General features: G+C 36.9%; 1 protein-coding gene across 1 annotated transcript; it reads right to left on the bottom strand.

Moving 5' to 3' along the window:
• Positions 1–42395: 42395 nt before the first annotated feature.
• LOC149178140 (disease resistance protein RPS2-like) lies at positions 42396–45863 on the bottom strand. Its single transcript, XM_089423549.1, has one exon. The coding sequence runs from the start codon at positions 45662–45664 to the stop codon at positions 42488–42490; it is 3177 nt and encodes a 1058-aa protein (XP_089279675.1). The 5' UTR covers positions 45665–45863; the 3' UTR covers positions 42396–42487.
• Positions 45864–72089: the final 26226 nt, after the last annotated feature.

Genomic DNA, 72089 nt, shown 5'->3' with positions numbered 1-72089 from the left:
TTTGTTTTTATTATTCTGGTTATATGCATGTATTATGACAATGATGATGTATGGCTCTCCTCATGTTTTGATTTGTAAATGAATGAACAATGTATCTGTGACCTAATAGATGATAATGCAGTTAATGATATAATGGGAAAATGCTTATTAGCGATTCTCATATGAGTATGAGACTCTTATGGTCATATCTGTTGTTTAAACCTGTAGATTGCATAATTGTGACATGTTTGACAAAATGCTTATCATGGATAGTAGGGGTTCAGTCAAGTCCTTGTTCAAGTAATTGCATTCATATCATTATTTTTTTGTTATCTTTCAAGTTTGATGGTGTCATGGAGTTCTGGCAGTGACCTATGATCGGGGCATGAAAAAGTGGCACAAATCCCAGAGTCACAAGAACATGTATGAGGAGAAAAGTCCCCAGACGCATGCATGCCTTGTTTTTTAACTGTCTGGAACCTCCCAAACGCACCCTTGTCCATATCAAGGGAGTGTCCAAGGGTTTAATGGTATAAAAAATCAGTGGGACCCGTGAAATGATCATGGGGATCACTAGGAAGGCTTCTAAGAGTCTTGTAGCAGGTATAGAAGGTATATGTTGTGGGTTTTCATCGATTTCACTTCCTTAAGGTAACCTAGGAGGTTGAGTCCCATTACAGTGGCCTCTCATTATATATTTACCTCGGTTGGTTGGTTACTTGGGTAAATGTGGGATGAGGGTGTTACAGAGTGGTATCAGAGCATGGTTCACCCCTTGGACTAGATGGGTGGTGTGTAGTTGATATGGTCATGCATTGATGACTGGACTCTATCTAGAATAATGTTTATGTGTTGATACACTTATTTGTTATATGTCTATATGTTGTTATGATTATGTTTGTACATGTATTGCATTGATTTGGTTGACCTTGCAGAAGAGATATATCCCCAAATTATGCCAAGGTATGTTGGTTTATTGTGATTTGGTTTAGATGACATAGTATGCCTTGTAGGAAAGAGATAAAAAATGACTAGCAAGATGGTAGACTACAAAGATTCTCCCTATGAATCAGACGAGAAGTGTGGTGTTGGGAACTCTTCTTATTTAGCAGACACATTGAGAATATTGAAGGAAAAAATAAGGATTTGTAAGGAGGATAATGACAAAATCATGTAGGCACAAGAGAAACAAGCAAAGGTTAATGCAATACTCCTTCAGAGTTTGTCAAAATTGCAGTGACAGGGGCCACTTCAGATTATCCATGGGCAGGAGGATAAAACTAATGGGGCATACAATAGTAGGTCTCATGGGTGGTCACAGTTCGAAGAGAGATGACACAATGAGAGATGGAAGGTTATTGGATACTCTAGATAGGATAGGTGATGGACACATGTACTACTCTAGTTCTGGTTCTGATAGGCATTATGATTGTCATCGTTATCATCCTTATAGGAGGAGTAATAGGGGATACTTTCCAGATGAATTTAAGAAATCAAAGCCACCTACTTTTGATGGAGACTTTAAGAAACCAAAAGATGCATAGGCTTGGATACTTGGGATGAACAAGTTCTTTGAGTTGCATGAGTACGCAGAAAACATGAAGGCTAAAATTGATATCTTTTGGCTGAAAGGTAAAGTATATATCTAGTGGGAAGATGTGAAGCGGGTTATAGGCATCAAGACAAACGACTTGAGTTGACATGAGTTCAAGAGGATTTTCAAGAAGAAGTACTTGTCAGAAAGGTACTACGTTGGTAAGGCCAAAGAATTCTATGAGCTAAAGATGGGATCGATGACAGATGAATAGTACATGACTAAGCTCCTGGAGCTATTGAGGTATGTACCGTATCTTAAAGATGAGAAGGCTAAATTTTAGCTATTTGTGAGTGGTTTTCCAATAGAATTTAGCAATCGGATTGAGTATGATGAACCTTGGTCACTTGAGGAAGTTATTGGGAAATTGAAGCATTGTTATGAACATTAAAAGCATAAGAATGAATCTTAGAAAGGATGGAAAGAGAAGGATAAGGATAAAGGTAAGGGTAAATGTCATATGAAAATAACAAGGCCTCAGAATGCAGAAGAGAAAGAAAATGTGGCACCACAAAAGAAGTTCAATGCAGCTGGACAGGGACATGGATCACAACAACATCATAGAGGTGATGGTACTGAATGGTTGGAGTGTTGGACATGCGGTAAGGAACACCTTAAGAGATTTTTCCCTAGAATCAGGGTGGTAGGCCTTATATCTATAGTGCATAGGAGGCACATACTGTTGGGGATGTTGGACAAAGAATTCCTTGTATCTATGCAGCACTGGAAAATAGACAGGCAAGCCATCGAGCATCTATCATTGAGATGGACGGTAAGCTTTGTGATCAAGTTGTTTCTAATTTGATTGACCCCAGATCTAATTATAGTTATGTTAGTCCTGACTTGGTGGATAAGTGTGGTTTGGATAAAGAAGTGCATGCATGATCTGAAATGGGGCACTAAAAGGCTTCTTGTCAACTTACAAGAACCTCTCCCACTCCAAAGCTTATATATTCCCAAGATCTATGCTTATGATTGATAAATTGCGGAATTAAAATAAATTGAAATAGGTGTATGCTTGTGTTTGTTTTTAAAATATTCAAGTGCTTATGTATATTTTCTTATGCTGATATTTAAACACACATAACAAGAAATAAAGCAGCAAATCAACAAACACATAAGACAACAATATAATATAGAGTTCACCCAAACCTCTTGGGCTGCGTCTCCTTGAGCTCTAGTCAACGCAACTAGGCTCTCTGGGATTATGGTAATCTTTATTTTACAAGTTCCACACTCAACTCCATTGGTTTACATTGAACCTATGGGTTTAGAATATTATCTTACCTCTGGTTGTCCTTACTCTGCACAGAGGTCTAGGATTCTCTGGACTAGACTCCTTCAATCAACTCTCTAAGCTATCTTGAGCTCTAACTTGCACCAACTCCTTTAGAATTCTTTTGTTGTCTCTGGAATACCTTCTTCTATCTTTAGCATATTCTGGACATCAAGAATAGCTTGATCATTTGATCTCTTTGCTATTCTGAAACTTCATTACAGCTCCATGGCTCTTAGAAGTCTTCAGGATTTTCTGAACTCCATCTCAATGGATTCAGCGATTCCCTATAGTCACCTCGACTATTGGAACCTTGAGAATGAGTGTTGGTTGTATTCTTTGCAACAACCTCCAACCTCTGGTGGCCTCTAACAGTTCTGCACTTTCTTGCTCTCTGGCTCTGCGCAGCTATCGTGAGCTATGTTTTTCTGGCTCTGCCTCCAACCTCTGGTGGCTCTGCCTCGACTGGACCCTTTGGCTCTGAAGCTCTCAAATTTTTTTCTCTCGGCCCTCACGAGCTTCTGAGTTTCACTTGACCTCCAAGCAACTCAAAACTCTAGTGCTCTCTGGTTTCGCTCGACCTCCAAGTGAATTCCAAGCTCCCAAGCTCCCTTTGTCAATGGTGCACTCTAGCTTTTGTGAGGCATCCTTCCAGCTCTGTGACTTCCTGTCCATTTCTCTGTGTGTAATCATTCGTCTGTCTCTTCAACTGGCCCTCTGGCTCTGTGGCTCTATGGCTCTATGGCTCTCTGCGTATACCGCATTCCTGTTACAAACGCACCATTGTTACAAAACACCTGCTTACAGCATGGCACAATGATTTTCGAACAGGTACAATTACAAACGAATCGGCGGCCTTTCTTCGGGCAAAATCCTAAAAACAACCATTTTAATCAATACACAGGATATATGCAGAAATACATTGAAAACCCAAAAATCCGGATTTCAAATAATATGAAATTGCATTTATAATCCCATTGGGTCTGTGCTCTGATCGCATGTCGTAATGGCATGCTGCTCCTTTGTATTTGGGATCCTCCGATGCCCAATCTTTGATCGATCTTATCGTCAATCGCTAATCACGACGCATCACACATCACAATCACAACGGCCCGGGGGTCTATACATCGCTGATGCCGATCATCGCAATCACAAGTCGCAATGGCTCGGGTTCTGTTCCTTCACGAATGGATGGCTCCGATGCGATATACATCGTCGATCACCGATCATCACAATCGCAATTCGCAATGGCCCGGGGTCTATGCACCTCCATTTGACTATGTCGATCTGATATGACGCCCAATCTTTGATCGATCTTATCGTCGATCGCTGATCACGGCGCATCGCACATCACAATCACAACGGCCCGAGGGTCTATACATCGCTGATGTCGATCATCGCAATCACAAGTCGTAACGGCTCGGGTTCTGTTCCTTCGCGAATGGATGGCTCCGATGCGATATATATCGTCGATCACTGATCATCACAATCGCAATTCGCAATGGCCCGAGGTCTATGCACCTCCATTTGACTATGTCGATCTGATATATATATATATATATATCATCGATCCGACTCATCGCCTATCGCAATTCGCTCTGCCTGGGGTTCCAACATCGCATGAAGGCCTTCCTCTGATGCAATATATCAAAGGTTGCAAGCGGGGAGCCCTTCCGCCTCCGCTTAAGTCCTCCCTTTAACCCTTCCGATGCGATTTTTCCATAGAAAGCCTTAAGCCCATTTTAATAAGGATTTGCCCATTTAGCACCTTTTTACCTCTATATGAAGTTCTTTAGACTTAGAGGTTTATCCAAGATCCATTTTGGATCACGCCTTCCCACTAAAAATATTTTGGACTCCAAAAGACTGATATACTGATCTGAACAGTAAATGAGAGTACCTCACCCTCTTCTTTTAGCCTCCATACACTTGCCTTGCATAGTGTCCCTATACCAAAGCCTTTAAACACTTCCTTCCTGGATATGCTTGTCCTCCTGGGAAGAACTTTCTTCCTTCTTGACTTCATGCAGAACTCCTAGTAAGAAGGTTACAGAAGGTAGTTTGAACTTCTCTTCCTTGATCATTGATCCAAGCTGGCTCAAACAAATGTGAAGTTGCATCTTCTTCACAAAATTTTCATTTGCATCTGTTTGACACATTGTCAACCACAACTGTTAACAACAATAGGAATACAAACAACATTGGATGGCCTAAACTCCTGCTTCAACAAAAGAAACAGATTTTCACATCTTGTGAATTACCTCCATGTCTTACATCTGCATACAAATGATCGACTAAATCCCAAGCCGAAAAAAAGAAACATGCCCTTAAAATAACTGACCCTTCAAGTCAAGCATGTAGAAAAAGAACTATAAGTTTCTTTTTCAAAGATGAAACACTTCATCAACATCTCCATCTTGGAGACCAAATCAACTTTTCCCAAGTCAATATTACATGCATGTTTAAAACAAAGTAATCAACCCTCCAAGTTAATCACACATACATGTTCAAATACAAGGAGATCATCATCCCTGTGTTCATGTACATCATGCTTATGCATGAATTTCATCCTTCAACTTTCATTTAAGCACACTGTACTTTCGAAGCTGAAATGAAAATAATGTTGCAGCAATAAAGTGAGTCTCCTACTCAACTTTTCCATTCACCTTCTTGGTAAAATCCTACAACTTGCATCTCGTTAACAAAGAAATGCAAATAGATGCACTATATCAAAAGAATGCAATCTTTAATTGGATAAGAACTCTAACCATTTCTTACCAATCCATTTCAAAGGTCCTCCCTTTGTCTGCACATCAGCATCAACATGTGAATCATCCTGAAACACATCAGTCATGGAATCTTCCTTTCCATTCCAGAGTCCAACACTTTGTAGCAATATGTCCTTGCTTATGGCAGTAAGTGCGACACATGTGCATCTTCTTGACAGCATGATTTGCCTTGTCCAATGGACCTTTGGCTTCTTGCTTCTTTTCCTTCCAAAGTTTCCTACATGTGGCTATCCTCTTCCAACAGCTAGAAACAATATGGTTATCCAAACCACAAAAGGAACATGGAATTTTTCCCCATGCTTATATGGAAATTTATCATGCTTAACATAATCAAAAGGAATATGGCTAAAACCAGATTTATACCTTCCTTTTTCACCTTTGTTACCTTCATGAGGAGGTGAATCAAATGAAGAAGTGGCTCCCTTTGGAACACCATCAATCTCTTCAAGGTTGTCAAAGTTTCCACAACTCGTTGGTTCAAGTGCATGCTTATGAACACTTGCATCTTGAAAATGATGTTTCAAGAAATTGCATTCTCCATGAATACAATCCTCACACTCTTGAGGTAGAAGACCTGCAATGAAACTCCTTCTTGGAACTGTTTCAATGGCCTTCATGGCAGCTTTGGAACTTTATCCATAAGACTGTCCATAGCCAAGACCCAAATACTTAGGCCTTTCCTCAACCATTATTGGTTCAACAATACCTTGTGCATGTTTACCCAAGCCTTTTCCTTCATAGCCCATCTTGGACATTAGCTTGGAACCTATGCCTCTGGTATGTTTTTCAAAAGAACCAATACAAACATTCTTAGAGGAATTTGAAGAGAAACTGGAATTATTTACCTCTTCTTCAAGCTGATACTTGACTAAGGCTTCTTTTGCAACAAAGAGTTGTGTCTCCAACTCATGTATCTTTTCTAGGTTCATATTTGCAATATGAAGTTGTCTCTCCATTTCCTGCAGTTTTTCAGAAAGCAACTTCTTCTCTTCCTTCATGGAATTCAACTGCTCTCTAAGTGTGATGCTCTTCTTTCCATCCTCATACATTTCTCTCACCATATCCATCATGGTGAACAAGTCTTGCTTCATGTATCCATTAAAGAAGCTTGTGAAGAAAGAAGAATTTTAGGAATTACTTATAGAAGCTGTCATTATCAAAATGAACAAAAGAACTTCAAACAAGATTAATCAGAGAGCTTTTTCAAGCAACCTTTTGCAACAAACCTCTTGTGCTTCAAGGATTTCTTTGAGGTCCTTTGGGATAAGAAGAATGCCTTCGGCCCTTCTTCCTTCTTGTCCTCTCCTGGACTTAGCTATCCATAGCTTTCCCTTCACCTCTGCAACTCACACAATAGTCAGTTTACAACAATCAAACACCTTTCAAGTCAATCAAGCATTCTGATCTGATATAACCTGCTTCATGATACCATCTACTCTGGTATAACCAAGGTTGGTATAACTTAGCTTTGATACCACCTGATCTGAAATGGGGCACTAAAAGGCTTCTTGTCAACTTACAAGAACCTCTCCCACTCCAAAGCTTATATATTCCCAAGATCTATGTTTATGATTGATAAATTGCGGAATTAAAAGAACTTGAAATAGGTGTATGCTTGTGTTTGTTTTTAAACTGTTCAAGTGCTTATGTATATTTGCTTATGCTGATATTTAAACACACATAACAGGAAATAAAGTAGCAAATCAACAAACACATAAGACAACAATATAATATGGAGTTCACCCAAACCTCTTGGGCTACGTCTCCTTGCGCTCTAGTCAACTCAACTAGGATCTCTGTGATTATGGCAATATTTCTTTTACAAGTTCCACACTCAACTCCATTGGTTTACACTAAACCTATGGGTTTAGAATACCATCTTACCCCTGGCTATCCTTACTCTGCAGACAGATCTAGGCTTCTTTGGACTAGACTCCTTCAATCAGCGCTCTGAGCTATCTTGAGCTCTAGCTTGGACCAACTCCCTCAGAATTCTTCTGTTGTCTCTGGAATACCTTCTTTTATCTTCAGCACATTCTGGACATCAGCAATAGCTTGATCATTTGATCTCTTTATTGTTCTAAAACTTCATTATAGCTCCATGGCTCTTAGAAGTCTTCAGGATTTTCTAAACTCCATATCAATGGATTTAGCGGTCCCCTACAGTCACCTCAACTATTGGAACCTTGAGAATGAGTTTTGGCTCTATTCTCTGCAACTACATCCAACCTCTGGTGGCCTCTAACAATTCTGTGCTTTCTTGCTCTCTGGCTCTGCATAGCTATCGTGAGCTCTGTCCATCTGGCTCTACCTCCAACCTTTAGTGGCTCTGCGTCGGCTCGACCCTTTGGCTCTGAAGCTCTTGGCTTTCTGGCTGTCAACCCTCACAAGCTTCTGATTTTCGCTCGACCTCCAAGCGACTCAAAACTCTAGTGCTCTCTGGTTTCGCTCGACCTGCAAGCAAATTCCAAGCTCCCTCTGTCAATGGTGCTCTCTGGCTTTTATGAGGCATCCTTCTGGATCTGCGACTTCCTGTCCATTTCTCTGTGTGCAATCATTCCTCTGTCTCTTCGACTGGCCCTCTGGCTCTGTGGCTCTATGGCTCTATGACTGGCCATCTGGCTCTGTGGCTCTTTGGCTCTCTGCGTATAACGCATTCCTATTACAAACGCACCATTGTTACAAAAAGCCCGCTTACAGCATGGCACAATGATTTTTGAACAGGGATAGTTACGAAGGAATCGGCAGCCTTTCTTCGAGTGAAATCCTAAAAACGACCATTTTAACCAATACACAGGATATATGTGGAAATACTTTGAAAAACCCAAAAATCCGGATTTCAAATGATATGAAATCGCATTTATAATCCCATCGGGTCCGTGCTCTAATCGCATATCACAATCGCATGTTGCAATGGCGTGCTGCTCCTTTGTATTTGGGATCCTCCAATCCCCGATCTTCGATCGGTCTTATAGCCGATCACCAATCACAATGCATCGTACATCGCAATTGCAACAGCCTGGGGGTCTATACATCGCCGATGCCGATCATCGCAATCGCAAGTCGCAATGGCCCGGGGTCTGTTCCTCTGCCAATGGACGGCTCTGATGCAATATACATCGCAGATCACCGATCATTGCAATCGCAATTCGCAATGGCCTCGGGTCTATGCACCTCCCTTTGACTGTACCGATCTGATATATATATCATCGATGCGACTCATTGCCTATCGCAATTCGCTCTGCCCAGGGTTTCAACATCGCATGAAGGCCTTCCTCTGATGCGATATATTAGAGGTCGCAATCGGGGAGTCCGTCCGCCTCCGCTTAAGTCCTCCCTTTAACCCTTCCGATGTGATTTTTCCATAGAAAGCCTTAAGCCAATTTTAATAAGGATTTGCCCATTTAGCACCTTTTTACCTCTATATGAAGTCTTTTAGACTTAGAGGCATATCCAAGATCCATTTTGGATCAATGCAGAATCTTGGTTAGTGCAATTGGCTATAGGTACAAAGAAAAGAGTTCATCACTGGGTAAGAACTTGTGCATTTGAGTTAAGTGGCATGTTTATAGTAGCGCACTTGAACGTATTGACGTTGGGATCATAGAGTATGATATTGGGCATGGACTGGTTATACCTTCAGAGGACCAAGGTGGATTGTTATGAAAAATCCATTGAGTGCTTGGATGACAATGTGGAACCAAGAGATTTAAAGGGAAAGAAGAAAGCCACACCAGTTAGGATAGTGACAGCTATGCAGGACAAGTGTAGTCGCAGGAAAGGGTGTGTGTTATTTGCAGTACATATCTCTAGTGACAAAGGTAAGTAAGTTGAGGATGCAGATGTTTTGAGCAAGTACCCAGTTCTACAGCAGTTTCAAGATGCATTTCCTATAGATATTTCAGATTTTCCACCTCGCATGGAAGTAGATTTTTCTATTGAGTTGGTGCCAGGGTAAGGTCCAACATCAAAATCACCTTACAAGATGAGCACTCTGGAGTTGGTAGAGTTGAAGTTGCAGTTAAAGGAAATGCGTGACAAGGGATACTTAGGCCAAGTGTATCAACTTGGGGTGCAATGGTATTTTTTGTAAAGAAGAAGGATGGTACTCTCAAGCTATGCATTGACTATAGGCAGTTGAACAAAGTGGCCATCAAGAACATGTATCTATTGGTGAGGACTAATGACTTGTTCAATCAGTTAAAGGGAGAAATAACAACAGTAGGGGTGTTTTTCTCACTTTAGGGTTTCCAGCAAAAATATTTTGTCTCAATGTGAATGATTGTTTTATGTGTCATGGCTCGTATGTGTTGATTTTTGATGTAGTTACATGTTCATATCTACTACTTATATGTTGGGTTATTGATTGTTTAATATATTGGTGAAAATGTATTAAAGTTATTTATTTCCTATCACTATTGATTCACCCCTCGCTCTCTGTAGTGACTTGATTTCCAACATTGGATTCCTTTTTCATGCATTTTTAAACTGAGATTGGTTTTTTTCTCCTTCAATATTTCATCTACTTCTTCCTTTTACTCACTACACTACTCAAAATACTTATACACCACTTATGTGCTCCTCTACTGTAACAACCCTGGTGAAAATTCCATGTAATAAAAGTTAGTAAAGGAAAAAATAATAACCGCAGTTGATGGGACACTTATTCCAAGCTTAATGTTGGGCAAGGCATCCTAGTGTGGGTGTTCGTTGGTTTATTATGGCTAAGGAAATTTGCAATGGCTAAGGCTTTGGAAATGCAAAATGGAATTTTTGGCACATTTATTTATGAAAATAATGAAATTTTAAGAGAAAAGGAAGGTGAAAGGTCACATGTTGCATGTGAGGAGGAAACTTAAGGAAAATAATAGAGAAATAAAGAAAATAGAGGCCTAATTGATAAAAAGGCTTATGAGGATTAGTTGGTACCTTTCATCAGTTCAGTTTTGGAGATCTCTCATTATTCTCTCTCTCACTCACTCACTCTTGGACACTTAGAGTTTTCTTGAATCACTTTGGAATTGGATCAAGAAAAGCAAAGGGGGCAAGAGGAAGGAAGGAGCGATCAAGCATCTACAACAGGATTCTTTGTAGGTATCGATTTGCATGTGTTTTTTCCTAGCTAGATTTGGCATGCATGGTATTGTATGTGGTTCTTTATTGTTATGGTATGGGTTCTACTAGGTGTGACAATGTTTTCAGCCTAGCCTTTCCATTTCTAGATAGCAATGGTGTGATGGGGTTATCATGTTTTGGTTGAGCTGGATTGCCAGATGGATTCGACATTGAGTGAGGTGGATCTCTGAAAGAAAGAACACATGACCTAGTGATCCTTGAATCAGACAGTGGAATGTGGTAAAGCCATTATCCTAGTGACCCTTGAACTAGATTATGGGTTGTGGTAAATCTAGGTATTTTGTGCCTCGATGGGCCTAGGAATCCTCAACCGGTTAATGGTGGGATATACAGTAAATCCTATAGGTGGTTTTCATTGATTAGGCCTAGGAATCCTTGCTGGTGAATGGCGGGGTATACGATAAATCCTAGAGGGTGGAGTCTCGGTTAATGCATATTGATCTAGTGTGGACTGCGGTGAAGCCTAGAGACTAGGAGACAGGAAAATTCCTCATGGTGTAGGTGGATAAATCTGGTGGCATCCATGCTCTTTTTGGCCTAGGGATTTAGTGGAGATCATGGTAAAGCCTGTTATTACATTTTTATTATGTTGGCCTAGTGATCAGGTGTGGATTGCAGTAAAGTCTAGTTTCTATTGATGAGGGTGAGGTGGTTTAGCCTCGGGATGCCCTGGTTGGTTCTTTTGGTTTATGTCTCACATTCATGCTTGGAATATGGCACAAGGATGATTAGCTGAAGATAGATATGTCCTAGCCAATCTATGGTCAAGTGGAACGTGTTAGTCCCATCCCAGGTTGGCTTTTGCATTCATTAATAAGAGGTTATTTCCTTGACATCTTATGTTTAAATGTATTGGTTTATATGTGGATTTTATGGATGATGTATCCTTGATATTTCTGTTGTTATTATTCTAGTTATAAGCATGTATTTGTTGAAAATAGCAACAAGAAGTGCTAAAAATAGCATTCAAAATATTCCAATTTTGATTTGTCCTTGAATTAGAATTGATAATTAAAATTTGAATTTAGTCTCACCAGTTGCTTGAAAAATAATTATTTAATTCATTATGGATTAATTAGTTGGGGAAATTCAAGTTAGAAGTCTTTGTGAAGACATGCAACAGTTATCCCCTTAAATTAAGGAAGTTACCCCTTAGTTAAGGAGATAAGGATGAGTTGTATTTGAGTTGTAATTAGTTAGCTCAGTTAACTGAGTTAAGTCCAGTTAAATTAGTTCCAAATAGTTTTAGGAACTAATTGTGAGTTCAGTCAGTTGATGCATGCATGCATGCAACTAGTGTACTCCAGATAGTTGAATATTCTCTCATAAAAAACTCATGCATGTCAGTTCAGAAAAAGACCCAGTTGACATTAAAGACAAGGACAATGTACTATCAGTTTCTTATGTTTGCCTATAAAGGAAACCAAAGCATGCAGTCATGGCAAGGTTCCTTGAGGATTTCATAGTTCTAATAGTGTGCTAGAGCAGGGTGTGAGATCAGTGTGAGTGATCAGTGTTACACTTGGTAACAGGAGGATCACTCAAAGAAACTGCGCTAGGAAATAGGAGGCTTGGAGGGCAAAGGAGAAGGCTTTGGAGAAGTCTTGATTGCCTGTGAGCATCCATGAGGATTATACTGAGAGCTGGCTAGTTGTGAGAGCTAAGGCTTTGTGTAATCCTGATGTATTTCCACCTTCACCTGTGAGGATTGTACTAAGAGCTGGCTAGCTGTGTGAGAGGTAAGGCTTTGTATAAATCCTATCTATGATAATACAGATAGTGAGGTTTTTAGGTAAGGCTTTCCCCTGAGTATTTTATGTGTTTCATGTGTATTGATTCTTCTTCTTAGTTATATGTGTTCTGTTTGATCTTGCTCAAATCGATTAAGCTTCCGCAAGTTTGATTGTAGAAGTAGATTAAGTATTTTGCTTTAGTATATTGCATAATCAGGTTAATCTACAGTGAGAATTTCTACAGTATTATGACAGTGATGATGTATGTCTCTCCTCATGTTTTGATTTGTAAATGAATGAACAATGTATCTATGACCTAATAGATGATAATGCAACTAATAATATAAGGGGACAATGTTTCTTATCGATTCTCATATGAGTATGATAACCCTACGCTCAGATCTGTTGTTTAAACCTATAGGTTACATAATTGTGACATGTTTGAAGAAATTCATGTCATGGCTAGTAGGGGTCTAGTCAAGTCCTTTCTCAAGTAATTGCATTCATATAATTATTATGTTGTTATCTTTCAGTTCTGAAGGTGTCATGGAGTTTTGTGCAGTGACCTAGGCTTTAGCCTTGAAAAAGTGGCACAAATCTTGGATTCGCAAACACAGGTCTAAGAAGAAAAGTCCTCAGACACACACATGCCTTGTTGTGCAAGCATCTGGAGCCTCCCAGACACACCCTTGTCAATATCAAGGGAGCTTCCAAGGTTTTAATGGTCTAAAAACTCAGTGGGACCCAGGGACTGGTCATGGAGATTACTGGGAAGGCTTATGGGAGTCTTGTAGCAGGTATAGAAGCTCTATTTTGTGGGTTTCCCTCAATTACACTTCCTTAAGGTCACCTAGGAGGTTGAGTCCCATTACAGTGGCCTCTCATCGCATATTTATCCCAGTTAGCCAGTTACTTGGGTAGATATGGGAGGAGGGTGTTACATCTACTTGCTTTCTTCAAATTTCATTCTTACTCTTCACACCACATAACCACTTCTATATTTGCAAATCGCCGCTGGTGTTGTGCATTTTCACACCACTTTCTCTAGCTTATTTATACTTGACTAAATCAAAAAATTCATGGAAAGGCTGACACACAATTCGTAAATTGTATCTCTTTTCATTTTCACTATTGAAAATCTGATTCAAATGACCCAAATGATTCTTATTTTCATAGCCCCTTGGCTCCTCAAGGGCTTACTTTTATATCCATGAAACCTTGCAACATGACCATGTTCCAACAAATCCAAATCTGCGTCCACTTAAATGTAACAAAATATTGCTCTTCTAGATTTTTGATATACCCAAATGACTATTTCTAGCTCCAAGGGCTTTATCATCATCCCCGGGCCCATTAGTGAACATCCCTTGCTTGCTACACACAAATTATCTTCATTTTTCGATGTCTTTCATGAGATTTCGTGAATCCTATCCACAAATTCATGGGTCAATATTAAAAACATCTAGAGGAGTACTTTGAGCATATCTTTTGGTGAGGTTTGTATAAATCCCAATGGATCTCATAATTGTAGAGAGTTGGTAGTTCAACTACTAATTCCCATCCAACTAGTTTCTTAGAAATTAGGTGTTTAAATTTTTACATGGAAAGAGAATTATGGAAAATACTATTTTAGTGAGGATAAGATTCCTACCATTTTACCCTGTTAGGCCCCACTCATTCATGTTTCATATAATTGTTCATCCCTTTTATTAGTTATTTGGCATTTTGTTTAAAACAAATTACAATACATATTGTTGTTTCTTGAAACAGCTCAACATTTACATGTCTATACAAACAACATTTATTTCATTAATTATAATATCAACAAAGAATTAAAATGAGGGTGTTATCTTTTTGTGATTAATACTTTTTAGATAGTGAAATATTTTTAAAATATTTTAATAATACCTCTAAATATAGTGAACGTGTACAAATATCAAATTCCCATAAATATTGTATATATGCATCCCTTTCCACCTTAGCATTGATATAAATTAATATTTAATTATTGTTTCTTTGAAATAAGAATATTAAATTATTTTTTAATTTAAAAAGAAAATTTTTAAAATTATATCTATATATATATATATATATATAATTTTGATAAATTATAATGAAAAAATAGTCCACAAAGCTTTGGATTGATGGTGAATGGGTGCATTGTTGAGACACTTCCTGTGATAGATCACTAGTTCAAATCCCCATTGATACTAGCCTACAGAAAAAAAGAAGATAAATATTCAAAAGCATTATAACAATGTAATTAGTATAAGTTCAATGTATTTATATATCATGAAATTATGATTCTTTAAGCAATTTAAAATACATATAAATTTTATTTTTTAAAAAAATAATTTTTTAATATTCAAATAAAAATAACAACTATATATTTTTATTATTATCATTTTATATATCATTGAACTTAAAATTAATAATAGCTAATTTAAAATTAATAATTATATATTAAATAATAATATATAAATTTTCTTATAAAATATATACAAAATAATAAAGTATAACATTGTAGATGAATATTTTTGGGAACTGTGTGTTGTCTTTAAGGGTTTGCCTAATGTTTTGGGTGAACCCTTCACTCATCTTCAGGGACTTGAAGCTTAACTAATAATGTGAAGAGTACTAGACTCATTTAAATAAAGGAAGGCGATAAAATCAAACTGATAGAAGAGGTATAAATATTATTGTTAGAAAAGGAAATAATGATGAAAGTAATGATTATTATTGACTTTGATGAAAGACTTTATGGATAAAAGGGTGTAGCTTATTAAATAAAGAATTGAATAAATTGACTTAAATAAATTATCAAAAGAGAATTTTAAATAATTTCTATTGCGTTAATATAATTATTAAATAAAGAATTGAATAAATTATCAAAAGAGAAAATTGATAAATTCTTCTTCATTTATTTAAATGGGTCTAAGGCTCTTCATATCATCAGTTAAGCTTCAAGTTCCTAAAAATCAGTGAAGGATTTACCCAAAATGTTAAGCAAATCCTTGAAAACAACACATGGTTCTCCAGAAAATTATCAACAACAATTTATTAAATGTAAAAATATACATACTAAAATATAACCTTATAAATTTCAACAAAAATATAAATTAATTAAATTATATAAAAATAACATTTAAACATCATACCATGTAATTCTGAAATAACATTTAATAACAGGAAGAATTCCAACAGAGTTTTGCCAGCTGAAGGCGCTGGCAGTACTCCACCTCAGCTATAATTTGCTTCGTGGTTATATTCCAAAACCTTTGTATAATTGTACAAAGCTGCAATGGATCTGACTTTCAATAAACAAGTCTTGTTAATTTCATGATTTTATATTTATAAATGTGAAATTTTTAAACTAAAATATAAAACATTGCACATGAATTAATTGAAGTATAAGTTTTCAAATTTTTTAAATTTACGTTATCTTTTTTTTTTGAAAAAAATAGAAAAAACAGAAAGGAGAATGTGATTATAATATATTTTTAAAATTTTAAATATTTATTATTTATTAAACTGATTATAATGTTTTTTTTTCTCAGAGTATTTTCAAATTTTATATATATTTAAGATTTCTTTTTAATTTGATAATGATTATTAATATTGATAAAATGAAAATCATAACAAAAAAATTACATATTTGGTATATGACAATCAACAATTAATTGAAGGAAGTGTCTTTTTTAAATATCTTGGAGTTCATATCGCAGGTTCAACTAAAGTTATAATATTGAAAAAATGATTAATAGAGTTTCCAAAGTTTATAATGGATCTAGAGGAAGTCCTGAAGAAAGATACAACAAATTCAAAACAACTTAATTTCAAAATTCTATTATCTTCATCGAAGCAAAGCAAACCATTTTTCATTGAGAGCATGACTATGGTTGTGTATGCAATGTATAATAAAAGGTTAAACCACATGGAAAACAAGACCTTCTATAAAATCATTTCAAAGTCTAGCCAAAACCACCTTTGACCCAAGATGGATGACATAAGGAGGCTTGATCTTGGTTAGACCATGGAAGCATTAAAAAAAAATATCATTTTAGGGAATAAGGATAATATAAAAATTGTAGTGTGATAAGGAGTTCCAGGTAAAAAAAATTAAGATATAAACATTGTTAAAATAAAAACAAATCCTCATAAGCTTAATTCACAAAATCTAAGATTAAATCTAAATTTGTAAAACATATTTTGTAACATGAATTTTTGATAGGATGTTAATTATGATAAGAAAGTCAAGTCTAATGCGATGATATTAAAAGGGCACACAAAATTATGATGGGAAGAGGTTCTAGAACAAAGGGAAAATAAAGGAAAAGAAAAAGTTAAGAGTTATGATAGGATGGTACAAAATTCAAAGGAAAATTTAAGCCAAAATATTAATAGTTGAATGTTTTTAGGCAAATGCAAAATCTAACAAAAGGTTATGATGGTTAAAGAATATATAGAGAATGAGGAGAAAGTATTTAGGTACATAAATGGATTGAGATATGATATCCAAGATGAGATCAACATTCTACCCCTAACAACAGTTGAGGAGGCATACCAAGTTACTCTTAAAGAAGTGGAAAAATTTGCAAGGAAACAAAGTCAGAGAGGAAGACAAAGAAGTTAGTCAAGGGGTAAAGGACAGTAGGAAATAGAGGAAGATTCTAGGTTCAATGAGAGGAAGCAACTCAAAACAGCTAAGCCAAGCATATAGAGGAAGCATATAGAGGAAGTGAGTGTAGATGTGGGACAAGGATAATTTTAGGGGCGAATGTTTGCCCTTTGGCGAAATTAAGGGGTTTTAAATTTTTAGTGGGCGAATATTTTGTATCATAGTACATTTTTACAAATCACTTCAAATAGCCCACCTTATTTTAAGGGAGAGGGTAAAAAAGGTAAATTTAGCCCTTGAAATTAGGACTTACAACTTTCCATTCGCCCATTTTCAAAAATAGGTTTTATTTAAGTGAATCCATTCGCCCATTTTCAAGAATAGGTTTTATTTAAGTGAATCCTATGGGCCAAATACCATATTTATAAAAGAGGTATGGTAAATTAATAAAAATATAAATAAATGAGAGGTATGGTAAATAAATAAAACATTTTTTATATTTACTCCATAAGTCACCTTATATACATGTAAGGGTGTAAACAAATAAAAATATAAGTAAAGTGGAGGTATGGTAAATAAATAAAATGTCTTTTTATACTTACTCAAAAGGTATGGTAAATAAATAAAAATATAAATAAACTAGACATATCGTAAATAAATAAAACCTCTTTTTATATTTAGTCCATAACCCTCATTCTATTTATGAAGGCTCAAGAAAGAGGTTTTATTTAAGTGAATCCTATGGGCCAAATACCATATTTGTAAAAGAGGTATGGTAAATTACTAAAAATATAAATAAACGAGAGGTATGGTAAACAAATAAAACATTTTTTTATATTTACTCCATAAGTCACCTTATATTTACGAACACTCAAAAAATGGGTTATATTTAGGTGAAACCTATGGCCAAAATACTATGGGACAAATACCATGGACTAGATTGTTATTAATACCATGCAAAAAACCATTATTAACCCTAATATTAGAATTAATAAAAATAAAAATGGCACATGGTATTCACCAAAATGGCACATGGTATTGACCCATGGTATTCACCTGGAATGTAGCCTATTTAAATGGGGGAATTAAACCAGCATGTAGCCTATGCTAAGATTCACTAGGACTTTACAAAGTTTTATTATTTAGTGAAAGACTCGCCAAGATCTTACAAGATTTTATAATTGAGTAAAATATTCGCCATGCCTGGTGAGAGATTCGCCAAAAAATTATATATACATATTATATTATTGATAAAATCGCCTTCCATTTTTCCTATATACCATGGAGATTCGCCCATTTATTATATTTATAAATTTAGGGGGGGTTCTTAAAATTTTCCCTGATGTGGAAGATTATTTTGAAGTTGAAAAGCATATCATCTAATTCCTATAATAGTTTTGTATTACTTCTCCTTCCCCTTCTCTGATCGTCCTTCGAGGGTTTTAAGGGGTCTATGAAAGAATGTAGATTGATTCGTAGATTATGGTTATTAGAGTTATTACATGATGGTTGTTAGGTGTGATGAGTATCGTTTTTTAGAAAGGCTCCCTTGAGGATTTGTACATGATGTTATAAGATCGACTATGGGTATTTTCCCTTCTAAACAACTACATTTTCCTGGATGTCTAGGGAATCTATATCCATATATTTTGGGGTTTCTTGAATTCTTGGATTTATCCTTCTGACATAATCACTTGATTGGTAGTGGGTATGTTCTTTTGTGGCTATGAGATTGACTTTGTTAGTTTGGTTTGTTGTTTTTCCTCTAGTTGCTATTAACCCATTGCCACACGGTTGTTGGTTATATTACCTTGAGACACCTCTTTAAAGGAGGGATCTTATAAATTAGCTAGAGACTCAAAGCTATTGCAAGTTGAGATTTCCATATATGTCATGGAATTCGGTTGTGGTTTGGGTTGTCTATATTGTTTATTGGGCTAGACAAAATCGTCCTTGTTCATTTGATATTTAAATTTTTTAGTAGGATTTGTTTTTTGTGTGGGATAATCCCTGAAAAGGTGGCCATACTCATGGCATTTTTGGTACAACAAGGGGATGTGCTCATTGTCTAATGATTTCCTCCATACTATATCCTGATACAATATATCAATCAAAGCCTATAGGAGTTGTGATATGTCCATATTCACATATATCATGGCATATGATGTATATAGTCCCCTTTGAGTAACCTTAGAGGTTTTGACAAAGTGCCCCAGCACATTTCCTATGCCCTAAAGAGTTTCTTCCTCCCAAAATTCTTTTGGAAAAGAGAAGAGCTAGATCTAGATTGGCATCATTTTGGAATTTTGTTTGCCTGGGCTTAAATTATCCATCCAAAATTCGAGGTAAATTCCAACAGAATTAAAGAAGTATAATCTTTCAAAGATTCAAGTCCAATTCTCAATATTGGGAAAGATTATTATGAAAAACTCCTTTGCTCTCAACTCCAAATCAATTTGCTCTTTTTGTATCCATACTATCAAGGCTCTTTTATATGGGCCAAAATCCCATAAACTTGTTAATTAAGACATGGTCTTGTGTAAAATGAATATATTCCTCAATCCTATTAGATTTAATCTCGCATTTAAGGTCTATGTTGCTTTAGATAAATAACACCCTCATCCTCATGATTGCTAGGTAGCTCCTAGTAGTGGATCTCTAGAAGAAGAGATTCCCTTAATATATTACCCTTATCATGAAAATTAAATGGAGGGGTTGCATGCATGGCCCATCATTTTTTGATTTGTGCATTGCTAAAGATCATGTTGTTATAAGAGAGGGACGATCCCCCTCCCCTTGAGTGCACCATGGTTACATTAAAGCAAAAAAACCTTGAATACAATAAACTAGTCAAGTGAAAAAACAAAAAAAATAAAATTGAATTCCAATTACATAACTCTAATTAAACTTAGATTCACCATGACTTAAAATCATCCCTCGTATACATATCTAATTTTATAAAAAAATAATTATCAAATGTATAATTAGTTTGTATGTTATATTAATTTCATAAACATTAACTACATTAAAATAATATTATAATTTTTTTTTATTAAGATTTAATATTTGTAAAATATTAAATTTTAATGTTTTTAAATAAAAATTTAAAAGAAAACCACATATTGAATATGGAGAGAATAAATATATTACACTCCTAAAATTGTATCCAACACTTTTATAGGGTATTATTATGGAGGATTTTCACATTTTCTTTCATATATATGACAATGTGTCAATTTAGTATGGGTTATTTTATATATTAATTTGGGAATTTTTAAGGTTTTTTAATTGAAAAAAATATTTTGAGGATTGTTTTTTTACTTGTATGTTAAATTAAGATTTAAAATGCACAATAACTAATAAACATCATGGTGTAATTTTTCTTCAAAATATTTTATTTAAAAAAACAAGTTAAAATCATTAAGTGAAATGAGGGAATTTGACTATGATAAAAGCAATATTATAGTGTGACTTCAACATGGTGCTATCTACAATGGAAAAAAATGGGAAGAAGAAAGGTAAGGGATGTATTTGAGCATACGTTTCGATGAGATTTGTATTAATCCCAATGGATCTCATAATTGTAGAGAGTTGGTAGTTTAACTACCAATTCCCATCCAATTACTTTTTTAGAAATTAAATATTTAAATTTTTACATAGCAAGAGTATTATGGAAAAAAAATATTTTTGTGAGGACAAGATTCCAACTATTCCGCCTTGCTAGCCCCCACTCATGATTCATGTTTCACATAGTTGCTCATCCCTTTTATTAATTATTTTGCATTTAGTTTAAAACAAAATACAATATGCTTGAACCAGGTCAACATTTACATGTCTATACAAACAACATTTATTTCATTAATTACGCTGAAAGGAGTTTTCTCTATGGAATTGGATGCGAAAACATTGTTCATCCCAGATCTCTATTTTCTTCATTCTTCCAGTTAGAATTTGATGCGTGGAAAATTCACCGACTACAAAAGTCGGCGTAGGTTTTACATGTCATTGCTTCGCGTTGGGGCTCTCCACCAATTACGTGGGGTTGAGCGTGGCGGTTTACACCTCCATCCAAACTGCAATATCTCCCCCCACCAAATCCCTTTTCCTGCTCTTCAACGGCAAGGTTCCTGCCACGTTCTACCTACTCTCGTTGCAGAGACCATTCTTACCGGTAATGTCCTACGGATTTTCCATAGTCATGGGTGTGTATTTGTTGCTCCTAGACTTTTATCCGTCTCGTCCTTGTCTGGCAAGCTACATGCATTGATTCTTCTTCGCCGCTTTCTTGCACCTTTGTCTATCCCTGCTACGCCTTTTATTTTAGAGCTCAGAAACCAAGACTCAATGAAACACATGTAGGCACATCGGGATGTGAGGGTCCTAACAATCAATGTACCCGAAAAAGTAGCAATGCAGATTGAATTTGTCTCTGCTTTCCGTCCCACGGTTCTTTTCACCAAACAAGATTTACCTATTTGTGAAATGAAATATTTATTTTGGTTTGGACATTTGAAGGTGATTTGTTTACAGTTGTTTACTAGGGAGATAAGGTCTTACAATAAGTTGGCACCACAGTGTTCGCACTCTGCACTCAGTTGGTTCTTTGTAGGCGTCGAGTTGTGGCGACCCATTGCGCATAAGAACATGACACCTCCATTTGACATTTCATGAGCTCGAGCACCAAACAATTGGCGTAGGTCCTTATGGATACAATCAAGCATGCAACCAATCTCCATTGAATAGGGCTTGCAACGATTCAACTGATTTGGTCATAGAAACGGCCCAAGGTTGAGCGCTCCGAACAAGGATGGGATTCGATGTTCAGGTATTTATGCAACAAATTCAAAATACAAACATTGTTAAATATGTCAAATAATATTCTTTGAGAAATTGCCTAGTATATTTTTGTGTGCTGAGGTGTCAATTGTTTACTTGATACAATGCTAACCCCAATGATATATGGTCTTCCATGAAAAGAAACACCCTAAGCTGACACTATCTGTCAGGCCAGGCAGTAACTCCACAAAGCAAAAATTGATTCATGTATTATTCCATCAGGTAGGTCTTTGTTATATACAATAGGGAGTGACTGTTCAGTTCATCTCCTAATGACTGTTCACATTCCTAATTTAATTATTTACATAAGTTCACCCAATCATGAGGATTACTTGTCAACATTCCCCCCCTTAATCTGAAGGGATGTTTGTGAGTCCAAGCATCGTTCTGATTTCAAGCTTTTCTCTTCCAAGCGCTTTGGTGAAGATGTCTGCAATTTGCTCATTTGTGGAACAATGACGGAGATGGATTGTTTTGGCCTCAACATGATGTCGAATCAGATGATATTTAGTATTGATGTGATTCGTTCGACCATGGAACTTTGGGTTCTTGGCCAACTTTATTGCAGAGGTATTGTTAATCATGAGTGGAGTTGATTGTACTTGTTTTACCTGCAAATCTTCAAGAATTTTCCTAAGCCACACAATTTCTTTTGTTGCTTCAGCTCCTGCCATGCATTCTGCTTCTATTGTGGAATCTGCTGGAACTGATTGTTTGTGTGATCTCCAGGAGACAGCTCCTGATCCAAGACTCATAGCATATCCTGAAGTTGATACCCCAGTTTCTTTGTCTCCATCGAAGTCTGAATCAGAGTATCCAATCAAGCTGAAGTCGTCCACTTGTGTATACTTGATTCCAAAGTCTTGAGTTCCCTTCAAGTACCTTAGAACTCTTTTTGCAGCAGACCAATGTCCCTCACAAGGCTTTTGCATAAACCTGGAGAGGATTCCAACAGCAAACGAAATGTCTGGTCTGGTAGTAGTGAGGTAGTTGAGACTTCCTACAAGCTGTTTATACTTTGTTGCATCCTCAAATTCTTTTCCTTCAATAGATGTGAGCTTTAAGTTTTGTTCCATTGGAGTAGTGAGAGGATTGCACTCTGTCATGCCAAACCTATTCAACAAATCTCCAATGTATTTCTTTTGAGAAAGAAATATGGACTTTGGATGTTGGGTTACTTCAATGCCAAGATAGTAATGAACATAGCCCAAATTAGTCATTTCAAAACTTTTCCCCAATTCCTTCTTTATGGATGCAATGTAGTTTTCATTGTTCCCTATCATTAAAAGATCATCTACATAAACCACAAGATATACAATTTTTTTGCCAACTTTCTTGACAAACAAAGTTGCATCATCAAGATCAAAATGATTGAAATTGAGTTTCAGAAGATGCTCAGTTAGTTTTTCATACCAGGCTCGCGGTGCTTGTTTGAGGCCATACAAGGACTTCACAAGTTTGCATACTTTATGTTCATGTATTTTCACAACAAATCCTTCAGGCTGGGACATAAAAACATTCTCTTTTAGATCTCCATTCAAGAAAGAAGTTTTTACATCCATTTGATGGACTTTCCAACCATTTTGAGCTGCTAGTGCAAGGAGTGTCAGGATGGTAGCCCATTTTGATGTGGGGGCAAAAGTCTCCTCATAATCGACCCTTTCCTTCTGCACAAAACCTTTTGCCACAAGCCTAGTTTTGTGCTTGTCAAGTGAGCCATCAGCTTTATACTTGTTCTTGTAGACCCACTTGCACCCAATTGGTTTGGTTCCTAATGGAGGATCAACCAGCTTCCAAGTGTCGTTCTTTATGAGGGCATCATACTCCTTTTGCTTCGCTTCTTTCCATTCATCATGAGAAGCAGCTTCTTTGAAGGAAGTTGGTTCAAAATCTGTAGACAAGTTCAAACATCCATATCAACAGGTGAATTAGAGTCACCTACATCACCTCCATTTTGCCGGTTTGAATTTCTGGTTCCTGTCTTTCCAACTTCATCAGGATGAACACTTTCAAGTTTCTTTGTCAGCCACTTTGGGGGACCTTTCTGAGATGGTCCAGGCTGCTCTGTTGATTGAGTTGGGACTGAATCAAGATTTAGTCTCCCAATTCTATCAATTACATCACTTAAAGCATCATCTGTTGTTGGAGTTTCATGCGGGGGAGAGTGTTCTTCAGAAGAATATTCCACATGTTGATCTAGTATAGGAATCCCCCCTTCAAGATGTGGAATTTGATTATCAAATTATTGAAATGATTTTGTTTTTACGAATCTATCCAAGCGATCAAGTTGCCGCTCAACAACATTGTCAGTTTTGGATGATTCAAAAAAAATTACATCTCTAGATACAACAAACTTTTTATTTACTTCATCATAGAGGCGGTATGCTTTGGAGGTGTTTGAGTACCCCAGGAAGATTCACTTACGACTTCTAGCACCAAGTTTTTTTCTATGTACCTTTGGTATCAAAGCATAACAGGTGGAACCAAAGACCCTAAGATGTTTTACCGAACATGTCCATACCACATTTCATAAGGAGTCTTGTTTCTTATAGCATTAGATGGACATCTATTCTTTATATATGCAACACATAGAACAACATCAACCCAAAAAATTATCTTTACATTTTTGAAGAAAAGCATGGATCATACCATATTCAATATTTCAGCTACACCATTCTGTTGGGGATTATAAGGCACAGTTGTTTGATGTTTGATCCCATGTTGGCGAAGATAGTTTTCAAATTCATTTGATGTGTATTCTTTTCCATTATCAATGCGAATAGACCCAATATGAGATTGTGCATCATTTTCAATCCATTTATGAAAGTTCTTGAATGTTTGAAAAGCATCAGATTTGTTCTTCAATAAATAAACCCAGCACATTCTGGTGTATTCATCAATAAACGTCATGATATATTTATTTCCATTTGCAGAAGGAACAGGCATTGGACCACATAAATTTGAATGAATGAGTTCAAGTTTCCTATGTGCTCTTGAATGTGAATCATGAAAAGACTGTTTTTTGTGCTTTCCTAGAATGCAAGCATCACATTGCTTAAGTTTCCTAGGAATTGTAGGCAAATCAGCAACACCATTTTTCTTCAATAAGCGGAGACTATCATAGTTCAAGTGTCCAAATCTAGCATGCCATAATAAACTTAATGGAAGTGTACCTTCTTCATGATGAGAATTGTATGAGAAATGTTGTGCATGAGCAGAGTTTCCTTACAGTTTGAGAAGCCTTTCTTCTTCTATTCCCCTCATGACAAGTGAGTGGTCAGATGCTTTTCTTACCTCAAGCTTGCCATCAAACATATGAATGGAGTTACCTTGCTGGCGGATGTGGACCAAGGACAACAAGTTTCTCTTGAGCTGTGGGAGATATAGAACATGATCCAGAAAGAAGTCTGGAAGACCAAGCAATTTAAGCTTGATTGTGCCAAGCCCTGATGGCTTGATTTTTGATTGATCTGCAAAGTATACTGCTCCATCAACATTGTCAGTGAAATCTTCAAAAAAATCTTTTCTATGAGTCATGTGACAGGTTGCTCCTGAATCAAGCAACCAATCATTTTTCCATGAAGCAAGTGAAGCATTAAACAAATCTTCATTTACTCCAATGTTACATTTTGCCTCAACATAGTGAGTGGATTCAGGTGCTTTACCTTTGTCTGTATCATCAGTTTTACCTTTCTGTTGGTTTCTTTTCTGCTCAATTTTGTCCCATGGTAGCTTGCATGTAGAGGCATCATGTGATCCATTTCTTTTGCAGCGAATGCAGTGAAAATCTACCTTTTCTCCTTGAGAATCTCTGCCCCCCCTGCCTCTGAAATATCTTCCACTTCCTCTTGAATGCATATTGTAACAAAAAAATACTTCTGCTGCAAAATTTTACTCTTAACGGGAAGGAAAAATACAGTTCTGATATAATGGTCCAGCGGATTCAAATATCAATTTGCATGCTTTATCTTTGCATCTTGTAAACCAAGAAAAAATCCCTCTCTTTTTTTTCGGCGTGCATCACCCACAGTTCTTATCCAATTCCCAGCAATGGCAGTCATACAATATATATCAATCTATAGTTAATACGCTATACGCATAAGGTTATTACAACTATAATCGGAAGATATACCCTCCAGGATAGAAGGCAAGAAGGCGGTTATAATGCGGCGGGACAAATCTGGTAAGGAGTATAAATCTTAGTGTAAGCTACCTAATTGTGATCTCTGTCAAAATAAGTTGCGTATGACTAAGAGAAAAAAGCCAACAAATATATGTGCATTACAGCATTCTTTGCCTTGAGTTGCATTATTGCTAAATGGATATGTGCATACACAATGGAGATATATAAAAAAGAATTATCAATTTCAATCTTAACAAGTCGTCAGCTTTTACCTCTGAAAATCTTTCCAAGTAAGGCCACACATCAAATCGAGAAACCCAGTTGCGCAAAACTCCTTTTTCTGTTCTGAAGGGCACCCGGAGTATATAATAGTTGAAGCTACGCTGGTGGAGGATGGTAAGGACAGCGTCTCTATAGCTATAACTGTTTCTAAAGGAGAAGGCCCTTTCTTTCAATTTGATTGCATCAGGTATTACTACGGCTTTCAAATCAAGGGCGTGGCCACAAGTGAGCAATCGAAAACACTATTTTCTTGCTCGGATCCCCACGCTTCAACATTGAATCAACTCAACAGTCCTCCAAGCAATCCAGGCCAGCCGAGGCTAGGCTTTTCAAGATCTTTGAAATAAACAATGACAGAAACAAGAATAAAGCCGTTAATGGCCTGAGCCAGACAAAGACAAGCTAGGCGAGCGGCTATTCGAATCCTCCAGGACGGGCGTTCATGGCGTGAACAGAGCTCAGTTATCTGTTGTTGCTCTCGTCCTAGCAGCCCTGAGAAAGTCTGTTGTGGCTTGCAGAGCAACCAGAGAGGATTCCTGTTCTATGGAGATCAACTGGCCGACAAATGCCAGGCATGTTGTTCATGGCGTGAAAATTCATGGCATTGGATAGCCACATGAATTTGGGCTACCAACATTTAGTAGAATGTCCAACGCATGTCAGGTGAATGTCAGGCGACGGTTTAATGCTAGGCACAGGTTTTATAAATGGAATATGGCATAACAACAAACATTCATGGACAGACACCTTCTAGCTGACAGAGAGCCAGGTAAAAGGAATATGGCAGACAGACAGAGGAGTTACAAGGAGCATGAGAGCTAAAAATGGAGTTGGCTCTGATACCATCTCAGGCCAGGCAATAACTCTACAAAGCAAAAATTGATTCGTGTATTATTCTATCAGGTAGGTCTTTGTTATATACAATAGGGAGTGACTGTTCAGTTCATCTCCTGATGACTGTTCACATTCCTAATTTAATTATTTACATAATTTCACCCAATCATGAGGATTAGGTGTCAACACTATCCATAAAAAACTATCTTCATAATTAATTAAAAATTCCTCAAGAGCCACACAATGTTCATCTTGATCCATTTTAGATACACATTATGTAACATCTTTCAGATAACCAATCTTCAATATGGTTGGGGCCATTTCCTCTTTACATGTATTACCAATATTCACTATGACATTGATGTGGCCTACATATGCCTTTAAATAATGATTTATGATAATAAAAGGTATCCATGATTCGATACGCTTTAAGGTGTAATGGAAAAATATGCTCTCCAAAATATAATACGTTGCCCATGATACACTACTTTCCATGCTCTTTATTAATATGCTCTCCAAATACTCTTTCGATCAATGTAGACTTTAAAGTTAAACAAGAACCGCTGCGAAGCAGCAAGTCCCTACCGGCAGTCCAGCAACATCTTTGGACAAGCGACGCACACATACATAAAGCTAATAAGGAAAACGTTGCGAATATTATTATATTAGATATAACGATAGTAATACACAAGCTATTGATGAACTAATAAAATGGGGACATTATTTTCATAGTTTATTTGCACCGCCACTGTGCATCATAATAGCAGGCAACAAAAGGACAATTCGAAGGAGCGGTTACTTTAAATTTGGGCAACATGACAATTATGGGCAGTGGGTGTCTGGGCAACACGACAATTGTGGGCAGTGGGTGCAACAATAATCAAAGGGACAATTTGCACTTTTGCACTTAAAACATTCATGATCAATCCATATTTTCTCCACTTCAATTCATCATGTAACTTTCCAGGCTCAAGCATTGAATGAACTCCAGCTTCACCTACAGTTTAAAAAATATTAAATTCACCTTTCAGATATTGATGAAATACCAAATTTACAATAGAATTAAATACTACCTTGTGCACCATTTTGGGCATTTCTTGCTCCGAATAGCTCTACAACAACTGAAAAACATATTAAAGAGGGTCCCTCTAATATCACTTTTGATTCAATGAGAAAAGGGTTGGTCCGGTCACTCTACTTTAGAGGGTTAAGTTGACACAAACCCTCTCTGCCAAGACGACACACTGCAATGTTGACGCGGGGCCAAATAGTGTGGTAACTGCCACGCGGCCTTTCAAAAGGAATGGCGAGCTTGATGAATGCTCAACCAGTTGTGCCCATCTACATGCATGTTCGACCAGCCTCTGAAGCCAAAGAGCTCTGCTCGCCACTTGCATCTTCATCGAGGCCATGTTTTCAATTGCATCCTCATGCAGGTCACACTTGTTTTCCTCATGCAGGCCAAACTTGTTTTTATGATTGCCATTCGTTTCAAAAGCAATTATCAATAGGTGAGGGTTTTAATGGATACATAGATCTATATACCCATATAGGGAAAAACCCCAAGTGCAGGGGAATGCTAAAATCCCTTCCCTGTGAAGGGTGGCTTGAGTTTGTTTGCTTATGTGTTTGCGTCGACAGATTGTGCTTGTGTCGACAAATGAACGGAGTATAGGTTTGCTGGGTAGAGGTTCATGAGTACCTGACTAGAGATTTATCATGCAGAAAGCATTAGCGATCCAATCAACCATGAGTGTTAAGCCATCTGCTTATGAATCTGTTGTTCCCGCCTTGGCTAATTGCGCTCCACACTCTTTCTTGAGTGTGGCTAGTCAGTTGGGAGGGAATTAGTCTCTCAATCATTTTCACGAGTTGCGCGGAGGGATCTGCGCTTATCCACCCGTCTTTCGGGCTCTCAGAAAATCCGCAGAACAAATTTCCATAGAAAACCAAGCAGGCTGAGCAGGGCTTCCATGGCAACCGATTATTGAAGAAAATTAAAGAATTTTGACTGAGATTGAGTAGGGTTTCTATGCTTCGGCGGGCCATTCAATGACGCAATCCGAAATCCGCAGAACAAATTTCCATAGAAAACCAAGCAGGTTGAGCAGATCTTCCATGGCAACCAATTACTAAAGAAAATTAAAGAATTTTGTCTGAGAATGAGTAGGGTTTCTGTGCTTCAGCGGGCCATTCAATGATGCATTCCGTAAGGGGGTAATGGCATGACAATGAGGTATTAAGTATAATTACCAACTCTCCTGTGCCTTCGCACACAATCTTTATTTTCTATTGTCGTTCCACTGGCTTCGTTGATTGGTTGCTTGTTACCTAAAGATTAATAAGAGTGAAGAGTGATTTCTTGTTACCTACAGATTAAGAAGAGCTAAGAGTGATTTCTTGTTACCTACAGATTAAGAAGGGGTACCTACAGATTAAGAAGAGGGAGGAGTGGGGCAGTTTACTTTGTTTCTTGCCACAATGGAAGAAGATGCTCGGTTCCCACAGATGACTTTGATAGGCATAAGCTGCTCAGTTCCCACAGACGACCTTGACAGGCATCCACTTCGGCGATTACATCTCCTAGAGATGGAAGAAGCTCCTCGATTCCTGCGAGAAGCATCCATTTTGGCCTTGCATAGTCTACATAAATCATAAGTAGCATCAATGAAATAGAGAAGAAACCTAGTCCTAGTTTAATGTTATTCTGTTTAATTCTGTAGCAAAAAAATTATGCTACCGCTGTTAAAATCCAAATCCTTGTTCACAATTATGCTACCGATGTTAAAATCCAAATCCTTGTTCTTTTGAATAAAAGTTTCTGATTCGTACGAAGCATATGCAATCTCATGCTTTCTCTGTTAATAAGTTGTCTAAAGAAAGAACCTTCAAAAATATATAGTGAAATAAACATTCTAAATCTTTCCTATCAGTCTGTCCTTGTTCTTACTTTCACAGGTAAAAAATACTACAAAACAATTACACGATAACAATTTTAAATGGCTGCAAGCAGCAAGAAGAGTTAAGTTGAACTTTACATATTTGCAAGCAACAAGAAGAGTTCAGTTGAATTTTACATATTTATTAGCAGGAGAATGGCTCCTTTTCAAGACTTTTTATGACATATTGAGCATCGAAATATGCCATACTTGTTGTTTCTTAGATAAATGATATGTTTTCCCTTTCATATGCATATTCCTACTCACATGTCCTTATTGAGTACTGCTATATCGTCTCAGGTGATGATATTGCCACAATAAAGAGTGGTTGGGATGAATATGGAATCTCTTATGGCACATTCTGCATGCAAAACTCTCCTTTTTCTCTGTTCCTGGGGCGTGAAGCAGGCTGTTCCGGGTTGTTGCAGTTGTTATGCTGAAGCAAGGGCACAACAAGTTGTAGCGATATTATATATTCTAAGGTGTGAACTGATAGCTAGATGTTCTAGATGTTCCTCCCATGCATGTAAGAGCCATCTGTAAGCCATGTGGCCATGTGTTTGGCAACCATGTAACCGAAAAAGACTACAACTTTGGCAACCATGTAACTGAACATATGTTTTTTTAATTTATAAGCATGAAATGTTATTCAAACTAATGTTAGCATTAGTTTAACACCTTTTTTAAACTTCAAAATGCTGCAAAGGAAATGGATAATTATAACATATGGTTTAGCCTCTCCGCCTCGGGAAGAGGCTAAATAAGAAGGCGAAAAAGATTTCATATATTATTAAGTTAAATACTTTGCTTACTTGCCGCACTTAGGAGAGTAAGCAGCTAAAACACAACTAAAATTAATGTCAAGCTTGCCATATCGATTACTATAGTCCATGCCATTTGCCTTATGGCAGGGACTAATAAAATAGTTCGATCAATGTAGTCTTTAAAGTTAAATAAAGCAGTTGATTAGGTTTTTTATGCACTGAGTTTCAAAATTATCATTCATACAATATTTATTTTTTAAAATAAATGTTTTATCATATTTAAAAAGTACTTTATTGCCCAAGTCCCTTATATAGGAGATATTTTCTTGTAATACAATATGTATTATATATTTATTTTAATTATAGATTTATTAAGTGTTAATGGATTAAATTTTCAAAAGTACAAATATATTTTAGAGTACAAAATTTAGAAAAACTTCATGTAAGTCTTTACGTGCGTTTGCTTATCTCACTATTGTTTATTTGTGTTTTTCATCTTTGGGCTAACAATTTCTTCAAGTCTTCTCATTACTTTAAATGGTAAGAATTTAAATGCATGTTAGACACTTGCACCACCCAAACCACATCACTATTACCATCATTCACTCACCTTCCACATAATAAAACATCTCCCTTGACACTACCCCCTTTTATTGCAAGGACCAGAGTGGTTCATGAGGTTTGGAGGTTAGAAAGTTCTTTCCCTTCAGTGTGGCATTATGCACTCCATAAGGTGACCTTGATGAGGCAGCCTGAAATGTCGCACAGAGAGATAGTTTCCTTCCACATTCCCCCCACTCCTCATATCAGGGTTCCTTTGCACTTCTCGGTGCAATTTCTAGTTACAATATCAACCACGGATTAAAGTGGGAGTATTACATTTTTGTGATTAATATATTTTAAGTAGTGAAATATTTTAATGGTATCTCTAAATATTGTGAAAGTGTACAAATATCTTTATAAGTTCCCATAAATATTGGTATAAATTAATATTTCATTATTTATTCTTTCTTTTTTAAATAAGAATATTAAAATATATCTTATTTATTTTTTAATTTAAAAAGATAAATTTTTAAATTTAATTATATATAAATATAATTTGATAAATTATAATGAGAAAAGTTTGTTCACTTAACTTTGGATTGATGGTGAATAGGTGCACTCTTAAGGCACTCTTTGGGATAGGTCAATGGTTCAAATCCCTGTTGGTGCTAATCTACCAAAAAAAAAATATATTCAAAATCATTATAACAATATAATTAGTATAGGTTCAACATGTTACAATAGATGGGTAAGATATCAATAATTTCTTCTTAGCATCCAAAATAAGTCTAATTAATTATAATAAAAATGTTATTAGGGAGAATTGACAATAAATGGGTAGGATTCAATAATTTTTTCTTACCATCCAAAATAAGTCCAATTAACTATAATAAATATTCTTTCTTTAATTCAAATAATTTATATATCATGAAGTTATCATTCTTTAAGCAATTTTTTTTTGTTGGTCAAGTAACAGTGGAACCTTCTATTAACCATAAACGTGCATTACATATGTTACATGTATTTACCAGTGCAAATACCAACACCAGACAAACTTGATGCTGGTAAACCATCAACAGGGTCCACAAGACCCAAGATCAATCAACTATTCACAGAGTTACAACTATTTTTAAGCAGGAAACCTAAGAAATCTATCACTCGAGAAGTGAGAACCTTTCTGTTCACACCGCACCATAATGTGCTTTTGCTAAATTCTCAAATACATACATACTGCGAAGACTACTAGCCCTCGAAAAGATACAATTTTCTGCCAAAAATCACAGTTCCATTTTCCCAAGCCTAAACCTGAACACACGATCCCCACCATCGCAGCCACCTTTCCATCCGCCAGTCAACAAGCCTCCATTCAGGAAAGTTGCGTGGAGATCCAGTACCATCGATCAGAGTCTATTTGATCCAACGGTCAACCATGATTTCGGCCTGACCACTTGCACAAAGAATAACGAGAAAACCGAACCCAAAAAAGATTAGAGCACTTCACTCTAAAGGATTTCGGGTCCATCCAAAAGGATATCGGTCGAGCACTTTCCGACCCGAAAACTATAGGATGAACCATCAATCAACGCCTATTTAATCCAACGATTCACCATGATTTCGGCCCAAGTCACAAGCACGAAGGAAATCAAAAATCTGGACCCGAAAAAGAATAGAGCCCTTCAATCTAAAGGATTTCAGGTCCAACCAAGCAGTTAACATCCGATCACTTTCCGGCCCAAAATCCACGGATGACAGAGGCAAAAAGAACCTGCGGATTGCGGCCATTCAACTTGTGAACTAGTTAAGCGGCGTTTAACTACCGCAGGTCTCCTCAGCACTGTTGCTCCATCATGTCGATCCAACGATCCAGAACGATCCCTTTAAACCTGATCCACCCGATATTGGACTTAACTCCTCTGTCCCTTTTGAGCTCCTCCTGAAGCAGCTTACTCCAAGCCACACCAAGACCGCTGAACCAAACGAACTGTATAATCACTTCACTTCTTCGAATTGTTATTCCTTGGGAGAGACCGCAGCCCAAGGATCTCCTCTCTCTTCACCTTTCTCTAATCTTACTCCTCATTGCTAAAGATTCGGAAGAGTTCCATGTCTTTCGCAGCCTGACAGAGACAATCATCATACAGTTTTCCTGGGGGTATCAACTCCCAGACATGCCTAGTGCAGCCTTCCTTACTAATCACTCCTTCATTTGCCAGATGATCAGCCAACCCATTTGCTTTTCTTTTCACATGGACAAAGTTAACGGTTCTCAAGGTTTGTAGGTGGGTATGTATACGGTGAAATGCCTGCAATAGCCTCCAATGTTTCGACACTTTTTCGGGTGTTGTTCCATTGCACATTTTCTTGATCGCTTTAATGATCAATTCTGAATCAGCTTCAATGATGACATTGTGTAAGTTTGAATCCACCAGGAATTCCAGGCATTGCTCTAAGGCCATGAGTTCCACCATATTATTAGAGTTCTTCCCCAAGTGACTATGAAAGATCTCCTTTATGCGTTCCTGCTCATCTCTTATAACACCCCCAAAACCAGCTAACCCTAGGTTGCCCTTAGACGCTCCCTCTATATTGACTTTTAAGAAACCATGTGGAGGAAGATTCCAAATATTCATATCTGCAGTTATTTGGCTCACACCCTTGATTATGCCCTGTGGAACTATTGACTGGAGACCCAAATGTAGTAGTATGCAAGCATCCTAGGGCAGAGGAGGGTCCTCAGGAAGTTTCCACAATAAACTTCTAACTCTGTCTTTGATCTGCCTTAAAATTTGTTCAATTATGTGTTGGGGCGTGCTTTTTTTGTTCTTGAAGATCCTGCTATTACGTTCTTTCCAAAAATCCCAGATGACAAAGCCTAGAACTAGAGTCTAGGCTTTATTGATGATTTCATTTCCTGAGACGTTTTTCCTCCAATTCTTCAAAGTGTTGGAAATGCTGAGTCTATCCCTATCAGTGTGTCTAAAGACTGAGGCCACCCACTCCCACATGGTGGAGGTGAAAGGGCAGAGGTTGAGTAGGTGATCCATCGTCTCCTCTTGCGAGCCACATAGGTAACATTTGGATGGGCCAGTAAAACCTCTTTTCAGGAGATTCTCCCAAGTTAAAATTTTCTTTTGTTGAACTAGCCAAATGAACAACTTTATTTTCATCCAGTGGGGGTTTGGCCAAAGATTCTTCCAAACTTGATCAGGGTTTTGGTAGTTAAACCCTGTTACTACTCGTTTAGCTTCTTTGAGGCTGAAGTTTCCTTCGGTGTTCCTTCCCCATCTTAGTTGGTCAATCAAGGAGGATACAAAAATCTTCCTTTGCTCTAAATCCTGAGCAAGGGAGTTTGCCTAGGCCTTCAAAGGGCTCCCTTCACTGTGGCCTAGATCCTTACATATTCTGCATTTACCATTGTTCCTTACCTAGTCCCAAAAGTCACTTACCATAAATAGACCTTTGTTGTTGGTATCATTCTTGAGAGCTGCTAATTCATCCTTATACAAATTGGGTTCCTGTTGCCAGTTATCCTCCCAAAATCATGCCAGGTTCCCAACTCGGATCTCCCAAAAACTTTGCTGTTGGACAATACCTTTATTTTCCCAAGCAAGTTTCCAAATGTGGGAGCCCTTAATATGCCCTGACATTCGAATGTGATCCTTCTCCTACCAATTATTTGCATATTTTTGTTTCCATAGCTTGGCCCACGGGGTTTCCAATTCCTTGAGCCACCTCCACCAGAGTTTAGCTCTCGAAACTCTGCTGAGGGTTTTAGTGTCATGAAGCCCCAAACCACCATGGATCTTGGGTTTGCAGATCTTGTCCCATGCTACCAAAGCCCATTTCTTTTTCTCTTCTCCTATGCCCCATAGAAAATCCCGCTGAATGCTTCTAATCTGTTGCATAACTCCTTTAGGAGCAGGAAGAGCTGAGAACATGAATATGGGAATCGCCTGCAATACAGCCTGTGTGAGCACAAGGCGTCCTACCAAATTTAAAGACCTGCATGTCCATTTTCTGATCTTGTCCTGAAGTTTATTTATTATTGGCTCCCACACTCCCTTTCTTAGAGGTTTGTCTGTAAGAGGTATGCCCAGGTACTTGGAAGGTAACTAGTCCCTTTGAAACCCAAGAATTCTAGTGATGTTTCTCTGAATAGCAATGTCAGTGTTAAAGAAAAAAACTTTTGATTTGTTGAGGCTTACCTCTGTGCCAACTGCCATAGAAAATTCATTTAATATTTGTTTGATCACTCTAGCTTCCCTGACCGTGGGTATACCCTACAGCATCGTGTCATCCACAAATTGTTGATGAGTATTTGCCACTCCATCAATGGTGAGTTTGATACCCTGGATTCTTCCTTCATCATTTGCCATTTTTATCACTCTGCCTAGCCCTTCCATCATGAGAACAAAGAGGAAGGGTGAGAGCGGATCCCCTTATCTGAGACCTCTGGAGAGCATGAAGGTTCTTGAAGGAGCGCCATTAAGCAGGATGGAAAAACTAGTCGTGGAAACTAGTGCCATAACCCATCTTTTCCAGTTATGGTCGAAGCCATAGGCTCTTAGTACTGCCCTTATATAGGACCAACTTAGCTTATCGTAAGCTTTCACTAGGTCTAGCTGAATGATCATACCAGCTTGCATGTTGCTTTTGAGAGAGTGTACCACCTCGTGAGCTTGGATGATATTATTGAGGATCTGTCTTCCTTCCACATAGCCAGTTTGCTCCTCTGAGATGAAAGCTAGTAAAAGGGGCTTGAGTCTGTTGGTGATCACTTTGGAAATGATTTGGGTCTAAAACCATCCGGAGTCATGGATTTTTCCTGTTTTGGGATCAAAGCTATGAAGGAGGCATTAAGAGCCTTCAGAACCGTTTTGGATCTTCTTGAGTCTTCCACCACCTCAAGGATATCTTGTTTGACTGTTTTCCAGCAAGCTTTGAAGAAGTCTACATTGAACCCATCCGGGCCTGGAGCTTTCCCATTTTGCATTTCATTGATCACTTCACTGACCTCCTCTTCTGACACTGGCCTGTTAATATTATGGTTGTCTTCTCTGGTAACCAGCCGAGGGATGTACTGAGTGAAATGGTTGATGAACCTAGATCTATCCACTAGAGGCTCCTCTGCTATGTTGAGGAAGTTTTGAACAAGGACAGATTCCATTTCTTTGTGAGAGACGAGTTCTATCCCTTGAGAATCTTTGAGTTTTGTGATTCTGTTGTGTGCCCTGTGATCCATGGTGGATTTATGGAAGAACTTCGTGTTTCTTTCTCCCTCTCTAATCCACTGCACCCGTGATTTCTGTCTCCAGAAAATCTCCTCTTGCATGCACCGATCTTCCCATGCTTCTTGCAGAGAGTCAGCTAGCTTTTTTCGTTCCTCGATAAAACCATCTGTGATGATGATCTGATTGATCTCCTGGAGTTTTTGTTCAACTTCTCTTTTGGCTTTGAAAATATTACCAAATTCCTTTTTATTCCAATCTTTAAGCCTAGATTTGATGTGTTTAAGTTTCTGTTGGAGCAGGAACATTCTAGTGCCTTGAATGTTCAGATCCTCTCTCCACCATTTGTCAATATTGCTGATGAATTCAGGGTGAGAGAGCCAAGCATTTTCAAACCTGAAAGGTCTGTTTCTTGGTGTACCCATACAAGTGGCTTCCAGCTGTACAGGTCAATGATCCAAGCCCCCAAAGGGAAGAATAGAAGCTGACATGGCAGGGCCTAGAAAAACGAGGTCCTCTGAAATAATAAATCTATCTAGATTGGAGGCAACTTGAGAAGCCCCTCCCCTCTTATTGTTCCAGGTAAAGGTACCATTTATTGTTTCAGTGTCCACTAACCCCATGTTCATTATGAAGCTCTGGAAGGCAATGGAGTCTCTGCCTAGATGTCTGATACCACCTTTTTTCTCTGTAAGAGATCTGATCATATTCAAGTCTCCTGCAACAATCCAAGGTACATTAGGGTGTCTCGTTCTTAGCTCCTTAAGGGAGGTGAGAAGCTTGAGTTTGTCTTCTTGCTTTTGAGGTCCATAGACATTTGTGATCATATAAATTTCCGGATCACCTAAAGGTTGACACACCAAAGAAAGATAGTTCCTAGACGCTTCAGCATCCAGGATTCCAAATTTCTGGGGATCCCAGAGTGTAAGAATCCCCCCTGCCGAGTTGTTTGCTTTAACCTCTAGATATTCATACTTGATTAGCCATTTGTTATGTCTTTCTCTGGTATTTTCCATCGAACATTTTGTTTCCTGAATAAAAACCATATCTGACTTTTCTTCTTTTATTCTATTACTAAGATTTCTTTGTTTCCTTCTATTTCCTATGCCTCTAATATTCCAGGTTGTAAGCTTCATTAAGAAATGTTTGTAAAGGAATAACTGGTGACATCTCTCATCTTACCTGAGTTAATCATGAGTTTTCCACATTCGTTCAGCAGCTCATTCTGTCTTTTTTCTTCCTCTTTTCCTGCCTGGGTTCTTGGGAGATTGTATCTGTGTCTCCTCCATCATTTTGACCCCTCTATTTTCCTGGCTTTCATGATTTCTTTTGACTCCAGAGCCCTTCGATTGTGATCTCCATAGGAAGAGTTGTTGAACCCTATCAAATTCCTCTTGTGGTAGGGAGTCCACTCCTTTGGTCGTCCCTTGTTCCAGAAACTTTTCTAGATCTAAATTCTCCCTTTCTAGAATCTCCTGCAGTTCATGGTCCTCTGTTCCAGCCTCACTTGGAGTCATCTTATGGTCCCTACTTATCTCCATATTACTTGGCAGATCATCCTTTTGCTAGTTGTTATCTATGATATCTTCCATGCTAGCATCCCTTTCCTTCTTAGTGATAATGTTCTCCGATTCCTAATTTGTTTCTTTGTTTCCATCTTCATCTTCTAGGATCTTTAAACCATTGTGGCTCGGTTTTCTTTCCTCATTAATCTTCTTTTAAGGCCTCTTCCCGCCTTTCCCTTTGCCCCCAACCTTGGTGAAACCCTCGAGATTTTTATCCGGGGTGGTTTTTACGTTTCTCTCCAAATTGTTTGTTGGGCAGTCTCTGTATAGATGCCCATGTTCATGGCATTTGCGGCACCTAAATGGGATATGTTCATAGTCCACTACCTGCACCCATTCTTCATCATATACTTCTAAAATTATTGCTTCCAGAAGTGCCCCAGATAAGTCCATTTCCACACATATTCAAGGGAAGGAGGTATATTTACCTTTCAGAGTCGCATCTGAGATCTTTAGAAAATGCCCCAACTTGTTGCCTATTGTTTTCAGAGATTTCGGTAGTCAGTAATCCAAAGGAAGGGAGTATAGTTTAATCCATACCGATACCGATGTGAATGTTTCATGTTCTGAGACAAAGTTCATCATCCATGGCGGCATGTAGAGGCCTGCGGCCGCGTAGAAATATGGTCCTCCTTCGAATACTCTGTCTTTATCCTCCAGGCTTGTGAACACCACCGTGAAGAAGCCCTTAGATCCCAAATGAAGGTTTATTTCCCCCTTTGGTTTCCAATGGCTCCTTTATCCATACATGCAACGCCCTCTTCGTCGGCCATATCCCCATGAATTTGCATATAACTGCATATTCCGCCATGTGATCTCTGTGCGCTTGTAGCACTGGGTCACTTAAAATGACCCGGGGAATGATGTTCGACTTGGGTTTGCAGACCCCAGTTGTACTCATAGAAGCAGTTTTCTGACTGCTACCCCCTGTCTTCTTTTCCTTACTAGCTTCCTGCTTATCCCCTTCCTGATCTGGGGGTCTATTTTTTTCCCAGTTTTTCCGTGTTGATTGCCTCTGTTGCCATCTCCAAAGGTTTCTTAAAACGTTGCTTTCTAGCATCCTTGCTTTTGTCCGTCACTATTTGACTGTAAGAGGGAGCAACAATCCCCCCTGCGCGTTCCGCCATGGTGCCCAACTTCGAACCCTAACGCTAACCCTAGATCAGTTTGCAGAGCTCACCCCCGCCTCCCAATCAGGTGATCTGCTTTTCCATTCTTTAAGCAATTTAAAACATTGAAACATATTGTAATATTCATTACAAAATAAATTTTATTTTTTAAATAAATAGTTTTTTAATATTCAAATAAAAAATTAACAATTATATAATTTTATTATTATCATTTTATATATCATTAAAACTAATATTAATAATAATAATCTAGTTTAAAATTAATAATTATGCATTAAATAACAAAATGTAAAATTTTTCCTGGATGCGGGTGTGTAACATGTCAATCTGTACGAGGGCAGCGTGGTGGGCTAGCGCGTGGCTTATTACCACCGCCATCCGGCCTCACATGAAGCCAGCTTTAAAGTCTTCAGCCATCATCATCAACGTTGTGTTAATGCAACCCGTCCACCCTCTCCAGCCTGCAATTTCATCTGTTATGGCGCCCCTCCTAAATTTCATTCATGCTCCTCCCCTACGCTCGTGTCGTTCCATTGTTGTCGCAGAGCCTCGCTTTCGAACCATCCTAGGGAATCGTTGTGCTCTAGATCGCTGTGTTGATTCACCGCTGGGATTTCATGCATCTCATAGCCCATTCTGCAATTTTAGTTGTCGTTCATCCTCCGTCTCTCCTAGTGCTCCTCTGCGAGCTCAAGTTAGGCCCCTTTCAGTCCCCCCCTGCCTTTACAGTTCTGCTGCCTGTTCAACTCTTCTTGCTCTTTTCATTATGCCTAGATTACACCCGAGAATGCGCTGCAGGAGAGGAAGTTCCCGTGGCCGCGTCATCCGCCAGCCCTCCTCGTCCATCTCGGACTCCTCGTTTGAAGCCTCGGACTTCTGCTCTGACCGCTATCCCGTTACCAGGAGTGGTCGTGGACGGGGTTGAGGGCAGCATAATTCAGCAGCGCGCTCTCATAATTCCCAATCTCACACTGCTCGTTTTCGGTTCCCCTTTACCCTCAGTAATTCCTCCTTCATAGCTTCAGTCACCATTGAGATTCAAGAGGATACTCTTGGTTCGGTCGCTGTGACACCAGGGATGTCTCTGGAGACGAGGGCGGAAGACAGGCTTGGAACTTCTCAGATTGACAATACGCAGGGTAAGGATCCGGGTGGCTCTGTAACCCAGGACATGAACATTCAAGCCGGTCCGAGCGTCCCTACTGGTGGCGGTTCTTCAGGCAAAGAGGGCCATCCCTCTGAGGATGAAGACCCCTACAAATATGGGTGTCGCATCGTTGAAGAATCGCCTTCCACCTCTCATGAAGCTTAAGCAGGTCTGCGTTCAATGGTTTTTGATTCTCTGCTGCTCGAAGATGCTGAATTCCCTCCTGGTTTATAGTCATTATATGCTTTACAGTTCTCATGCTCAGACCTTTTTTCCAATGTTAAATTGTCGGTTTCCCCTGCATGGGCGGCATTCTCTTGACTATGTCTTTGGGTCTCAGTTTCGGATTTAGCTGTTTTATGGGTCAGATTCCAGTTTTGAATGGGCAGCGCTTTCCTGTTTTCTTGTACGGGCCTAGTCAACCTGTTTTGGTCTAGATTTACCTCTGGTCAGTCTTCAATTTTGACACTGGCGTTTTCTGTTTCATGGAAGCTCTTCTAGTCAGTCTTCAGCAAGTCTTTTTGGTCAGTGTTCAAGCAATGTAATGTGAGCATGTCGCATCTCTGGGCTAGACTTCTCGAGGCCACTGCCTCTCTGTAAATTTATTTTTGTATCAATATAGGAGTAAGCAAATTCAGATTAAAAAAAACAAAAACAAAACAAAACAAAAAAACAAAATGTAAAATTTCTAATAAAACATATGAAAAGTAATAGAGTATAACTTTGTCGACCCAATTTACTATAATGAATATTCTCTCTTTGGTTCAAATAATTATATATCATGAAATTATGATTTTTTAAGCAATTTAAAACATTGAAACATATGTAATATTCATTACAAAATAAATTTTGTTTTTTAAATAAATAGTTTTTTAATATTTAAATAAAAAATAACAAATATATATTTTTATTATTATTATTTATATATCATTAAAATTAATATTAATAATAATAATTTAATTTAAAATTAATAATTATGCATTAAATAATATGGAAATTTTCTAATAAAATATATAAAAATAATAAAGTATATATCATGACATTATGATTCTTTACTCAATTCAGAACACTGAAACATATTGTAATATTCATTACAAAATAATTTTTATTCTTTAAATAAATAGTTTTTTAATATTCAAAAAAAAAAACAATTATATATTTTTAGTATTATCATTTTATGTATCATTAAAATTAAAATTAATAATAATAATCTAATTTAAAATTAATAATTATACATTAAATAATAACATATAGAATTTACAATAAAATATATAAAAATTAATAAAGTATAATTGTGTCCATAAATACTTTTGGAGAATTGTGTGTTGTTTTAAGGATTTGTCTCATGTTTAGAGTGAATTCTTCATTCATCTTTAGAGACTTGAAGTTCAACTAGTGATATGAAAAATATTAAACTCATTTCAATAGAAAAAGGTGATAAAATATAAATATTATTGTTAGGGGAAGAAAGAATGATAAAAGTAATGAGTATTAACTTTAATAATAATGAAAATAATAATTATTATTGACTTTGATAAAAAAAAATTTAAATAAAAAAATATAAATTATTAAACAAAAAATTATAAAAAAATAAAATAAAACAACTTCTATTACCTTAATATACTTATTAAATAAATTATAAAAGAAAATTTTGAATTTATTAAATAAAAAGAATAAATATATATATATATATGTGAATTAATTAAAAAATATGATTAATTAAATTATATAAAAATAACATTTAAACATCACAATATGTAATTTCCAAATAACATTTAAATAATATTAAACACAAAATATCTCACTTTAAAAACAATAATATTACCATTTGTACAGGATATAACAAAACATTTATGATTTAAACATCATCAGTGTGTAATTCCCAAATAACATTTAAATAATGTTAAACACAAAATATCTCACACTTTAAAATTAATAATATTACCATTTGTGTAAAATATAACAAAACATTTATGATGGTAACTGTGTAAGCATCCTATTCCAGTCTTCACTGAAAAGAGGAAAGAGACTGTTTTTCACATTCTCATCTTCCCAAATTAAATTTTGCCACCACTCAGCCTCTCCATATATTTGCTGCAACCGGGACAGTTTCTCCATTCCTCTTGGCAATGTCTTGAGTAATGGACACCCTGATATCCTCATTAGTCTAAGTTGAGGCATTGTTTGGTCATCCCACGCATCATGGGGCCCCACCATATTCTCTACCTTCGGACAGTCACCAAGAAGCAACCTCTCCAACGCTGGAAAGCCGCCGCTCCCCACCGCTAACTCCCTTAGCTCATTGCAATTACATATTCCCATGTGCTTTAAATTAGATAGCCCCTCAAATACCAATCTTCTCAGCGACGGACAACCAAGTATGTGCAAATGTTGAAGTTTGGGCATTACTCCGTCGTTGATCACACCAGAGGGTCCCACTATAGTCTCACACTTTTCTAGGCCATAAAGCGTCAAGTCCTCGAGCATCGGAAGACCGCAACTCTCAATTTCGAGTGCTTCAAGCTCCGTGCAATCCCCGATCATTAACTTCTTTAAACGAGGTAATTTCCTCGTTCTCAATCTCTTCAACGAACTGCAAGATGTTATTTCTATATATTCGAGTTGGGGCATTGTTTCTTCACTTGACAAAACAGAAACAGATGATCCCACCATCATGCTTTCTAATTTGCTTAGACCCCCAAGTCTCAACCTCTTCAACATTGGAAAGCCCCACCCGCCTACAATTCCAGGAAGCTCCCTAAGTTGCTCACAGTACAACAATTCTAACTCTCTCAGGTTTTGAAACTGAGGAATGCAGTTGGGTAAACTTACCCCCTTATAATGATTGAGTGTAAAATGTTCCAACTTGTTCAGATTATCCATGTTGAAGGGAAAAATATGCTCCTCCCCCACATCATCTCTATCTGCATCGTAGACGCAGCTTACCTCCAACCTCCTTAGCTCCGTCCATGTAGTCATTGTACTTTCTATATTTTTACATTCTAGCGTTGCCGTCAGCTCCATCAGATTCGAGAGATTTGCAATATCCTCCACATTTATAGCAGAAATATTGTTATTTGGCAAGAACAGCTTGTTCAATGAAGTGAGGTGAGAGATACCATGTGGAATCGCCATTAAGCTATCACATCTTTTTAAGTTGAGATGCTTTAGATTTCTGAGATGACCGATGTTGTCCGGCAATGCATTTAGTGATTCACAATATTCAAGATTCAAAAATCTCAGACGAGAAAGATTACCTATGCTTTCTGGCAAAGTCTGCAAACTGTAGCAGCCAGTCAATTTCAGAAATTCAAGTTGTTCAAGTTGCCCCAATGATGTTGGCAACGATGTTATTGAGATGCATTGAGAGAGATCAAGAACCTTGAGAGACGATATGGCCGTGGAGAAAAAACGTCGAGGAACCTCTCTAATGCTTTCATTGTTGGCCAACACCAAACTCGCAACTTGTGAACAAACGAGATCTGTGGGGAGATCCTGAATATCATTATGACCAACAGATATTCGTTTGCAATCCCTAATCTCATCTTCAGTAGGGAAATTTTGTAGATGTTGAGCTGTGGCAAACAACCACTTCTCCTCACTTCGGCCTATATATATTGCCAGGTCGCGCACCACATCATGAACTTTTACTCGCTTCTCCTCATCCCTGACAACCCAGCCGCCGTTGCTTAACTTTATAGTCTCTACCTTCCCACGATTACCTTCAGCAACATGTTCGAACAAGCCCCGATCTACCAGTACATCAATGTACTCGTGCCCGGCATCCATTTGGGTGATCAGCTTTTCTGCGCTCCACATTTCTAACAACGTCTCCACAGGAATCTCTGCATCCTCAGGAAACACAGCGCAATATAAAAAACAAATCTTCAAGTTACGAGCAGGCAAATCGTCATAGCTCCATTTTAGCCTTTTGTACAGGTCTCTATCAATGATGCTGTGGCTGGCTTGGAAGGCAGGATCTGCAATTCTCATGAGAGTCAAAGCACGCCTCCACTCATCTTCCGTCTTTTTCCGCCTCATTGCTGCAGCAACTGTGTTTAGGGCCAATGGCAAACCTCGACACTCAGAGGCAATTTCTCTAGCTATACCCTCTATATTGTTCTCCCTTGGAAGAACCCCATCTGTAAAAGCTTTTGTCCTAAATAACTCCCACCCTACTTCCTCGGACAGGGTTTGTATCTTCAATGTGTACTCTTCGCTTGCCTCCATCGCGAAGATCACTTCTCTGCTGCGACTGGAAATTAATACCTTGCTACAATTGTGATCCCCAAATGTCACGCCAACTTCATCAATGAGATCGATTCGATCCCACATATCATCACAGATCAAAAGAAACTTCCTCTTTGCCAGCGATTCTGACAATATCATTTTCCTTGTATCACTGTCAGAAATGCTCTCCAACTTTAAATTAAGCATCTCAGCAATGGAGGCCTGCAATTTTTCAATCTGATAGTGCTGAGAAATTGTAAGCCAAATAACCAAATCAAAAATACCTCTCTCCTCTTTGAAGTGGTTGTAGACCAGTTTCAGTAAAGACGTCTTGCCGACGCCCCCCATGCCATAAATGCCGACCATCCGAGCTTGGGGATGAGCTTCACCAAGCCATGCCTGCACTTTCTGAGCATCTTCAATGGCTGACCCTACGAATCCGGACTCCGGGACAGGTTGACGAAGGGCGTCTACCTGAAGCCGTGAGGCGGCCACAATCTGTGTGGTATTGGCACATAATAAAAATTCCCTTTCAAGCTCTTCAAAGAGTCGATCAAATCCCGTCTTCCAATCTCTAATTTGGGTGGACAGCTTGGGGTTGCGGAGGGAGCAGCAGCCGAGACACCGTGGCTGTGGCTCCGCACGAACGATCAAATCATCGACCTCTTGAAGGGCATTGTGCATTCTTCCCAAACAATTCTGGACAGGGGGTGGGAGCGCTCTCTGCTGCTCTCGGAATTGATTTTCAATACGCTCTAAAACACCCTGCATACGGGTGAAGTCAGTTTTGAGATGACGGACATTTTCCCCCATCTCAATGATATCCGTCATTCTTCGGATGACTACACCGATAATAGGGCCTGCAACATTGTCGGCTACAACGTTGGCTGCCGTTTGAATTCCAAAATCCGCCGCCATGGATAATTTATTTAGCTGAGCACTAAAAGCAAAAGAAGGGGCAAATGCAAGAGTAGCGCGAGCAGATCTGAAAAGGGCTGCGAGAGAGTAAGCGAAATTGAGAAATGCAGGTGAACGAGTGAATATAAGAACAGAGGAGAGAGGGAGGTCGATGGCCGTATTAATCGACCTCAGCTTTTTCAAATCGTTGTTCCCACTTCGTGATTCTAAAGCGAATTATGCGAGTGGGCCTTTATTTGTCTAACCTTTAGAAAAAGTTGGAATTATTGTACTTTTAACCTTTAGAAAAAGTTAGGAATTGCAACATGATTGTGTTAAATCGTTAGAAATTGTAATAATTACACTTTGAAATATTTTAATTTGGGTGCGTTGAAGGAGAGCCTAAGCATGTTGTGTTGCAATGCTGGAAATGTCTTTTCCAATCTTTTTGCAGAGAAGAAAAATAATATAAGTGCCATCAGGCTTTGTTCGGTAAGTTTCGATGTGACGGCAGGCTAAATAAAATTTTGATTTTCCGCCCTGCTTTGGAAAAAGTAAAGCAGAACAGCGATTGATAAGGTTAAAGATTTGCCATACAGCTGGTGGATGGCCGGAGGCATTTGATGAGGGGCAAACTTTATTAGTATTTAAACACTTACTGTCATTACGTGTAACTTTTATAAAAAGTTTATTCTCACTAGTTGTGGAATTGATTGATATTGATTTTAAAATGAATAAGTAGTATTTAAACACTTACTGTCATTAAGTGTAACTTTTATAAAAAGTTTATTTAAAATGAATAAGTAGTATTTAAACACTTACTGTCATTAAGTGTAACTTTTATAAAAAGTTTATTCTCACCAGTTGTGAAATGGGTTAAAAATGATTTTTAAATGAATGTTTATTAGTATTTAAACATTGAAAATTTCTAACATTCATGAGTTTACAAGTTTATTTAGTTATTTGAATAGTGAAAATTTCAAGATCCGTGCACAAATTTGGTGAAATCTTAACAATCGTCCATGAGCTAGGTGAAATTATAGGGAAATTCAGGATTTTTTTAAATAAAAGAAGACAATTATAATCATGGATACTTGTTAGGATATTTGTTAGAGGAGGAATTAAAAATTTATAATAATAATAATAAAAAAATCACTAAAAAATTAGTTATTATATTTTTTGAATTAGAATTTGGTATTTATCATTTAGATATATGTAAAAAAAATTCACTAAAAAATTAGTTATTAAATTTTTTAAATTAGAATTTGGTATTTATAATTTAGATATATGTATGCATTTAAATCAAATGATTTCTATGTATATTTTGAATATAAGATAGAAGTTGAAACAATGAATTTTTGGTTTTACAATAAGATTTTAAATTTTTTATGTTTGGTTAATTGTTTGTTTTCCTCAAACATAAGGAAATAGGTCGGAGAATCAAGACTTAGAAGTCTCTAGCTAAGTAGAAGCTTACCCCTTCATGAACCACCAACATGTTATTATAAGTGGTATGATATTGTTTTTAGAAAATAACCCAAGGTACTTGAGACTTTTTCATGTATTAAAAAAATATCACTTTCATAAGTGCATTAACAAATCATAAATAGTAACAAATTTTTCATTTAAAGAAAATGATTATAAAAATTTGAATTTAGTGAAACATTGGAGAAAAAGTTTCAACAACATGGATGAAGCAAATGACAAAATACAATAGCATCAGGTAGGGTAATGTCCAACATAGCTAGCAAACATTAGCAACTTTTCACATGAAGGACACAACTCATGACCCTAGCTTTACCTCCAAAAATACACCCAAGTGAGAGCCAAGACATTTTAAGCCACCTAAGCAAGAACACAAACCCACCATGCTTCAAAGGTCTCTTTGTACCAAAGTATTTTTCTCTCAAAGTATCAAGGATATAAGTAGTGATAGCACTCACGTGACCATGTAAGGGTTTTATTATAGCAATCCCTTGTACTTGAAATCTCAAAAACCCTCAAAGGAAGGGCCTTTATGTTTCGCAGAAACTTATGTGCCCTATGGAGAGGAGGCTCTTGTGATCATTATAACAACTAGATCAAAGAGCTAAGTGAATGTGTGCCTTTGGAAGATCTCATATGTGCCATGTTGGGTTGGGGATTACAAGGAAAATATCATTTTGAGGACAGGGATGTGTTTCTTGATGTTGTCAAGAATGTTATCCCATTGTAATTTCAACTTTTAGTTTAGATAAATGTCAATTATTTGACGAATAGTTTGCACATCATTTGTTTGATGAAATCCTTGTATTCCAAGTCTTAGATAAACCACTTGAATGCCACGTGTTTTACAAAATTTCTTTCCAACAACTACTTTCTAAAACCTTTGAATGCAAGAGTTTGATAAAATGCATATTTTACAAGTGCTTGCTAAAACCTTTGAATGCCAATTGTTTGGTGAAATACCTACCAAACTATTATTTGCTAAAACCACTATTATATTGCAGAGATTTTAGATGATGGTAAAGTCCCTCAGCAAGAATACCATACTTTTGTGCATGAATTCAAATGATTTTGTGGCACACTTAAAACAACAATTGGAGATTTACATAGAGTCAAACAACTAGAATACTAATCTTAATATTTGAATATAGCTTATGCAATTATTCAATGATCCATTTCGTATTGCAATTACAAGGAGAACTGGGACTTGGGGTCAACTTCAAAGTTGTTATCCTTTAAAGACGCAGTGAAAAATAAAAAAACTTCCGCTTTAATTATTTCAACCACTTTTCTATGTAGTGCCTATATGATAGATAAAGTGGAAGATGAACCATTGGGGGAAATAATATTACTCGAGGTCACTCAACTACATCATTCGTTGTTGGCATGTTTGTGTTCCCATTTATATCACTTGTTATATGGCATGTACTCATGAGTCACTATGTATAATTTTGAGTCTATTGTATACTTGTTGAGGGTTTTCATGTTGATGTAAAGTGTTGTTATAGTCTCAGAAGGTTTGTAAAATAAGTGTCAAGATGCAATAAGGCCTCATCTGAAACTGAGCCACAACCTTGCTAGAGGTCTAGTTGATGTTGTGTGGATTCTTATTGAGACATGTAGTTGGTTTCTTAATGTCAAGTTGGGCTTGGAAGGATGGTTTATAGATCATATCAATCCCCTGAAGCTATGTTGCAAGTTTGAGGGAAAGATTGTTTGGTTTGCATTATGCTCTGCCACAGTTGTTGGGATGAGGGCTTCTTCGTGCGACTGAAAGACTCCAATCGAATTTTCACAATGTTGTGGGAGAGACCAGTCGAAATTTCATAAGCTTGTGTGAGAGACCGAAAGAAAATATGAAAATTACTCCAGATTTCATGCACAAAATTGAAATTATTTTGTTTTTGGTGAAGCTTATGGTCTGAATTTTCTAGAAAAACGTCGAGACAAGTCGTGGGGCCTCTAGAACTTGATCAAAGTTGAAAATATCAAAAGTATAGTGGAGTAAGTGGCTTGATTTGGTCAAGAATTCTATATCAGTCAAATTTGAAGCATGTGAAAAGGTTTTCGGTGAGTTCCATCATTTGAAGAATTTAGCGACTTAACCATTTCCATATTTTATAAATATGAGAAGAAAAATTGCTCAGTCGGTTGGTTCTCTAGCAGTGTGAGTGAGTGAGTGTGCATGTAAAGGAAGTGCACAAACCAGTGATTGGAGCAGTGAGTTCAAAGCTTTAGTATTGCAGTGTGCTTCAAAAATTATTCATCAACAGTGTTTCAGAGTTGTGTGTAGAGATTGAAGATCAATTTGGAGAGTGTGTGTGGAGAGATTTGTTCTCTCATTTGGAGTGTAAAATTGTGGTTGCATGAGTGTGCTTATTTGATGCTAGCTTTTTGTTTATGCAACAATATTTTCAATGTTGAATCATATTATCTTGTTGCAGAATTGTTTGTACTTGGGGTAGGGGCTTCAAGCTAAGTGCATGTTGATTGTCTATTGTAGGAGTGGGTGCTCCAAGTTGATTGTAACCAACATTTCTCATTTCAGTCAAGGGATGGGTGCTCTATTGCTAGTGGTGGCTAGTTGATGTATGTAAATGAGAATATTTTGAAGCAATAGATAATAAGAAGAAGCAGAAAATAGTTCAGTGGTTTTTTGCCCTAGAGAGGGGGTTTTTCCACCTAAAATATATGTGTCTACATGTGATGCTTATTTGTGTTTCTCTTGTGCATGTGAATTTTCTTGTTATATATTTCTGAAGTGAATTTATGAATAAGTTTTAACTATAGAAAATTTAATTGTTATATTTTCATAATACTGATTCACCCTTACCCCTACCCCACCCCCTCACCCTCTTAGTATTACTTGTGGCTAACAATTGGTATCATAGGCAACTCCTTTTGCTGCAACTTGACCACTGAAAGGAGAATTTGAGAAGGGACAATGGTTGCACATGATGTGAAGCTTCCAATTTTCTATGGTGAGAACTATAATCTGTGGAAGATGAGAATGGAGGGGCACCTCATGAGTTAAGGTGTTGATGTTTATTCTACTGTGGTGTTTGGGTATGTTGTTCTTGATGTTCTTTCATCAAACCCTAACAAAAAGAATATTTTTCAAAACAATGCCAAAGCCAGAAATGTTATTTTGGCAGGACTCAGTGAGAATGAATTGATAAAAGTCATGCATTGTAAATCAACCAAAGAATATTAGGACAAACTTGAGAATAGCTATGAAGGTGATAAGAAGGTGAAGAAAGCAAATCTCCAAACCTATAGGATGAGGTTTGAGAGCTTGAAAATGAAGGAAGATGAAACTATTGCAGAATATTTCTGAAGGGTTGAAAAAGTGACCAATCTGATCAAGAGCATAGATGAAAATTTTCAAGATGAAGTCATTATTCATAAAACCTTGAGGTCTTTACCAGAAATATTTAATCCAAAGGTTTCTTCTATTGAAGATATATCTTATTTGAGCACCCTCACTATGGAGCAATCGCTTGGAATTCTTATAGCCTATGAGATGCACATTATAGAAGAGAAACCTGAGTCTAGTGAAGTTGCATTCAAGGCCTCCAAGAAGGTCAAGGCTCTTACCAAGAAGCTCAAGAAACTTCCAAACAAAATCAAGGAAAATGAAGATTATTGTAGTAGTGAATTTGATGAATAATTTGCTTGGTTTGCCAATAATTTAAAGAGAGGTTACGGAAACTATAAAGGCAATCTTCCTTTCAAGTGTTTCAAATGTGGAAAAGATGGAAATTTTGGCAAAATGTCCACACAAAAGAAGTGAAAAGGAGGAGAAGAATAAGGAGATGAAGAGCAAGGATAAAACTCAGAAATTTCGAAAAGATAAAGCTCAAAAGAGAAGGATTTACTACTCCAAAGAAAAAAATGATACTTCAGATGAAAGCATTGAGAAATATTCATTAGAAGAAGAAGAACACAATGAATGTGTTCTCATGGCTTTTGAGTCCAAAGATGGATCATATATGGAGGATGGATAAATTGATCATGAAGGTGAGCTCATTACTGCACTTGATGGGCTAAGCAAAGCTAGAAACAAAAATAAGTTGTTGAAAGAGGAAATACGAAAACTAAAGGAGAATAAACATCCCTTGGTTGATAATTATATGAAGGTGAGCTCATTACTGCACTTGATCTGCTAAGCAAAGCTATAAACAAAAATAAGTTGTTGAAAGAGGAAATACGAAAACTAAAGGAGAATAAACCTCCCTTGGTTGATAATTATTTGAAGACTGAGTTGGATGAGTTTGAGAAATTCAAGGAAAAATTGCTGCAACAAATTGTGGTTCAACAAAATAATATGCTAGAGTTGGAGAGATAAATTGAATCATTGAAGCAGAATATTGGTGGAGATCTTTTTGCAAAGAAGAAAAAGATTTTGTTCCGTAAGATCTTTTCGCAGAGAAGAAAAAGATTTTGTTCCGTAAGTTTCGATGTAACAGCAGGCTAAATAAAATTTTGATTTTACGCCCTGCTTTGGCCAAAAAAAAAATGAGACGTACATTCCGTAAGTTTCGATGTAACGGCAGGCTAAATAAAATTTTGATTTTCCGCCCTGCTTTGGAAAAAAATGAGACGTACATTTGGAAAAAGTAAGCATAACAGCGATTGATAACGTTAAAGATTTGCCATACAGCTGGTGGATGGTCGGAGGCATTTGATGAGGGGCAAACTTTATTATCAACGGGACAACAATAATGTTTTATTGCAATTTCTGGGACACAACTATGACTTTATGGTCATCTGCCAATGATCTTGAATAGTTGTTGCAGTGTCAATTTTAATTATTGTTGTACTGCTCTGTAAACATTACTGACTGGGTCCATCCTCACTGCAATTTTAATTATTGTACTGATCTGTAAGCGTTACTGCCTGGGTCCATCCTTCTTTCATTACTGTTCTCATGTGTAATTTTTATAAAAAGTTTATTCCTACCAGTTGTGGAATTGATTAAAATTGATTTTTAAATGAATAAGTTTATTAGTATTTAAACATTGAAAATTTCTAACATTCATGAGCTTACAAGTTTATTTAGTTATTTGAATAGTGAAAATTTCAAGATCCATGCACAACCTTGGTGAAATTACAGGGAAATTCAGGATTTTTTAAATAAAAGCAGAAAATTATAACCATGGATACTTGTTAAGGTAGGAATTAAAAATTTATAATAAAAAAAAAATCACTAAAAAATTAGTTATTAAATTTTTTGAATTAGAATTTGGTATTTATCATTTAGATATATGTAAAAAAAATTCACTAAAAAATTAGTTATTAAATTTTTTGAATTAGAATTTGGTTAGAAGTTGAAACAATGAATTTTTTGTTTTACAATAAGATTTTAAATTCTTTATGTTTGGTTAATTGTTTGTTTTCCTCAAACATAAGGAAATAGGTCGGAGAATCAAGACTTAGAGGTCTTTACCTAAGTAGAAGCTTACCCCTTCATGAACCACCAACATGTTATTATAAGTGGTATGTTATTGTTTTTACAAAATAACCCATGGTACTCGAGACTTTTTCATGTATTAAAAAAATATCACTTTCATAAGTGCATTAACAAATCATAAATAGTAACAAATTTTTCATTTAAAGAAAATGATTATAAAAATTTGAATTTAGTGAAACATTAGAGAAAAAGTTTCAACAACATGGATGAAGCAAATGACAAAATACAATAACATCGGGTATGGTAATGTCCAACATAGCTAGCAAACATTAACAACTTTTCACATGAAGGACACAACTCATGACCCTCGCTTTACCTCCAAAAATTCACCCAAGTCAGAGCCAAGGCATTTTAAGCCACCTAAGAAAGAACACAAACCCACCATGCTTCAAAGGTCTCTTTGTACCAAAGTATTTTTCTTTCAAAATATCAAGGATATAAGTAGTGATAGCACTCACGTGACCAAGTAAGGGTTTTATTATAGCAATCCCTTGTACTTGAAATCTCAAAAATCCTCAAAAGAGGGGCCTTTATGTTTCACAGAAACTTATGTGCCCTATGGAGAGGAGGCCTCTTGTGATCATTATAACAACTAGATCAAAGAGATAAGTGAATGTGTGCATTTGGTTGATCTGATATGTTCTATGTTAGGTTGGGGATTAGAAGGAAAAGATCATGTTGACGACAAGGATGTGTTTCTTGATTTAGTCAAGAATGTTGGCCCATTGTAATTTCAACTTTAGTTTAGATAAATGCTAATTATTTGACGAATAGTTTGCACATCATTTGTTTGATGAAATCCTTGTATTCTAAGTTTTAGACAAACCACATGAATGGCAAGTGTTTTACATAATGTCTTTCCAACAACTACTTTCTAAAACCTTTGAATGTAGGACTTGATAAAATTCATATTTTAGAAGTGTTTTCTAAACCCTTTGAATGCCCAGTGTTTGATGAAATACCTACCAAACTATTATTTGGTAAAACCACTATTATATTATAGAGATTTTAGATGATGGTAAAGTCTCTCAGTGGGAATACCATACTTTTGTGCATGAATTCAAATGGATTTATGGCACACTTAAAACAATAATTGGAGATTTGCAAAGAGTCAAACAACTAGAATACCAATCTTTAATATCTGAATATAACTTATTTAATTATTTAATGATCCATTTGGTATTGCAATTACTAAGACTTGGGGTCACTTCAACTTCAAAGTTGGTATCCTTTAAAGATGTGGTGAAAAATAAAATTTCTTCCGCTATAATTGTTTCAACTAGTTTTCCACGTGGTGGCTATATTGTAAATAAAGTGGAAGATGAACCATTGGGGAAATAATATTACTTGAGGTCACTCAACTACATCAAAATTATGAATTGCATATTTTCCAATAAATTAAAGAGAGGTTCCGGAAAGTATAAAGGCAATCTTCCTTTCAAGTATTTCGAATGTGGAGAAGTTGGACATTTTGCTGCAAAATGTCCACACAAAAGAAGTGAAAAGGAGGAGAAGGATAAGGAGATGAAGAGCAGGATAAAACTCAAAAATTTCGAAAAGCTAAAGCTCAAAAGAGAATGCTTTGCTACTCCAAAGAAAAAAATGATACTTTAGATGAAAGCATTGAGAAATGTTCATCAGATGAAGAAGAACACAATGAATGTGTTCTCATGGCTTTTGAGTCCAACGATGGATCAGATCTTAAGGATGGAGAAATTGATTATGAAGGTGTTGTAGCGGCTATAACCACCCTCCAAAATTTTTCCTTAGCTTCGTTTTAGAGCCTCCCTACCAACCATCCTTAGCAGCATGTCTTACACTGTCAAGTACATAAGCTTCAGTGGTTTTCTAGGAGCATGACAGCCTGTGCATGATAGCTTGCTACATTCCCCTCACAGGCCGCTTCCCCAGACTTGGTCCAGTTGTAGGTTGAACAACTCCCTCAAGAAATTGTACAATTCTGGAGGGAAACCAACCTTCCCTCCAAAAATTGCGCAATCATGACTGGCAGCCTGTTGGCCTCAGGAATTGCGCAATTTTTCCTTTCAACCTTCCCTGGAAAAACTGCGCAATCTGATCCAACAGGACTACTCAACCTAGAAATTGTGCAATCCTGGGCAGCAGTCAGCTGCTTAGCCCAAAAATTGTGCAATCCTTCTGGCCAACCAGCCCAACTTCCTCCCAGAAACTGTGTAAAAGTTACCCTTAGTCAAGCAGACTGTTGCATGTGCCATCGAGTTGACCGGTTCCACCCAGGATCGAGAAAACTTGACTTGCATGCATGGACTGCTTTTCCCAAAATAGCAAAAAGCAACATGCAAAAAACATCCTAGATTTTAGGGAGCTATTTTAGCAGCTGGAGGTTACATGCAAAGATCGTTTTAGAATCTTTCCTTCAAGTGTCGCTTTTTCCTAGATTTGTGGCATGCGCGTCATGAGCATCAAACTTATTTATTAGACACTTCAGAGCTCGCTTATTCACATTGATATTGGAGCTCTGACATCCCACAACACATCCAGGAGTCTTCAGAACATCCAGCTTAGCTATTTATGGGTAATTCCTCTTAACTTGTCTTTTGCAGCATTTTTGTCTCTTTTTGTGTTTTGGATTGTGTGAGTGTTTTTTCATGCATATTAGCTTTTACTAGCACCGTTTCAGTTTTCGTTAACATCTCATTGTTGTCGCATGCATGACATTGTTTTACACAAATGATCGTCGATCTGGCGACTCGCTTCACACACGTGCATGTTGTTCCATTTTATGAATCTTGCATTCATTGTTTGCATGCACGATCATTCACTCTCGCTTACACTCAGTATCGCCATGCATTCACATTCACATCTGATTTCAGTTGCCCATCGGCGGGTCTGGGCAGCCTTAGCCCGGACGTTGCCTCACCAAGACAACATTGCGCAATCCTGAGAGGGAAGTGATGGCGGTATAGGTACATGCAGAAGTGATAATCTCCCAAACTGTGAGATTATATCTTCTACTTCCATTTGCGGGTGTAAATGCTCATTCAATGGACTCTTTGTCATGCACCGATAACCCTTAGAGCTTCACTAAGTTAGCGGGCCTCCAAAAATCACCGAGTTTCGCTAAACTACCGTCATGCTAGACCCGACGGTAATACAGACCTTGATTTAATAAAATTTGAAATCCGATTTTTTTTTAAAAACCCGGAACCACACGACTTAATGGATTTTTCTTTATAAATCGGGACCACAACACTTTAGCGGAAATACATAAGATTACACAGAAAACAACGCGCCCAACACATAAGGCTGGACTTCAAGTTTTATATACTCGTGTTCATAATTATTATCGGCTCTTCTTCTTCACCGTTGATCTATCCAAGATCCAACGGCCACAACACTCCCCGACCTCGAACCTGCTCCACCTCTGTCAACCGTTGATCTCACACCACCAGATCTAACGGCTCACAAACATATCGACCGACTAACCTGCGCACCTTAAACCCGCTCGATAAGTGGTTTCACTCCCTCTCCTCTCTGCTACGTGGCACGATATGTATGGAATCAGCGCCAAAGAGAAAATACCATTTACAGCCTTTCTTCCGCCCGAAATCTACTTGTGGTTTCTTCAAACTGCTTCGCTTGTTAACTGTCGGTTGATTTCCGTGTCGAACACCGTTGATCTAACAGGTTAAGTTAAATCTTCACGCGCTACGACTGTGGTCTTCCTCCACTAATCTCGACCTTCCGTTTAATATACTCAGAATTTACGATAAACTCAGTTAAAAGGAAAACACAGAATTTTAACACAATCAACACAATTTCGTCCAATTTCACAGAACAACATTAAACTTGGAATTTCACAATAACACAGAGATTTCGAAGGAGATTATCCTTCGGGATTTGACAGAGAATTTATCATTCACATACACAGAAACTAAAATTTCCCAATTTACTGAATTCGCTCCAAGGAAGCCAAATTTCTTCAACAGTCAAAATCCATTTACAATAAAGTGAAAGTTACATAAGTACTGGTTCATCCTAACAACCAGATCCTAATTCAAAGGGTAAAATTTATTAACTTTATTTGTCCTGTGAGGCATTCTCCTCGAGAATCTCCACTACAGTTAACTAACTAAAACTTATTACATCATGATCAAATCCTATATTCTAGCTCTATGCTTAACTAGAAAAACATGGAAATTGATGGCTAAAGGACCCCACTCCTTTGCTTATAGATTTTTTTGTATTTTTGAAATAATTCTTCGAATTTGTCTTCAAGTGTTATGCTCCTTCATCAGACTCCTGAGGAAAAAATTCTTCATGGGCTCTTGTCCATAAGCTCTTCTACAGAACTGCCCAATTTCTGTAGCATGTTTTTTGTTACCCAAGTAGCTTCAGCGATTGGTTGATCCTTCCATTTGACCAAATACTGAAAGTACTCCTATCCTCTGGTTTTCTTGAACACTTTCTTGTCCAAAATCCTTTCTGGCTGCAATTCCTTTGTTGTAGGTAACTGTTTTATCCAGTCAATTTCCTGTTTCTCTTGGTCTTCTTCTGTATCTTTTGCAATTTCACCTTCATACTTGTACAAATCAGCAACATTGAAAATTGGAGATATTCCAACATCAGGGGGTAATTCAATTTCATATGCATTTGCAGAAAATTTCCTTAATACTCTGCATGGTCCAATTTTCTTGAACTTCAATTTGTTATACTCCCTCTTTGGAAATATTTCCTTCCTTAGGTGTGCTAAGACCAAATCTCCAACTTCAAATTTCACTTCTCTTCTTCTCATGTCTGCTTTGTTTTTGTACTTGATGTTGCTATCCTGTAGCTGTTGTTTCACCTGTTCATGTATTGCTTGCATTTCTGAAGCAAAATCTTCTCCCTCTGCACTTCTCATCTCATCTTTTCCCAAGTTTCTTAACTCAGACACTCCTCTTGGATGCATTCCATAAACTATATGGAATGGACTTTGTCCTGTACTCTTGTTGGGTGAGTCATTATATGCATATTCAGCCTGTGCCAATACTTGATCCCACTGCTTTGGATTTTCTGGAGTAAGAATCCTTAAAAGATTACCCAAACTCCTGTTCAGAACTTCAGTCTGTCCATCAGTCTGTGGATGATAGGCAGAACTGAAACTCAGTTTAGTTCCCAACTTCTTCCATAATATCCTCCAGAAATGTCCAACAAATTTGGAATCCATGTCTGAGACAATACTCTTAGGCAACCCATGCAATCTTACAATCTCCTTGAAAAACAAATTAGCAATGTGAGTAGCATCACTAGTTTTATAACATGGAATAAAATGTGCCATTTTTGAAAATCTGTCCACTACAACAAAAAATGAATCATTTCCTCTTTGAGTCTTTGGTAAGCCCAAAACAAAATCCATACTTACCATATCCCAAGGTCTATCTGGAATTGGTAATGGAACATACAAACCTGTGTTTTGGCTTCTTCCCTTTGCATATTGACAAACTTTAAAAGTTTTCACATATTTTTCCACTTCAGATCTCATTTTCGGCCAGAAATAAAATCTGTTCAACTGCTCAGAAGTCTTATCTGTACCAAAATGTCCTGCAAGTCCACCACTATGTTTCTCTTTGATTAAGTTCTCCCTCATAGAACAATTTGGTATGCACAACTGATTTCTTTTAAACAACAATCCATCTTGTAAGAAATAATCCAACCATTTATTCCTATCCATCAAAATAGGATTCTTACAAGCTTCAAATGCCTCTTTAAAATCTAAATCTGTCTCATACAATTCTTTAAGAAAATCAAAACCCAACGCTTGAATTTGACTCTCTAGAAGTAATGTATTTCTCCCACTTAAAGAATCTGCAACTTTGTTTGATTGGCCATTTATATGCTTCAAGACAAAATGAAAGCCCTGAAGGTACTCTACCCATTTGGAATGTTTCTAGTTAAGCTTTGGCTGCTGCATAATATACTGCAATGCATGGTTATCTGAATAAAGTATGAATTCTTTTGACATTAGATAATGTCTCCACTTCTTCAATGACTGCACAACTGCATAAAACTATTTATCATAAGAAGAATACTTCCTCTTTGAATCATTCATCTTTTCACTAAAATAAGCTATAGGTCTGTCTTCCTAACTTAAAACACCTCCAATAGCTTCTCCACTGGCATCACATTTCACTTGGAAAGGTTTATTAAAATTAGGTAGAACCAAAATAGGTTTTTCAATGATCTTCTTCTTCAACAACTGAAAATACTTTTCTGCTTCAACAGTCCATCTAAATGGTTGTTTATCCTTCTTTATAGTCTCAACAATAGGAGCATTGATCTTACTAAAATTCTTTATGAATTTCCTATAAAAACTAGCAAGACCATGAAAACTTCTTACCTCAAAAGTACTTTTAGGTGAAGGCCACTCCATGATTGCCTTGATCTTTTCTAGATCCATCTTTAACCCTTCAGCGAAAATAACAAAACCCAAATACACTAATTCCTCTTTCATGAATGAACATTTCTTCAAATTCAGCAATAATTTCTCTTGTTGTAACCTTTGCAAGACATAATTGAAATGTCTCATGTGCTCCTCCTTAGACCTGCTGTAAACTAATATATCGTCCAGATATACTATTACAAATTTACCAATAAACTTTTTAAGAACTTCATTCATGAGTCTCATAAAAGTACTTGGTGCATTTGACTACCCAAAAGGCATTACTCTCCATTCACACAATCCCTCATTTGTCTTAAAAGCATTTTTCCACTCATCCCCTTCTCTTATACTTATCTGATGATACCCACTCTTAAGACCTAGTTTTGTAAAATACTTTGCTCCACTCAAACAGTCCATCAAATCTTCAATCCTAGGTAAAGGAAATTTGTACCTGATTGTGATTTTATTGATGGCTCTTGAATTAGTACACATTCTCCAGCCTCCATCATTCTTTGGACTCAACACTGTTGGTACTGCACAAGGACTCAAACTTTCTCTGATCAATCCTTTGTCAAGCAGTTCCTGAACCTGCTTCCTAACCTCTTCATTTTCTGTGGGAGTCATTTTGTAAGCTGCTTTGTTTGGTAGATTTGCTCCAGGAATCAAATCTATATGATGGCTAATTCTTCTAATGGGTCGTAACTCATTAGGCAAATCATCAACAATGATATCACAATAGTTGTCCAACATTTCTTGAATTTCAATGGGTAAATCAGAAACTTTAGTAGAAGTCATTATTACCTTGGGCTTGCAAATTACAACAAAATTTACCTCATTTTCTTCAATCTGTTGTAAGTATTCCTTTCCTCCTAGTAATAGAGTTTTTGGATTAGTCTTCTTTCTTGATACATCCTCTTCTCGCATAGGCAGCAATGTATGATTGACACCATCCTTACCAAACTTGTAGGTGTTTCTTTTCCCATCATGCATAGCTCCTCTGTCATATTGCCAAGGTCTTCCAAGCAATATGTGACACACATCCATAGGCATCACATCACATACAATTTTATCCTTATATTGAACTGTTGTAGACACGTGTTAATATAAGAAGAGAGGAGATGAACGTCAATGGCGCTGCTAATATTAATATTAATATTTGTAGTCTCTCAGCTTTTTCAAAACGTTGTTCCCGCTTCGTGATTTTAAAGGGAATCATGCCAGCGGGCCTTAATTCGTCTCACTTTAAAAAAGTTGGAATTATTGTACTTTTAACCTTTATAAAATGTTGGGAATTACAACAACGTTGTGTTAAATATTTAGAAATTGTAATAATGACACTTTAAAATATTTGGGTGCGTACAAGGAGAGCCGAATCATGTTGCTTTGCAATGCTGGAAATGTATTTTCCAATCTTTTTGCAGAGAAGACAAATAATATAAGTGTCATCGGTCTTTGTTCGGTAAGTTTTGATGTGACAGGAGGATAAATAAAAGTTCGATTTTCTGCCTTTCGAAACAAATCACATGGACACTTGAAAAAAGTTAGCATAACAGCGATCGATAAGGTTTAAGATTTGCCATACAGCTGGTGGACGGTCGCAGGGATTTGATGAGGGGTATAATTTAGAAAACTCTCTTATCAATGCGACAACAATAATGTTTTATTGTAATTTCAAGGAAAAATTGATCTGACACAATTCTGACTTTATGGTCATCGTTCTTGTAGTGTTAATTTTAATTATTGTTGTAATGGTCTGATTGTAATTTCTGGGAAAAAGTTGATTAGACACAATTATGATGATTTTATGGTTTTTATCTGGTTTTTTTCCAATGATATTGAATCTTGGTTGGAGTGTTAATTTTAATTTGAGTTGTTTTAGTGAAATATTTTTGGAAGTTTTTCTAGTGGGGTTTTCAAGTTTAATTTCTCTAAAATTTGACAGGAATTTATTATTGAAATCACAAGTTTGATGGGTAACTCTTGCACAATCGAAGTGCCCTAAGGATTTTTCATAGTGTTGAATCTATATATACAGTCAAAAAACCAGTTTAAATAATACAAATCAAGATTTCACCTCAAAGTCCAAAAAGTCCAACTAAAAACAACTCCATTTTAATTATGATTGTACCAGTCTGTAAACTTTAGTGCAGGGTCCATCCTCCTTTCATTATTGTCCTCGTGTTTAACTTTTATATTTATAAAAAGTTCATTCCAATTAGCTGTGGAATTCATTTTTAAATTAATTGGTTTATTACGTATTTAAACATTGAAAATTTCTAATATTCATGACCTTAAAAGTTTATTTAGTTATTTGAAACAGTGAAAATTTCAACATTCATACATAAGTTTGGTGAAATTTCAACAATCGTCCAACTTTTGAATAAGTGCCCACATCTCTTCGTCATTCTTCCATTCACCCAAGTCAGAGCCCAAGCATTTTAAACCACCTAACTCACTATGCTTCAAAGGTTTCTTTGAACCAAAGTATTTTCCTCTCAAAGTATCAAGGATATAAGTAGTGATAGCACTCATGTGACCCTACGAGGGTTTTATTATAGAAATCCCTTGTACATGAAATCTCAAAAATCCTCAAAGAAAGGGCCTCTATGTTTCACAAAAACTTATGAGCCCTATGGAGAGGAGGCCTCTTGTTATCATTACAACAATTAGATCAAAGAGCCAAGTGAATGTATGTCTTTAGCACATTTGATATGTACCATTTTGGGTTGGGGATTAAAAGGCAACTTAGATCATGTTGAGGACAAGGATGTGTTTCTTGGTGTAGTCAAGAATGTTATCCCATTGCAATTTCAACATTTTAGTTTAGATAAATGTCGATTATTTGATGAATAGTTTGCAAATCAATAATTTGATGAAATCCTTGTATTCCAAGTCTTAGACAAATCACTTAAATGCCGCATGTTTTACATATTTCTTTTCAACGACTACTTTCTAAAACCTTTGAATGCAAGAGTTTGATCAAATGCATATTTTACAAGTGCTTGCTAAAACCTTTGAATGTCAAATGTTTAATGAAATACCTACCAAACTATTATTTGGTAAAACCAATATTATATTGCAAAGATTTTAGATGATGGTAAAGTCTCTCAACAGGAATACCATACTTTTGTGCATGAATTCAAATGATTTTGTTGCACTTAAAACAACAATTGGAGATTTACAGAGAGCTAAACAACTAGAATACTAAACTTAATATTTAAATATAGCTTATGCAATTATTCAATGATCCATTGAGTATTGCAATTAGTGGGACTTGGGTCACTTCAAATTCAAAGTTGGTATCCTTTAAAGATGTGGTGAAAAATAAAAATTCTTCCACTATAATTGTTTCATCTAGTTTTCTACGTGGTGCCTATACGGTAGATAAAGTGGAAGATGAACCACTGAGGGAAATAATATTACGTGAGGTCACTCAACTACATCAAAACTATGAATTGCATATTTAATAGTCATTCTCCTCCTTCAATGGATTTATACTAGTGGATTTATTCAAATGGATATAGAGTTGTAAGATATCGCTTTGTTCCAGATATTTGTTTATAGTTCATCTTTTTTATCATGCTTAATATGAGTAAGTTTTTAGGGAGGGCCCCTAGTTTTCAAGATGAGTGGGACTTTTTATAGCTCTTCAGTTTCTATATTTTTATCCAACCTTTATGTCAATCACTTAGATGCTAGATTGGGTTCATATCCCAAATTTTTCCCTACATTTCTTGCATATTTCAAATATGGATGATATTGAGAATACTATTGGTAGTTTGGTGGCCTGGGTGCAAGCGATATGGACAAACTCTCAAATCTGGCTATAAATTCTTCAATTTCAAGCTGAATCTCTCTTTCTGCTTCTGATTGCGTATCAGTCATCTAACAGTAAAACTGACAACCACATGGGTTTTTTTCCAATCACCCCTACCTTGGTTATTGCCGCAATTTATAACACCGAGCCCTTATTCTCTATCGGAACTGTAATTCCAAGGAATTACACAAATATACTATTGGCGGGCTTTTCAAATGGGGATAACGCAAATAGCGTTAAATACACTATCGGTGTTAAAACCCAAGGTAAGATGTGTTTTATGCAAATAACACAATCGACGCTTTAATACACTATCGGCACTTTGACATGGGTAATTCCCCGATGCGATATGCCACGTGGCTGTCGGCAATCGCTATCGGCGGTTCTGAAAGTCCACACCATAGGCTCCTTCCGCTCCGACTATGCGATGCAACAATCCTTGCGGACCCGAAAACTTACCCAACTCGCTGTATAATATTTCAGGTCCAGGCTTATCGGGGTTTCGAACTTCGGCAGTTCCCCAGCCCTTTCCACTCCACTTGCGATTATGCGATGCGATAAAGGTTCGGACCCGACACGGGTATGAACCAAGTCTAATAGAATTTCAGGTCTGGAACTCTATTTCGGTTAAGTGATTTTCACGATTTCTCTGTGTAAAACAGAGTTTTGTCTGCGAGACTTAACAATGCATTTAAGAAGAACAGTTGTGCCGATATAAGGAAAAAAGATTGTACCAATAAGCTTAATTCACATATATGACAGGAAAATAAGGCTGAATTATCATTAACAAGGCTCAGAAGGAAAGAAATGCCATCAAATACATGTGCAAATATACAAGTTAATAGAGAATTGTAAATTCTTATGCACAGAGAGAATTCTTCTAGAACACTATGCCTCCAGGATATCTGGCTGTAAAGCGTCCCATTATTTTATTTATAATTAATAGATAGAGCCTTCTCGGCCATTATCCTTTACAAAAGCATGGCTTTTACATAAGTGATTTAAAGCAATAAAGCTACTACAGCTTATCATAAAGTGACTTATTACAACTGACTTTATCCCTAAATTTTGTCATTATCTTAAACTAGAAAAGCATGAAACATGCTGGCTAAAGGACCCCACTCCCTTGCCTGTAGATTTTTTTGGATTTTTGGAATATGTTTGAAGACTTTTTCCCTCTAAGTCACATGCTCCTGCATCAGACTCCTGAGGACAAAATTCTTCATGGGATCCTGTCCATGAGTTCATCTACAAAACTGCCCAGTTTCTGTAGCATGTCTTCTATAACCCAAGTAGCTTCAGCGGTCGGCTGACCCTTCCACTTTACCAAATACTGGAAGTACTCTTGTCCCCTTGTTTTCTTAAACACCTTCTTGTTCAGAATTATTTCTGGCTGCAAATTCTTTGCTGTGGGTAACTGTTTTACCCAGTCAATCTCTTGGGTCTCTTGATCTTGTGTTGTATCATCTGTTAGTAAATTATATATTACGGAGCAATGGAACACATAAAATATTGCAGAAATATAAACACAGGAAAACTCATAAAACAAGAGAGACACAAATATACGTGGTTCACCCAGTTTGGGCTACGTCCACGGAGAAACAACCAATCCTTCCTTTTATATTATCCAGCAAACTGAAGAGATACAACCTACAGCAGATCTGCTGTAACACCCTCTTCGCTCTCAATCTCCTCTCTCTTTCTCACTCAGAATACAGATCTACATAGACGCAATACAATTCCCTCATATATAGTGAGGGGTTGCCTTCTAGGGCAAAAAACCCTAAATTAAACATAACTTCTACCATCATATCTCCGCCTAATGAACGGCCTAGATTGACTAGAAATTACTATACTTTTACAAGGCAATTTAACATCTATTCTTAGCTTCAGGGGCGCTGCCCTCGAAACCCCCCGCCAAGGGGGGGCTCCCCAAAGGTCGCAGCTGGCCTCCCTTGGACCCCCCTTGCAGCGAATATTTTACGGGCGGCGTTGCCACCCCCATTTCGAACTGGGGTCCAATGTGGTGATACCTTTGAATACAGAAGATAATCAAGCTCCACACCCAACATCATCTGCATTTTCACCTTCATACTTGTACAGGTCTGCAACATTAAAAATTGGTGATATTCCAACATCATGGGGTAACTCAATCTCATATGCATTTGTAGAAAACTTTCTTAACACTCTGCATGGTCCAATTTTCTTGAATTTCAGTTTGTTATACTCCCTCTTTGGAAACCTCTCCTTTCTGAGATGTGCTAAAACCAGATCTCCAACTTCAAAGTTCACCTCTCTTCTTCTCATGTCTGCTCAGGTTTTGTATTTGATGTTGCTATCCTACAGCTGTTGCTTCACTTGTTCATGTATTGCCTGCATTTTTGAAGCAAAGTCTTCACCCTCTGCACTTCTCATCTCTTCTTTTCCCAAGTTTCTTAACTCAGCTACTCCTCTTGGATGCATTCCATAAACAATATGGAATGGACTTTGTCCTGTACTCTTGTTAGGTGGGTCATTATATGCATACTCAGCTTGTGCTAACACTTGATCCCATTGCTTTGGATGTTCTGCAGTAAGGCTCCTTAAAAGATTGCCTAAACTCATGTTCACCACTTTAGTCTGTCCATCAGTTTGTGGATGATAGGCAGAACTGAAACTTAATTTATTTCCCAGCTTCTTCCATAGTGTCCTCCAGAAATGTCTAACAAATTTGGAATCCCTATCTGAGACAATACTTTTGGGAAACCCATGCAATCTTACAATCTCCTTAAAAAACAAATTAGCAATGTGAGAAGCATCACTAGTTTTATAACATGGAATAAAGTGTGCCATTTTTTAAAATCTGTCCACTACAACAAAAATTGAATCATTACCTCTTTGAGTCTTTGGTAAGCCCAACACAAAATCCATACTTACCATATCCCAAGGCCTATCTGGAATTGGTAATGGAATATACAAACCTATGTTTTGGCTTCTTCCCTTTGCATGTTGACAGACTTTACAAATTCTCACATACTTCTCCACTTCAGATTTCATTTTCGGCCAGAAATAAAATCTGTTTAGCTGTTCATAGCTCTTCTCTATGACAAAATGTCCTGCAAGTCCTCCACTATGCTTTTCTTTAACTAAATTCTCCCTCATTGAACAGTTTGGTATGCACAGCTGATTTTTCTTAAATAACAACCCATCTTGTAAGAAGTAATCCAACCATCTGCTTCTATCCATCAAAATAGGATTTTTACAAGCCTCAAATGCCTCTTTAAAATCTAAATCAGTCTCATACAATTCTTTAAGAAAATCAAAACCCAACACTTGGATTTGACTCTCTTGAAATAATACATCCCTCCTACTTAAGGCATCTGCAACTTTATTTGATTGGCCATTTATATGCTTCAAAACAAAATGGAAACCTTGAAGATACTCTACCCATTTAGCATGTTTCTGGCTAAGTTTTGGTTGTTGCATTATAAACTGTAGTGCAAGGTTATCTGAATAAAGGATAAATTCTTTTGACATTAAATAATGCCTCCATTCTTTTAATGATTGCACAACTGCGTAGAACTCCTTGTCATAAGAAGAATACTTCCTTTTTGAATCATTCAACTTTTCACTAAAATAGGCTATTGGTCTATCTTCCTGGCTTAAAACACCTCCAATTGCTTCTTCGTTGGCATCACACTTCACTTGAAAAGGTTTGTTAAAATCAAGCAGAACCAAAATTGGCTTTTCAGTAATTTTCTTCTTTAACAGCTGAAAATTCTTCTCTGCTTCAGCAGTCCATATAAATGGTTGTTTATCCTTCTTTATGGTCTCAATAATAGGTGCATTAATCTTACTAAAATTCTTGATGAATTTTCTATAAAAGCTAGCAAGACCATGAAAAATCCTTACCTCAAAAACACTCTTGGGTGAAGTCCACTCCATGATTGCCTTGATCTTCTCTGGATCCATCTTCATCCCTTCAACAGAAATAACAAAACCCAAGTACACTAGTTCTTCTTTCATGAATGAACACTTCTTCAAATTCAGCAATAATTTCTCCTGCTACAGCCTTTGTAAGACATAATTAAAATGTCTCACGTGCTCCTCCTTAGACCTGCTGTAAACTAATATATCATCCAGATATACTATTACAAACTTACCAATGAACTCTTTAAGAACTTCATTCATGAGTCTCATAAATGTACTTGGTGCATTTGACAACCCAAAAGGCATTACTCTCCACTCACACAATCCCTCATTTGTCTTAAAAATGGTTTTCCACTCATCCCCTTCTCTTATCCTTATTTGATGATACCCACTTTTAAGATATAGTTTTGAAAAATACTTTGCTCCACTCAAGCAATCCATTAAATCTTCAATTCTAGGTAATGGAAATCTGTACCTGATTGTGATTTTATTGATGGCTCTTGAATTTGTACACATTCTCCAGCCTCAATCTTTCTTTGGACTCAGCACCGTTGGTACTGCGCAAGGACTCAAGCTTTCTCTGATCAGCCCTTTGTCAAGCAATTCTTGCACCTGCTTTCTAACTTCTTCATTTTCTGTAGGAGTCATTCTGTAAGCTACTTTGTTAGGTAGACTTGCTCCAGGAATCAAATCTATATGATGGCTAATTCTTCTAATGGGTGGGAACTCATTTAGAAAATCATCAACAATAATGTCACAATATTTCTCCAACATTTCTTGAATTTCAATGGGTAAATCAGAAACTTTAGTAGAAGTCATTATTACCTTGGGCTTGCAAATTACAACAAAATTTACCTCATTTTCTTCAATCTGCTTCAAGTATTCCTTTCCTCCAAGTAACAGAGTTTTTGGATCAGTCTTCTTTCCTGGTACATATTCTTCTTGTAGAGGCAACAACGTATGATTGACACCATCCTTTCCAAACTTGTAGGTGTTTATTTTCCCATCATGCATGGCTCCTCTGTCATATTGCCAAGGTCTTCCAAGCAATATGTGACACACATCATTGGCATCACATCACATACAATTTTATCTTTATACTTGCCCACCTGAAATTCCACTTCACACTGCTCATTTACTAACAGTTGATGTCCCTTTTGCAACCATGACACCTTGTAAGGTGTTGGATGTTTCATTGTCTTCAGCTTCAATTTCTCCACCACTTCTGTAGATACCAAATTATCAGTGTTGCCACTATCAATGATCATCTGGCAACATTTCCCTTGGACTTTACACACTATCCTAAATAGAGTCTTTCTTTGTGATGGTTCAACCACCTCCTTTGCTGGCTTGAGAAAAACTTTATTAACTACCAAAGATTCTCCTCTCTCTGGTATATTTTCTTCTTCTGTCACTATTGCTGCTGGTGCTTCTCCCTCAGCTTGAGCAAAAATGGCATTCCTCTGATTTGTTTCTGCATTCTCTGGGCACTCAAAAGCTTTGTGTCCCAGTTTGTTACATCTATAACATCTTATTTCTCTGCCTCTTCCTCCGCCTCCTCTTCCTCTAGAAAAACTCCCTCTGCCTCTTGCATCACCTCCTGTGGGTGCATGCTGAGTTGAGCTGCTGCTAGCTCCATCTTTAGGTGCTGTAGATCTCCCTCTACCACCTTGACTTCCCCTTCCTCGGAAAGTACCTCTCCCTCTGGTAGACTGCTTCCTCATGAGTTTTTCTTCAGCTTTCAGTGCTATCTGATAAGCTTCCTCTATTGTTTTAGGATACAATAGACTTATTTCATCTTGAATGTCCATCCTAAGGCCATTCATATATCTAGCCACCTTCTCATCTGTATCTTGGGCTTCTCTAGCTCTTATGCTTACCTTATAGAATTCCTCTGTGTATTCTTTCACTGTCAAATATCTCTGTCTAAGATTTTGCATTTATCTGAACAAAGTTTGTTGATAATTACTTGGCAGAAAGTTACCTCTTAGCTTTGCTACCATCCTGCTCCAATTCTTGATTGGTTGCTTGCTAAGTCTCTTCCTTTCTGCCTGCACACCATCCCACCAAAGCGCTGCATGGCCTTTTAACTTAGTGACAACGAACTTGACTTTCTTCTCCTCTTTTGTTTCTTCATAATCGAAGAATTTCTCCATGCCATTAATCCAGTCTATTAATTCTTCTGGATTCAGTCCTCCTTCATATATCGCTACCTCAGTCTTTGGCATGGCCGTGGATCTCAACACTGACTGAAAGAACCTCATCTTAGGAGTAACTGCTACAGCTTCCTCCTCTGCAGCTTCAATCTCAGGTTCACTAACATCTCCATCATCTATGTTCCTGCTTGTTGTTAATGCATCCAATCTTTCTTGCATCTGTTGCACAACTTCCATTACTTTAGCGTTTGCAATAGGTCATCCTCTTCCACCACGTCCTTGTCCTCTTCCAAATCTGAAAGCCATAGTAACCTTCCTTCTCCTGCTTCTGAGATTCAATCCAATGTCAGATGGCTGCTCTGATACCACTAATGGTGGCCTGGGTGCAGGCGATATGGACAAACTCTCAAATCTGGCTATAAATTCTTCAATTTCAGGCTGAATCTCTCTTTCTGCTTCTGATTGTGTATCAATCATCTAACGGTAAAACTGACAGCCACATGGGTTTTTTTTCCAATCACCCCTACCTTGGTTATTGCCGCAATTTATAACACCGGGCCTTTATTCTCTATCGGGACTGTAATTCCAAGGAATGACACAAATATACTATCGACAGGCTTTTCAAATGGGGATAACGCAAATAGCGTTAAATACACTATCGGCGTTAAAACCCAAGGTAAGATGTGTTTTATGCAAATAACACAATAGGCGCTTTAATACACTATCGACGCTTTGACATGGGTAATTCCCCGATGCGATATGCCACGTGGCTGTAAGCAATCACTATCGGTGGTTCCAAAAGTCCACACCATAGGCTCCTTCCACTCCGACTGTGTGATGCGACAATCCTTGTGGACCCGAAAACTTACCCAACCCGCTGTATAATATTTCGGGTTCGGGCTTATCGGGGTTTGGACTTCGGTAGTTCCACAACCCTTTCCACTCCGCTTGCGATTATGCGATGCGATAAAGGTTCAGACCCGACACGGGTATGAACCAAGTCTAATAGAATTTCAGGTCCGGAACTCTGTTCCGGCTAAGTGATTTTCACGATTTCTCTGTGTAAAATAGAGTTTTGTTTGCGAGACTTAACAATGCATTTAAGAAGAACAACCACGCCGATATAAGGGAAAAAATTGTACCAATAAGCTTAATTCACATATATGACAGGAAAATAAGGCCGAATTATCATTAACAAGGCTCAAAAGGAAAGAAACGCCATCAAATACATGTGCAAATATACCAATTAACAGAGAACTGTAAATTCTTATGCACGGAGAGAATTCTTCCAGAACACTATGCCTCCGGGATCTCTGGCTATAAAGCATCCCATTATTTTATTTATAATTAATAGATAGAGCCTTCTCGGCCATTATCCTTTACAAAAGCATGGCTTTTACATAAGTGATTTAAAGCAATAAAGCTACTACAGCTTATCATAAAGCGACTTATTACAACTGATTTTATCCCTAAATTTTATCATTATCTTAAACTAGAAAAGCATGAAACTTGCTGGCTAAAGGACCCCACTCCCTTGCCTGTAGATTTTTTTGGATTTTTGGAATATGTTTGAAGACTTTTTCCCTCTAAGTCACATGCTCCTGCATCATAGTTACATAAATGTATTTTGAGAAAGCTTTAGCAATATGCTTGCCTATTTGTTGAGATTGACCTAAGGATATCCTAGACAAAATGATCCTCAATTATACACGTTTATATGGAATTAAGTATTGGATTATGAAAATACAACATTTTGATGTAAAATATATCATATTCTAAGACGTCTACCAGATTCTTGTCCTCATGAATGAACTCATCCTTCATGGAAAACAAGGTTAAATCTAAATTAAATAGTTGGACATTTTCACTAGTTGAAGAAAAGAAAAAAATTGATAAGAATTAACAAATAACATATTTAGAGAAGGTCAATATTGCTTATCTAAAGATGCCAATTGGAAAACCCTATCATGTCTTGGAAGTTCAAGCAAAAGACATGGATATTGGAAGTTCATCCTTGAGCATGGTAGTTGAACATATCATCCCTTCTATTGGAATGAAGTAACTCCATGAAAATGGCACCTCTAGTTCTAATAAGGAATTGGTGACCTCTTAAAATCTAGGGCTCTCTCCTTCTAAGTTGTAGGTTGTCATTGTGGCTCCTTCTTAAAGGGGAACCATGAGGTTAAACAGAAGAAGGCATAAAAGGACAACGTTGATGACCATTTTTAAAATGTTTAAAATAACATGTACATTAATTATGTACTCTTATTCTTGTAATGTAATATTCGATTCCATTTACAATATATTTATGAAGGTCATTTTCATGGTAAACTATAACACAAAATTGTGATTCTCTTTGAAAAGAAAATATCATTTATATTATTTGAAAAGAAAAAGAAAACTTTAAATTTTCACTTTTCATTTTACTTTCTCTAACTACCTTAATTCTAATGAGGACACTACTTACCATAATGAGAACAATAACTAGATTATGATGAGAACAATCATTTGTCTCATTATTAAAATTCGAAAAAATCTATAACACTTGAAATAACTTACTAATAGTTTGAAAGAGAATAGAGTTTCATTCTTATTAAATACCTCTTAATCTTAAACTATTCACCTATTTCTTTATATCAAAAAAAATATGAACCTTAAACCAATAAAAAATAATATATATCATGTAAACTTATATATAATTTTTAATAATTATAAATTTTTCAATTTTATAAAATTTTCTCAATTGTGCAATTATGAAATTAACCTAATTTTAAAGTTGAAAAGGCAATCACATTATGGCCATTACCACATTAATGCACAAATTTATATCAACCGTGATTTTCAACCCCATCACATTTTATATAGATTTGTTTACATATCATACCTACATTGTAAGACATTATGCTTTAAATTTTAAAGTTGAAAAGGCAATCACATTATGGCTATTACCACATTAATGCACAAATTTATATCAACTGTGATTTTCAACCCCATCACATTTTATATAGATTTGTTTACATATCATACATACATTGTAATGGTAAAATTATAAAAATGGGTAACATTTTTTTAACATTATATAATGTTATATTCCTTTAATTTCAATTCTTATGAATTTACAATTTTACTTTAAAATTTAGGTGAAGGTAATGAAATCGATTTTTTTTTTAAAGATGGATATTATTTTTGGAGAAAAATGTATGCTT

This window comes from Pinus tabuliformis, chromosome 4_1, assembly GCF_031772625.1.
Source record: "Pinus tabuliformis cultivar Carrire ecotype Pingquan chromosome 4_1, CPIR1, whole genome shotgun sequence".
Classification (NCBI taxonomy): domain Eukaryota; kingdom Viridiplantae; phylum Streptophyta; class Pinopsida; order Pinales; family Pinaceae; genus Pinus; species Pinus tabuliformis.
Note: the sequence above shows the minus strand (reverse complement) of the source record. Positions and strands in the feature narration are given on the sequence as shown.

What these genes read in the sequence shown, in the direction of transcription:
- LOC149178140 (XM_089423549.1), bottom strand. Translation starts at nt 45,664, where the DNA reads ATGGCGGCGGATTTTGGAATTCAAACGGCAGCCAACGTTGTAGCCGAC.